The sequence below is a fragment of the Prionailurus bengalensis genome, chromosome A1 (genome assembly GCF_016509475.1).
Source record: "Prionailurus bengalensis isolate Pbe53 chromosome A1, Fcat_Pben_1.1_paternal_pri, whole genome shotgun sequence".
Classification (NCBI taxonomy): domain Eukaryota; kingdom Metazoa; phylum Chordata; class Mammalia; order Carnivora; family Felidae; genus Prionailurus; species Prionailurus bengalensis.
This window is the reverse complement of record NC_057343.1, coordinates 12,887,006-12,959,094: the sequence shown is the minus strand read 5'-3', so window position 1 is coordinate 12,959,094 and position 72,089 is coordinate 12,887,006. Positions and strand designations below refer to the sequence as shown.

Genomic DNA, 72,089 nt, shown 5'->3' with positions numbered 1-72,089 from the left:
GGCACACAAATTAAAGCAATGCCCAAAATGGGATGTTTTGAAAATGTGTAATCATCCCCCAAATAATAACCTACAACTTCAGAATCCTTGACGATTTAAAGAGAAATGAAGCTTCGAGGAAGACTGGTTCTAATTAAAACGAATAAAAAATTGAACAAGGCTTTGACTTCCCCCAAATAATTACCACTCACACTGACTGAAGCACTTCCTGCGAGCCATAAACTGGATTCACATGGGTTACTCTACTTACTCTCCCCAAGCACCGCCGTTCTGTCTTAAAGATGAGGAGGGCAAGCAAAGGTGGGGCTGAGGGGACCATTTGAAGTCTCTAGTGAGTAAATGTGGACTCGAGATTCTAGGTGCCTGAGTGTAGCGCTCCTGCTTTTGTGGCCCTTTGCAAAACTGAAAGTCAAGTCCTCCTTCTGCCAGTCTGTCACCATAAAACCTTCTTTTGAAGATGTGTGAAATGTATGACCTCCCTTCCTTTCAGACACTCCGTGTGGATAGTCTCTTAGTCTTTTCACTTAACTGAATTTTTTGGCATAAAAATAAGCCAAAGTCAAGTCAAAAGAGCACTGGATTTGGCACTGAAAAACAAAGGCATCGGAATACTTGGATTTTCCAAGTTTATCAAAGGTCTCTTAACCTCCTTCAAAGTTTCCTAATCTGTAAAATGGAAGCAACATCCATTCCACAGATCTGTTGAGAGAGTTTAATGAAAGAACATATCTTAAAAGGCCTGGGACACGATGGGTGCTCAAACATTTTTTAGTTCCAGTGACCACTGTCCTCCCTCACCCCACCCCCCACCCCAATGGAAGAAGACTGGGTATAAGGAGTTGGTCACTAAGACTCTGGATTGATAGAGGGAATTTTGTGACTATTTTCAAACACTCGTGGAGGCCCTACCAAAGCCCAGCAAAATATTTCCCCTTATTTTGGTCTCCTAAGCATACCAAATCTGGCACATTTCTGACCATGGGCCTACATTTGTTTAGCTCAACTTTAAAAATTAAATGACTCTTCAAGTCATCAATAAACGTAGAGGAAGCCAACAAGCTCAAATGAAAACATTCTTCATTTATTTTTCATGCAGAATCAATCAACCAATGATGAGATTCATTCATTCAGCACTCTGCAAACATTTATTGAGTGCCTACTATATTTGTTTTTAATAAAATATAATGCCAGGTGTTCCGAATATTTGGAGATTGGTAAAGTTCATATCACTTGTAAATATTTTTATTCTCTCTCCAATCATTCTCCAATAAAGAAATTCAGAGAGTGACGAGCTTAATCTGTCTGTGGAAAGCACAGAAATGACTGAACTCTCCAAGGTGACAACCTTCTCTTGCTAATGAGGCCTCCTCCTCTCCCACAGCTTCCTCACTCCATTGCCTTGGGTAACAGGCGCCTCCCTGTTCTGATTCAGCCACTTGCATAATAGGTTTAAGATTATGGATAAGCTTTCTTTACCATACACTCTGCCCATTGGCACAGCCCAAGGACATGAAGTCAAACAAACAGATATTAGGCAAATGTTCTCTTATCTCTTGCCATAGAGATGAAAGAAAAAAAAATGATTTAGACAACAAATGAAACCACCTGCTCTGAATGTTAACAAAAAAAATCAGGAACATCAGGGCTTTGAATACTGCCATAAGTCTGAGTACAGTTCAATATTAATTGATGCAGGCAGGGTAGGCCTTCAAGACCAGAGTCTAATGCAACAAAGTTAACCTTCCCCTTTGCTAATCTGTAAAATAGGGGTGATGCTGGCCTTTCACTTATCTGTGGGTCAGGGAAATGGACAGAGGCAAAAATGCTGTGTCAAGTGAAGAGAACCACCCCACTGTTCCATGAGTCTTACTGTATAGTTTTAACCCCAGAAATCTCTTATGCCTTCTACATTGTTTGGTTTCAGGAGACAGGAGAGGGGGATAATGAGAGGTAGGATGGAGTACAGGCAGAATAGTGCCCCCCAAAGATGTCTACATCCTCATCCCTGGAATCTGTAAATATGGCCCCTTACATGATAAATTGAACTTTATAGGTATGACTAAATTAGGTATCTGGGTATGGGACATTATTATGGATTATCTGGCTGGGACCTTTGTAATTGCAAGTGTCCTTACAAGAGGGAGGTAGGAGGGCCAGGGGCAGTAATGGAAGATGGGGCAGTAAAAGCAAGAAGGTGGAGAGATCCAAGGAAGAGGCCCCAAGCCAAGGAGTGCTGGTGGCCTCTGGATGCTGGAAAAGACACAGAAACAGATTTTCCCTCAGGCCTCCAGCATGACCCAGCCAGTGAAACTGGTTTTAGACTACCAACCTCCAGAACAGCAAGATAATAACTTGCTGTTTTAAGCCACTGAGTTTGTGGTAATTTGTTACAGCGATATAAGTGGGAAGCTGTGTTCTCTAGTAAAAAGAGCAAAGGACTGAGGGTCAGAAAGACTTTGGCTCCTGTTATAAGATTGGCACTACAAGGTGCCTGTGTGTCAGTCATTAAGCATCTGACTATGGCTCAGGTCATGACCTCACAGTTGTGAGTTCGAGTCCCACATCCAGTGAGCTTAAGTCCCACTTAGGGTGAGCATAAGCCCCACCTTGGGTGAGCATGATCCTTGCTTCAGGTAAAATATGAGCCCCAGATGAGCCCAGCTTCTCTCTCTCTCTCTGTGTCTCTCTCTCTCTCTCTCTTTCTCCCCACTTGCCCACTTGGGCCCCCTCTCTCAAAAAAAAAGAAAAAAAAAAAAGATTGGCACCACTAGCCATGGGACCCTAAATGAGTCACATTACCTTTCAGGACTATCCATACACCACAGGGTTTAACTCTGGTTAATGCGTTAGTCCCTTCCAGCCCTGAGAGACTTTAATGGGAACAATGCAGATTATATTCTAAAATTTAGTTTACATTCTCCCTTCCATACCATAACTCAAATGACGATATAGCCAGATCACAAACCCCAGACATTAGTACTAAAGATACAGCGGCACACAAAATTTATTTCTAAATCCTGGGATGTATTTGCCTAGTACACAAGACTTTTTAAAACACACGGTGCTTGCCTTAGGTAGTTTTATTTTGGAGAAGGAGTTTCTTAGTTCTGGCCAAACATATGGTCTGGCAGTTCTACTACACCCACTGAGTGTTTATCTTCTCTGCTCCTGTGCAGTAATTTCAATAAAAGCCCTGTACCAGCCTTCACCCCAGGTGGTGAGCCCACCCCACCTGTCTCTTCCTGACAGACTGTTGAACATGGATGCCTTCCAGCAACTAAAAGTCATTATTTTGCCTCCTCAACCTTTCTGCTTTTGCTCGAGGTAGCTGTTGCAGTGTTGTATATTTAGAAACATGATGTCAGCTATTTCTTATCTTGCCATCTTTAAGATGTCATGTGTCTTAGAATTTCCAACAAAATAGATTCCTCCTTGTAGCACTCCCTATTCTAGACACACAAAAGAAAATAAATGGATTAGAGGAATCCCATTATTTTATCTGGGATTTATGTATTTCATCATCTTCAGAATAAGTAAGCCCACCCACCCAGGCACTTGGTGCTAGAAGTAAGCTAAGGAGGACAGCCAGGTGATGCTTTTTGCCCTTCACTGGCCCTATACAAAGGACAGGGCCTTTTTTGTCTGAGACTGAGCTGTTAATTGCTTTTAACCAGACAGATCCTTTGAGAACATTTTCACCAAAATCAAAATACAAACCAAAATATTCTGAGTATATACATTTAAGAACCAGATCCCAGGAACTTGGCAATTCTGAGAGTTCATGAGAACACTCACTGTATTTTGTCAACTTAACAAAGACTCACTCCTTCCCTTTGTGAAGCTAGCAAACATCACAAAAAGAGAGAGTTAGATTTTTGTATTTCTTTCTCTCAGACTTTTGCGGGGGGGGGGGGGGGGGAGGGTTTCTGTACCGACCATCTTGAGGAATCTGGAGCCTCTGAAAGCTTAAACAATAAAAGGGGGGCCTTTTAGAATGTGACATTAAAAAGATGATACAAATTATTTAGGAGATTAGGATATAAGAGACATGCTAGGAGATTAACCTTCACAGTGCAGAAAGGTCTGACCTTTGTGATACTCCTCCTGAAGGCCAGATGACAATGAAATTCTTTTCTTTCTCTTCCCTTTACTTGTAGGATCTGAAGCACTCACTTCACCTTATCCTGCACCTGCAGGCCAGTTCCATCCAGCGGTGGAACCACATGAAGATGAGAAGGGCAAATAACCCACACTGGAGACACAAAGGCAGAACTCTGCAGGCACAAGGCATAAGAGAAATTCAATAGTATCCTTCTCTGCAGAGAAACACTCACCTCCCTGAGAAGAGTTTAATTTTCTATTAGTGGAAATTATTCCACTTTTTTTTTCTACTTTTTACTTTGTTATATAAAAAAGTAGATGAGTAAAAAGAACAACAATCATAAAAAAAAAAAAAATCTGCAGCATTTTTCATGTAGCCCTCGATTTTTTGTGGTTCACTGTCCCTAGACAGAAATCAAATGTTATCCATGAATCAGTCTTGTAAAGGTCAAGGCTCTTGGTTGCAAACAATGGAGACCAAATATCACTAACCTAATGAAGCAGCAAGGCATTTATTAAAAGAATATTGTGTTGCTAACTCAATCAACAGGAAGGCTAGAGGGCCCAGGCTAAGAAAACAGGCAGGGCCACAGTACAGTGACCCAGGAACACCCAGTCGGGATGTGACCACCAATTACCACCACCAACAGCTCAATGTTGCCACCACCGGACACTTCATGGCCTTGCCTCCAGAATTTTGACACTGACCACTGCCATTGCTGAGCTCCTCGAATCCCCAAGCTAGCACCAGGAAGTGGTGCTACTACTTTTTCACTAGCTTTGTGATTTAGTGCCCTACCCCAGGAACGCTAGAATGCTCCTCAAGCTTAGGTAATGGAGGCTTATCCCAGCACTGGGGGCCAGGCAGGAATGTCTGGCCATTTTAGCTTCTATAATGGGAAGTGAGGCCTGCGTTCCACCAAGGTTCGAATGTTGCAGGATTTCCCACAAATGGAAGGGTGTTGGGATGCCAGGTAGCCAAGCAATAGCAGATGTCCAGCACAGTCCAGTGCTCTTCTTACCGGATTTCTACATACAGTCCTCACTCGCAAATACTCCTGCTTCATCATGGAATGCTCTTTAATCAAGATATTTTCAGCCCCTCCCAACAAAGGAAGGTAACCTTCAGCCTTGCTAGTTCTTCCTCTAGATCAAAGTCTGAGATCTCGGAGTAATCTTTTTTCCTCCATTTCTGTTGAATGCCTACTTAATATTCTGCTGCATATAACCCAAAACGTAAAGTTATTCAACAAAATTTATTTAGAAATGGTGTGGGAAAGAGGTAGGAAAGGAAAAAAATAGTTAAAATACACAAATCTATACATGACATGGCAAGGAGGGAAACAGTGGCCACAGGATATATAGTTGATAGTTATGATTTCTCCCTCTATCACACATTTTGTTTACCCATCGTCTTTAGCCAGCATTGTAACTGGTATGGGGTCTTTAGCCACATGGATGATACAAACCTTCTTTCTCACCTGGGGTATCTCAGTCCTGTGGGTTAGCCTATACGGGGTATTTGTAGTGTTTCAGTAACTCGTTTAACTTGATAAAGTGGTAATAGGATGCTTCCCAGGGAATTACCTGTACTCATCTCTGTCTCTTTTCAGTAAGTGAAACTGTATTTCTTCTCAATAGTCAGGATGCATCACCCCAGTTTACCACCATGATCCTCCTTTTCCTCTGTTTTCCCAAAAGAATTAGTGGTCTGAAATGGTTAATGTTAGTTTCCACTTCAGTTGAAAACTATTGCTATTTCCTCCGAAAGAAGTATTTCTCCTTGGGGTACGATAATTAGTAAACTAACAGAATCCAGAGTCACAGAACAGAAAACAAGGTTTATAAGTGGGTCATTAGTCATACTAGGTAAAGGATCCACCTTACTTCCAGTTCATTATTCTTGGACATGCACATTCTGGCTATGGGAAAAAGAACACCATATTTCAGTTGTCGGTTCAGAGCACATTCTGAATTTTGTAAGACAGTATCCAACTTCACTAGGCATTGGCACTAAAACTGAGTACCTCATAGTCCATTGCACCATTTCATAAAGCTAACTGCTTCTAGTCATAAAGATATAAATTTAGTGAATTCCATGGACATCAACCATTGCCTTGTTTCTCATACCGTAGCTTAACTTCCACTTGGCCCTTCCTACCATACAGTCTTTACTTAATGGATCAGAAAACTAATGAAGATATATGCCAATCACTCAGGATACTATTCTGTGTAATATGTATACTTACCTTACATTTATTTATATATACATATATATACATCTAAATTTATAGGAACTAGGTAAATAACCATGTATACAAACACACTGAACCTGTGATAAGGTGGATCTGAGTCAAAACTCTATTATCTCGCTTTTTCAAACCCCATTCTTCTTGGTAGACCTTAGTGGAATTTGGGGTCACCAGAAACTAGCCTGAATTAGAACCATTGTGAAATCCTCCCCAAAGTAACTCGGTATTATACATTTACAATGGCAAATGGCTATGAGCCCTTAAAGAACAAGTAGTGCCTAAAGTATGTACAGAGTACACACTTGTTTGTGACTTTCTAATATGTCCTTTTAAAAATTTTTTTTAACGTTTATTTATTTTTGAGATAGACAGAGCATGAGTGGGTGCGGGGCGGAGAGAGAGGGAGACACAGAATCTGAAGCAGGCTCCAGCTCTGAGCTGTCAGCACAGAGCCCGATGTGGGGCTCGAACCCACAAACAGTGAGATCATGACCTGAGCCAAAGTTGCACGCTCAACCGAGCCACCCGGGCGCCCCTCTAGTATGTCCTTTTGGAGGGGTCCCAGAGCCACCTTTCTTCAGGGGCTTCAGGTCTGTGATGTGGCTCAGGGCTGGGCATTGGGTGAGGAGATACTACTCTATCATAGAAGCTCATCAGGCCTTTTTTCACCACACCTACAGATATTTTTATTTTTTACTTAAATACATCAGGGACCACAGAGAGCTTCCAATCAGGTATCCCATGATCAATTATCCACCTCCAAAATCTGTATGAGTCACACTCTTCTAGTCAGCCATTATCCCAGCTGCCTGTGAAGGTAACCACACCACTTTGCCTCTGTCAATAAACACCATTACCTGGCCTGGGCATCTTGGTGCTTCCCATCCCCACTGAGTTTATGAGTCCATTTTCCTGCAGCACTTCCCACTGCCATCACAGCCTCCAGAATAGAACCCCTGGACTGCTTCTCAAAGCTGCTCACCTCATCACTGCTTTACTCAAGGCCTTGGTGAAGAGTTTCTTCTGAGGCCTCTTGGAAGGCATAGCTATAGGAGTCACACTTGATTAATGTAATCAAGGACTCCTGTCTTTGTAGACACAGGCTACCTTGCACTATTTTCTGACCGATCACGTTTATTTACTCTAGATCTCCGTGAAACCCAGTTTTCACTCAACTAGCCAAATCAACATTAAGAACTACTTCCAGCCGCTTGGTCCAGCACACAGGACCCAGAATCCGTGGGGCATATGCCTGCACTGATAAATTCAGTCGACTCTGTGATTCTGTTCTTCCCTCCTAGATACAGCTTCCTCAGAAGTCATTCCCCTGTAGATTTTGCTGACGTGAATTAGCTAACAAAGATGTTTACTTCTTTCCTTACGTCACCTTCTCCTCCTGTGTTTACTTTTGTAATTTCCCAAGCACCCACTCCTCCATCACCCACATTCAACACACACTTTGGTTTCAAGTCTAAAGACATCACTAGGGTGAGTAAGTGCAAAGAGAAAAAGTACTTCTTCCAGGGCAACTCTCTCAACGTACTGTGAAATAAAGTTGCCTTACTCTGAAATTCAACAATGCTTATAGAAATATTTTTGCATATTTTACGGGCTTTCCAGGTGTTCTGCGTTGAGAGGATTACTCTGAACAGCAAAAGCACCATATTCCTGTAAAATTCTCCTGAAACATTTGATGCTTGTAATCACTGTCCTATTTGGAAACCCTTCTCCTTCTAACCTTCTATCCTTCTCCTTCTATCCTGTGTCATTTCAGTTCCTGGTTTTGACTTTCTCCCTCAGTTTCTGGCCATTCTTCACTATTCTAAGATAATCTTTTATCTTCTCTATCTTCTCTCTTCGCTTCCCATAGTTCCAACCACAATCAATTATTCATTTTTTTTCAACCATAGCTACATGCCTAGGTTTTCTCTCTCTTGTGAACTCCATTCCCACATTTCCAGCTGCACAACAGACACCCCCAAAGTTGCCACTGCAACAAGACCGAACTCCCCTTCTTCCTATAAAATAAGTTCATCATCACCCAATTTAGGTTCTGGGAATCATAGTTCAGTTGTTCTCCCTCACTCACATCATCTATGCCAGTTCCTTTCAAATATCTCCAGTCTCTAGGATCCATACCATTTTTATACCATTTTCTGCTAAAATATTTTCAAAAAGTTCCCATTGCCTTGAAGAAAAAAAAAAAAATCTACATAGTATAAAAGGTCAAGCTATCAGTAATCTATAGTCTTTTCCCAGCCCTATCAGTCTCTAAGCAGATCTCCAGTTCACCTCTTGACCTCCAACCATACTCCCCAAGGTAATCTCAAGTGTCTACTATTTCTGATATTCACCCTTCACGAATTCACTTCATCGTCTCTGGTCATGCTATTCCCTCCACCTTGCCACTCCCAACCCTCCTTTCTCAACTGGATCAGGTAAAGAACCCAAGAACTGGAGGATAGATATAATAACAGAAACAGAAAGAGAGGATGCAACAATGATGTCCTTGAGAGGGTATCCTATGCTTAGACATCTCCTTTCCTAAATTATAAGGATGAGGAGGGGGAAAAAAAACTACAAAAACCTCCAGATGGATGTTTAGGAGGCACAGAGCAAAAGGAATCTGTGCTCTATGCCCAGTAGAACCCTGAAAATTGCCAAGATCCCGGTGTTCCTAACCTCAGCATACATGGGAGAACAGAGTAGATACAGCAGTGGAGTGGGAAATCCAGAAGAAGATCCTTACATGGTCTCAGAGAGGGCCTGGGTGCACATTCAATGTCAGACAAGAGAATGAATGACTTCATTGCACCAGAAACAGTATTTCAGCGCAGCAAACAGCATGGAAGAGGTGACTCAGCACTGACAACCCCTCAGTGGCTGAGAACATGCTTATGTTTGGGATGGAAGACACAGGAATTACCTGGGTGAAATAACTCAAGACCAACAGGAATGAGAATGTCTCAGCTGATGTCGGAGAGGTCAATCACAAAGACCCATGCAGCATATGGCCTTTTCAATGCCTGAATATCATAAAGCTACTCTGCCTTCCCTCAACCCGCCCTCTCTTTTCATGAACATGGCCTTGGGTTGAGGAGGGGAAGGGTGCTAAATTGATGAAGACTTAACACCTGCTACCTAGCAGACTGAGGACTCTGAACAGAAATTAAACTCATTTACGGAACAATAAAAATCATTTCTTAATCACCTAATTTTGTGTTTGAGATCCGTATCTGTATATATGTATTAAGTATATACATCTACGTGTATATATATTTTTTCTTTCATCCATAAATCATCAATGTGTGTCTTAGTCCATTTAGGCTGCTACAACGAAATATCACAGACTAGGTGGCTTATAAACAGAAATTTATTTCCCACAGTTCTGAAGGCTGGCAAGTACAAGATCAAGGTGCCAACAGATGTGGTGTCTGGTGGACTTGCTTCCTGGTTCACAGATGGCAGTTTTCTCGCCGTGTGTTCACGTGCAAAAAGGGACAAGGGGGCTCTCTAAGGTCTCTTCTAAAAAGCACACTAAAATCATCCCAGAGGGAGGCACCTGGGTGGCTCAGTCAGTTGAGCATCCGACTTCAGCTCGGGTCATGATCTTGTGCTTTGTGGGTTCGAGCCCTGCGTCGGGCTCTGGTCTGACAGCTCAGAGCCTGGAGCCTGCTTTGGATTCTGTGTCTCCCTCTCTCTCTGCCCCTCCCCCGCTTGTGCTCTCTCAGAAAGAAAGAAAGAAAGAAAGAAAGAAAGAAAGAAAGAAAGAAAGAAAGAAAAAAGAAAATCATTCCTGAGGGGTTCCAATCTCATGACCCCCCAAAGGCCCCACCTCCAAACACTAGCCCACTGGCAATTAGATTTCAACGTATGAACTGGGGGAGGGGGCACAAATATTCAGTCCATAACAATGTGGTCATAAATATTGTGACGAAAGATAATCTGTCAGTAAGAGGAGTTTGTGACTATAGAACATCATTCTAAATACTTCTAGAGATGAAAATCAACCAACTGGTAAAACAAACCAAAGTCCTCTGCGGGAAACACTATCCTTAAGGACCTCCAGGAAGTCATTTTCTAAACTTTCTTGAAAACTCAAGTAAGAGTTTATTATAAATAATAGAATCTGACAGCGCTGGGAGGCAGTTTGTAAATTCCATTCTATGATGAAATCATGCAGCTGGAAACTTGAGGAATAGACTAAATAAAATGACCTTAGAGGTGACTTCAAAACAGCAACCCTCATTATATTTCTGGATCCTAAATTTCCTACTTCGTATATAATTTCAGGACATTTAAATTGCCAATTGCAAGAAGAGATCAGATAAAAATACTCAGGAATTTAAGACACAACTATAGAAAACATATATCAAAATATGTATGTTGACACACACACACATATATATACACACACATACACATACACATACACGCATAAATAGTAAAAATACATAAATATATAATACATAAGAACTTTTTTAAACCTTTTACAATTTTGTCTCATTTTTTTAAAGTATTTGGATATGTGTGTATGTGTGTGTATATGAATCAGTGGGAGACATACTGATTTATATAAAATCATGGACAAAAGTAGCTTATTGATGTAGAAAACCAGCAGAAAATACAGGAACACATCTAATTATAAAAGATGGGAACTATAAATGGAAAAAATTGCATAAAGACATTGAAGCTGAGTCAAGTCAAGGGAAGTCTCCAAGCTCTTCTTTTAAGAATAACTGTTAAACAGATTTCATTGAAATTATACTTCACAACATGTTAATTCCCTGTCCCTAAGGGATTCCATTTTGCATAGAACCTAAATAAACTGCCTGAAGAAATTTTGCTGAGATTGTATTTAATTACCGACCTAATTCTTCAGTAATGGAAATTCAGCCAAACAACTGGGAGAAACTGCTGACTGAATAGAGACCTGAGTGACCTAGCTAACTGGAAGGGAACAACATTTTTGATTAATTGAAAGGACAAACACTTCATCTTAAAATATCTAAAGGTGAGACATGTCGCACTAAATAAATCTACAACACTGTTTGATAGCACTTTCCCAATAACCCTGTGGAGTACCTTTTCATATGATAATATACGAAATAGCAAGAAGCATAATTTTGCAGGCACCTTTCTACACCCAAAGTAAAATTTAGCATTTTTTAGAGGCTCCTGAATAGGCATTTCTGCTACCCATAAAAACAATCTCTTACATTTTCAGGGTTATTTTTACCGCAAAGGTCACCAATTGTAATTGGTTGCAGTACTTTTGTATGGCACACTTTTGTTTGAAGTTGGTAAGAGGCTGTTAAGTGAAAAATCATTTTGGGAGAATCTAAGTGGAGTTGTAAATGTCTTTACAAGATAAACTGCCTCCATAGCAATGAACTGCAATGATTCTACATGTTATTTCAAACATGGAAATGTCACAATTCTTCCCTTTGCAAAGCTATCCTGAAATCAGCAACAATTAGTATGGTTGTTAAAAAAAAGGTGACTTTACTGATATTAAGAATTCAATGCCACACTAGAATCAAGTTTATTATCACTGTTCTAATACATCTTGAAATTAACATGCAGCCTTTAAATGGTGTGTTTTGTTTGTATGTTAATACGTTTTTAAGTATTGTATGATCTGTTCAAATATGTTTCTTAAGTAATAGGAGGGGAAAAACAGGTTTGGCTACTTTAAGAAGTCATTGTAGGACTTGTTTATGAACATGAAATATCACTAACTAGGGGAAAGTTATTTAAAGGGACATAACATGATTGTTGCCAAAGTAACCTCCCTTGATTGGAGGAAAATCATGACAGGGAATCATGCTGTAGACAGAAATGTAACACATCTCATTTTCTTTCTTCTCTCCTTGTTTTAGGCTAAAGGGAAAGAACAAGGAGTTTCTCTATCCTCAGAGCTGCCTGGAACACATATGGAGTCTAGAGTCACATAAAGAAGCCAAGGGATAAGCAGAAACACATTCAGAGATGAGCAACCAGAAGGACATGAGACTGGAGACCAAGTCACAGGATGTCTAGTTTGGAGAGGGGGCAACTAGGGAAAAATACAATAACTAATTTAAATATTTGGAGCTCTTTCTTTAAAATTCATTTTACTTAAACTAAAACCAAAAACAGTTCACCTGTTTCCACCCCCCATCCCTCCCACCCTCTGCTTCTAGGAACCACCAACCTGTTCTCTGTATCTATGAGCTTGGTTTGGTTTTTAAAAATGTTTTTTTAGATTACACATATAAGACAAATCATACGGCATTTGTCTTTCTCTGTCTGACTTATTTCACTTAGCCTAATGCCTTCAAGGTCCATCCATGTTGTCACAACATGGCAAGATTTCAATTATTTATGGCTGAATAATATTCCATGGTATCTATATACCACAATTTCTTGCTCTATAATGTAGAATGTGTCTTTAAATGTGTTTGTGCAGGGACAGAAAGCAACATTTACCCACATCTGGGCAAGCATCTGAAGGTAGCACCCTGCCCCAACTGCAGGCAATGGACTTCTGGCCTTCTCCTGCATATTATTGTTCCCTTGATTTTCTTGTGGGGGACTTTGCTCCCTCAGGTTTCTCCCCTGGGTCTTTTCCCCTTTTTTAAAAATACAAGTAACACACTTAGACAGAAGTAAGTCTTATTTGGTCATCATTATATAAAGGATGCTATTTGCTTGGTCTATAGGAATCTTTATTATTTATTTCAAACTGTAAATATATACATCTATGTGTGTGTGTGTGTATGTATATATGTTTATGATTTAATTCATGTTCCTTCGAGGGAAAACTTGGAATATGTAGAAAATAGAAATTATCCATAGTCCTGCTACTCAATCACTACTAAAATTATGCTCCTTTTCCTCATGACTTTTCTGAGTATTTTTAAATTTTGTTTTAATGTTTATTTATTTTTGAGAGAGAGAGACAACGTGTGAGCAGAGGAGGGACAGAGAGAGAGGGAGACACAGAATTTGAAGCAGGCTTCAGGCTCTAAGCTGTCAGCACAGAGCCCAGCATGGAGCTTGAACCCATGAACTATAAGATCATGACCTGAGCCAAAGTTAGATGCTCAAATAACTGAGCCACCCAGGTGCCCCTTTTCTGAGTATTTTTGTAAAGTTCTAATCTTTGTACATAGTCACTTTTATAAGCAGTTCTCCTCACTCATTAAAACAAAGATTTTTATGTTCTTAAAAATCTTTAATGATTTTATAGCTTTCTATTATAATATTATTTAACTATTTTATCATTTTGGGGCATTGAGAGTGATTATCAACTCTCCCTGTTGTCAATATGTTGGGTTAATCTGTTATTAACCCATCTGGGGTTTTTTGTTTGTTTTTGATTTTTTTTTTCCCTGAAAATTCTCACTTTGCTCCATGACCTCTCTTTTGGTCATTTAGGCTTTGCCTCAGGGAAAGGACAAGAGGGCAAATGAAAAGAGTCCTCACTCAGCTCCCGAGATTTAAGGCAGACTTCTGAAACTTGCAGCAAAGATGAACAAAAAGTTACCTTTGAGCCTTAAAAGCCTGACTTTTGAGTGTCAAATAAAATCATGATGTTTGTGGTATTTATACCATATACAATAAATTTGAAAGCATGTGAGATTAGCCAAAACAGTTTAGAAGGGATAAAAACATACAAGAGAGAAGTCTGAGACATGAGGGTAGAGCCATGGAGTTAGATGGTGTGGGTCTCTGAAAAGAGATCCTGCCCTCTGACCATCATCACCAGAGCCAAAACTCTTGGGAGAGGGTGAGGGCAACGAACTCCAGATAGATTTGGGGCTTTGAGTGAAGAGGAGACCAGTGCCCCACTTCCTGACTAGAGACTAGGCAAGAGGCAAGTCTTATAGAGGGCTCTACCTCAGCAAGATGACAGTGGGTAGAGATGATGCCATGGGGGGGGGGGGGGGGGGGGGAGGTTCTATAGGGAGACACATAAGAAAGCTCCACAGAGTTTCCTTTGGCCACATTGTAGAATAGAAGAAGAGTTAATTTTGCCTGTGCCCCACTGAGGCATGGAGTCATTAAAAGAGAGCTCACACTCTCATTAAAAGACATCTTAATGACATCTTATTAATGTCTTAAGAGACATCTGTCTTAAGATGTCTTAAGAGATTGATGTCATTCAGAGAAGATGTCATTAAGGGATTAATGACTGAAAGGTGTGCCAGTGGAGTACAGCAACTAGACCAATGAGAACCCAGATGCCTCGGTAGATGCTGCAGTGGAAAAGTCACAGAGCCCAAGGAGCAGTTAGAATAGTGTACATCACCAGATGCCAACTTGGGTAGAGAATATCCCAGGTGCACCCTCTTCTTCATGCATTGATGTAATGTAACTTCTTCACAATTGAGATGTAATCTCAGAAGGGGGAATCCTGAATTTACTGAGAAAACCATAATTTAACTCAGTCTATCCTGAATTGCCTAAGATTAACTATCCAAGTAGAATAAGGAGCTCAACAACAATGTTAATTTTCGTTGGATAAAAATTATTACATTTTTGCATACCCAAATCTTACACCACACTTCACCACTCGCTGATTCGCAGCAGTAAGAACTTGAATGCCTTTGTATCTGGTTTTAGTCATTTACCTTTATACTCATTTATTCCTTCAATGAAATTTTTGAACACCTATTTTCTAGGCACTATACTAGCCACTAAGGTTAGAGCATGGAACAAAACAGATATAGCTCCTCTCTGTTTTCATTGACTTCCAGTTAGGAAGACTGACAATGGAGACGTTATTACAACAAAGTAATGTGGCCCTTTTGACAAAGGAGGGGTACTAACCTGGTCTTCTTTAGGCAAAGCATGAGTGACACAAAATCCCAAAGAATTAATAGACATAAGTATCCTAGTATCCTTTGGAAGAAAACAGCTTATCCAAAATGTCAGGGATCAGAGAGAAGGAGGATATGGCCATACATTATAACCATGCACTTAGCATTTGAGAATGTATGTTGTGTGTCTTATAAATGGATTTTCAAGCACCATGTTGCTACAGTTTAAATAAAAAGGTAGGACTAAGGGCTAGAACTAGAAAAATACATTCTGTGAAAAATACACCCTCTGTATTTGATAACCTACCACTTTTATTTCCACTTAAATCAGTAAATAGATACTTCATTTTTCCATGACTGGAACAGAGACAGATAATTGCCTACCTCAATATTAATTTTCTACTTTTTCTCTGATTGTAAAAAAGGATTTTACTCAGTACAGTCATATCCTCAGCTTTTCTCCAATTTCAGATGTGACCAGGGAAATAAATTCTGGTCATCTAGAAATAAGTAAAAGCATAGGAGGTACCTTCAGGAAATCTTCTTAAGTTCCCTTCACTCTGCTGCCATCCTAGAATGCAAGCATGATATATGGATCTCCAGCTGTCATCTTGAAACATGAGGACAACACTTGTACTGCAGGATTTGTGGAGTGAAGAGTGAGAAGGACCTTGGTTACCAATGGTTTTGTAAAAGCCACCAGACTAGCTTCAAAATTGCTTTTACATGAGAGAAATAAACTTCTCTCATATTTGATCTATGTTCTTATTTATCAGGGATATCATACAGGTAGCCAAGCCTAACCCTACCTAATACAGTGTGGTAAGGAGCTGATTTAGGATAGCTGAGAAATATTCTAAATCTGTGGCAAAGGTCCAAAACAAAAATCAGAAAACTCTAAGGCTTAAAAGAAATGTAGAAGTCGTTATGTCCAACCGTTTCATTTTGTTTAACCTGATCATTATCACTCTCAGGGTTCAGGCTGTTCATCCTCCTCATTGATAAGATGTCTCAAGTCTAATAAGCTTCTTGAACAGTATGATCTGGTTCCTTCTACTCACCATCCTTATTTCCTAACATTGAAATAATGCTTTAAAAAAAAATGAAGGAAGGAAGGAAGGGAGTGGGAGAGAGGGAGAGGGGGTGGAAGAGGGAGAGAGGGAAGGAGGAAAGGAGAGAAAGAAAGAAAGAAAGAAAGAAAGAAAGAAAGAAAGAAAGAAAGAAAGAAAGAAAGAAAGAAAGAAAGAAAGAAAGAAAGAAAGAAAGAAAGAAAGAAAGAAAGAAAGAAAGAAAGAAAGAAAGAAAGAAAGAAAGAAAGAAAGAAAGAAAGAAAGAAAGAAGGAAAGAAAGAAGAAAGAAAAAAGAGTTGTATGCTCAGGAATTATCAACTATTTCTAGTATCCTGATATAACATGCATCTCTCCATCAAAAATATGCTTCCCCTACTTAGTCATTTTGCTCAAAAATTTCCTTCTCCATGACAGCTGCCTACCTCCAAATTACCAGGCAGGCTGATCACTTCCTCCTTTGTGTTATCTTTTTGGTGTATGTGTTTTTCTAATATTATATATAAACATGTAAATAGTCACTATCTAATGAGACATTATTTCTGTATTCCCAGGGTCCAGCACAATAACATATAGGAGGTGCTGAATTTGTTGAATTGACTTTTATTTCAAATTAGAAAAATTAAGAACTCTGAAAAACTAATCAAACTAGGTTGTAACAGAACAAAGAGACCCAAGGGTTATATCAGGGGCCAAAACAAAAAAGATGAAGCCAAAACATCACTTTTATATATAACAGAGATCAAGTTGGAGGGCTTGGCCTGTATATTGACACCCATTAACACTGAACTCCACAATTGGGCAGACCTACTGGACTAGCAAGGAAGCACTGGAACGGGTCTAGGCTTCCATGCGTCATAATAGAGGGAAACGCATGTTTACTTCTGAGGCAAGGAAAATGGGAGCTGAGCTGAGCATGCCGTACTAACTGAACTCAGAGGCTAAAAATCTCTCAGAGACAGAGCAATTAACAGGGAAGAAGGGAGCCCAGAGTTATAAGAACTTGAGCTCCTCTCATAAGAACAAAGCCTCAGGAGTGGGGAGGAGATGAACCCCATCAACATCCCCCAGCCTTTCATTCTCTTAACTCATTGAGCATGAAGCTTAACTTCATTAAGCATGAAGCCTTTGGTCACAAGAGTTGTGGCTCTCTCCCTCAGTAGAACTTTACCCCTGACCCTCATGAGACCACACTCTACACCAATTTCTGCTCTTCTGGGTTTCCTCCTGGGTCCAATGGCAAAGCTTAAGCTTTTAAATGTTTAAATATTTAAATGTTGTCCCCAGAAGAATCTGCAATGGGTCAAAACAACACATTCATTGTATCAGCTTTGAGTCCACTCCATGCCAAAAGCAGAAAATGTATTTCCTATTCTATTTTCTGTCCAAAATTCTGTCTAGGCATGCTGTCCAATGTAGCATGACAGAGGTTCTGCAGAGATTGAATGCTATCTTAAAGATACTTCAATAATAAAATGACTTTAAAGAGATGTTTCATATTTGAACACAATTTCCCTTCTATTATTAAATTCCAAGAAAGAAATTAAAGCCCGAAGATTGCATTCGTTTACAAGTTGAAGACATTAAAATCCGAAAGAACTAAAGCCTGAAGTCAAATTCTCTTGTCCTGTGTGTTGAAGTTCAAAGTGTAAAGTTCAATGGGGCTTCTTCAGCAATTGTAGCAATCTTTCCCTGGAATGGGTTTGGAGCTTCAAAAGCCTCAGAAGTCATAGTAATACAGTGCCTAATTTCTCAGAAGCCTCACTTCCAAAATTCCAGAGCTAACAGGTCACACAGAATTATCCCAGGCCTTTTCCAGATCTACCTAATATAGAAAGCCATTCTCGGGGCGCCTGGGTGGCGCAGTCGGTTAAGCGTCCGACTTCAGCCAGGTCACGATCTCGTGGTCCGTGAGTTCGAGCCCCGCGTCAGGCTCTGGGCTGATGGCTCAGAGCCTGGAGCCTGTTTCCGATTCTGTGTCTCCCTCTCTCTCTGCCCCTCCCCCGTTCATGCTCTGTCTCTCTCTGTCCCAAAAATAAATAAACGTTGAAAAAAAAAAAAAATTAAAAAAAAAAAAAAAAAAAAAAAGAAAGCCATTCTCCTGCCATTAAGTCAATTAGTGCAGGCCAAATTACATTCCCAGCACCAGGGCTGCTGAGACCCCAAGAGTAATCCCATGATATCTGAGAGGAAAGGAAAATATTGTTGGCCTCAATCTCAGCAGGAAGTCTGTCATTCAAGACCAACTGTCTGGATTCCATGACCTGTTTACTTAAGCCAAACTAAGAAAATTCTCCCAAGTTATTTGAGCCTACACATTTAGCATTTTCATTTACACTTCTTTACATTTACATTTTTGTGGACAAAATAAACCCATCTCTGATTCCTACATCCTCACATAAAGTGTCATGTGAGGCATTTCTGTCCCCTTCAAATAATTGCAGTGGGGCTTCAGGTGATTTCTTCCACATCCAGCATACCCAGTACTTCTTAAATTTTTTTTTTTAACGTTTATTTATTTTTGAGACAGAGAGAGACAGAGCATGAACGGGGGAGGGTCAGAGAGAGGGAGACACAGAATCCGAAACAGGCTCCAGGCCCTGAGCTGTCAGCACAGAGCCCGACGCGGGGCTCGAACTCACGGACCTCGAGATCATGACCTGAGCCGAAGTCGGCCGCTTAACCGACTGAGCCACCCAGGCGCCCCTAACCAGTATTTCTTAATCCCTTTCCCATGGAGTCTTGGGCCCCCAACACCACCCTGAGGACAGGTTCTGTCTGGTGACACAACTGCACCACTTCCTGGGAACAGGTATTTTCTGTCCTGTGCCACAGTGGTTGTCTCACTGCCTCTAGCTTGGGGGTTGCTTGCACTGTCAGACCTGCCCCCTTGGGAAGAGGTCTTAATTCCCCCATTTGTTTTAGCTGAGGAATCAGATTCCTGCACGAAGAGATGTTGATGCTTCTCAAGCTTGTGCCCTGAGGAAAAGCCGTTTCAAATGTCTTGGGGTCTGAATAGCTTTTTTTATTTTTTATTTTCCTGCTATGTCTTTTTCTGAAATACTGGGACATACCACTGGTATTTAATTTCCCTCTGCTATTTCCTGACAGCTTTCAGGAAGGCTATTTGAGTTTGTTAACAATTTAATCTAATTCTTAAAATGGCCTCTTTCCTTCTCTAATCCCAAGAGCTAATGCTGCTTTCTGGAACTGAGTGCCTCCCTTCTGTTTACTTTATCTTTACTTTCTGGCCCAGATGGTTATTTTTATAACAACTCTGCATTATTAATAATAAAAGAGAAGAAATCAACAAGTTCTGGGTTTATTGTCCAAATATTTTCTACTTTATTCTCAAGGAGATGGATAATCCCCACCTCCCTGGAGATATTCTTCCATCAGACAGGTAGCTAAAGCTTGAACTTGTTCTTTTGTCACTGGATTTCTTCACATCTCTTCTCCACTTCCCTTTAGGATCCTCACTTCATAAATTTATCAGCTAGATTCATTAAAAGTTCCTTCCCCAAAGTATTATTTCAGTGAGCTTCTATGTGACAGAATCATAGTATACAGAGAAACAGGCAATGCCATTTCCCTGAGTAATATATGAAATTGTTGAATCATTACGTTGTTCACCTGAAACTAATATAACACTGTATGTTAATTATACTTGAATAAAAAACCAATTTGCCTATTTCACATGCATTTCCTCTCTCAGTTCTGACCAGATTTTTTTGTAACCACTTGGGGTTGCTGTCCCAATCTCTAAGAAGTGGTTCTTCAATTGTTCTGAGTGATGGCCTGTGACTTTCAGAAATCATCTCTCAATGACTTGGCCTTTCTTGGAGGAATCACTCAAGGTTGCTGTTAGGTTTGTTTGGATCCCAGTCACCACTTCTGCTCTAGTAACAACAAAAATATCTTTCCTTCTTAAGAGCAGTTAGAATCTGAGTACTTTTCTCCCCTGCTTGCATTTTTGTCATTCAGGATGCCCTTTTCCCCTTATTCTTTCTTGAATGAATAAACAAAAAAATCTCTTCCTCCAGTTTAATCAGCTGTGTTCCTTTATTTTCTTAATCTTTTTGTGCTCCTGGGTTTGATAGTAAAACTGAAGTACCCTTTTCAAACCACTCTGGTTTCTCCTTGTTTTCCTAAGCAAATGGGATTATTACAGGCAAATAGTTCCAAGCATAGAACATTTTTGTTTCTAACTCTGTGTTTGTAATAATGTAATTTGGGTGACTTTCTATCTTAAGGGGATGGCATTTTCTTTCTAATAGGGGCTCACATCTCTTACCTGTTCATTAAATCTAACATAAGTTTATGGTAAAGCCATGTATCAAGTCAGAGTTAGAACTTATACCAACATAAAGCCAATGTGAGATTCTATAATGGGACAGTGAGTCATAAAAATAGGCAGAAATGCCACATGAAGTCAAGGTCTCTCCACGATACCCTCCTTGATCCTGAAAGAGGAAGAGAACGTGGAATACCCAATGTAGTTGCCTAACCAGCCATGGTACTAACTGTATAAAGTTACGGCATCTCTAAGTGTTCTGTTATACATGCAGAATTCAGCTGCCCTTCAGTTTAAAAGTAGCAAATATTCTTTTGTCAGCCAGTGACTAAAATACTTGCAAAATTCTTCTCTACAATGGAATCTTTGCCTTGGCTAAAGAAAAGCTAGCTTACTGTGCAGTAAGCTAAAGCAGCCTCTACCTGAAGCTCCCAACACAGCTAACGGGTTCTCTTATTTTCTCACATAAGTTGTGTAAGTCATAAGTTGCAGTCACCTGCCAAGCTCAAAATACCTCATGATAGCTAGAGCTTCTTTCCTAGGCTACAGAAGTTCAAAGACATGTGCAAAAGTGTAAAAACATGTTTGGCCTAAAATAAGCCTCTGTAAACCAGGCATAAATATCTTTTCTTGAAATTTTCTCCCTCAAAATGTTCTTTTATTTCTCAATGTTCCTGATGAATAAACCACACCTGTGAGAGCCCCTACCCAATAAATCGCACCCTTATCCCACACTGTTTACTTATTTTGAAAGTGAGAGAGCACATGGGAAGGGCAAGAGAGGGAGAAAGAGAATCTGAAGCAGGCTCCACACTCCCAGTGCAGAGCCCGACCTAGAGCCTGAACCCATGAACCACAAGATCATGACTGGGGCCAAAATCAAGAGACAGACACTTACCTGCTGAGCCACCCAGGTGCCCCCTACCCTCAGTTTAGAACAAGTTGAGAAATACAACAAAACATAAGAGTGGGAGGCCAAAATAACACCTGTTACTGATAGACAGCAGCCTCTATGGCATGGTTTGTTTGGTAGGGCAGTGCTGGACTTGGGTAGGCCTCCCCATATGTAGGAAGCCTGACTAGGTAAGGTTTACAACTTAGAACACACAGGCTCATTCTCAATAAGAAAAAAGTTGGACCTAACTCAAGCCGGTTCACGTACTTTTCTCAATGCTGACATTCAAATAAAACACTTCATCTCTCTAGGAGCTGAATAGATAAAGGATAGAGAGGCCTGGAGTTACATTAATAGAGCCCACTTCCCAAGAAGGAAATATTAGGAATGGAGAATTATTCGCAGCTAACAATATTTGCAAACACAGTTGAAATCCTTGCTTATTCGTTTTTGAACTGACAGTAACTTTTCTCAAGATGTTTGTGTTATTCTGATGGTATAATATTCTCGTGTTTTTAATACCATATTGCACTGCAATTTAATAAATACCATTCATGGAATTCCAGTGTTTAAGATATCAACATTATTTTCATAAAATTTGACATCAGAAAGTCCATTTTAGAATTCAGTCTTCCACTCTACAAATGGGGAATGTATTCATAGTAAGCTCTGTTATTTAAATGTCTGGAAATGGATTTCTCATAAAATTGTAGGCCAGATTATTCAATTATTCCCTGCCAAATAATTTCCCAAATCCAACTTCAGTAGATATATCAGAAGAACATAGATGTGTAATGGTATAACAATAACTCTACATAGAAATATTCACTGTTTACATGTGTTGTATTATCAACTAAAGAATCCAATCTTTGCAAAGCAGGAGGTTGGAGGTGGGGAAAGTTAAAAGGATGTGGTTAAGAAATGTACCAAAATGGAGAATGCATACTCTAAACAAAGCCATTCCTCAGCTCCAATGAATTAAATTCTAGAAAGGAAAGGAATGCCTATTTTTTTTTCTAAAAAAAAAACAAGAAAAAAATTCATTCTTTATAGGATATTTCTAGATTTTTAAATATTGATAACAAGATATTTTAAAGCAATGTGTAATTCAACACTATGTAAACCAAATTAAAAACTTTGTAAGCCAGGAGTTTGCAGCCAAATGTTTATACAAAGAGTAACTAATACTCTCAACCCAGTGGCTAGATTCTGTTAAAACATAAACCTGATCATGTAATTTCTCTAAAACCCTCCACTGACCTCCTTTCTGGAAGGAGCAACGGAAGGGAAGGAAGAAAAAGAAAAGAAAGAGAAAACCTAATTAACTGTGGTTTATAAGACTCTACATTAGTGGTGTGCTGGAGAAGACGTACCAGCTCACAAGGTCTAATAAATTTTATGGAATTTTGGAAAGCTCGTTGTTCTCAGGTTAGTAGCTTGAAATTGCCGTGGCAGGAATATTTACACCAGAGAAATTAGTAAACAGTGAAAACCAGGGATTTTTATTAATTTTGCCCCCAAGGAGCCAGCTGTTAAAACATTTACCAGCACACCAGTGCCCTATATAATCTATCCTACTCCATGCAAACCCAATGCAGGTCTGACATCTTTTACCACTTTCCCATTTTACCCAACTCACTCCACTGGCATGTTCCTTCCTGCCTCAGGTCTTGCCTATATTGTTTATTCTGCTTAGAATTCTCTTATCCCTGATTAGTTCTCTTGTTGAAGAGGTTTTCCCTGATCATCCTATGTAAAACAAACCAATGCTCCACATCCATAACACATCTGACACACACTATTTTATCTATCATCTATCTTTGTGGTATAATTTAATTCACAGAAAACTGTTGCTACCTATTTTGTCCTGCTATATCCCCAGTGTCTTTAAAAAAATACCATGGCACATAACAGGTGCTCAATAAATATTTTTCTGACCTAATGAATGGATAAAAGTTGCACTTAGTGGTCTGAATCTAAATATTTATAGTTATATGTATCTCTTTCTTTCACAGAAATTAGGTGCTAGATCACTTAAGGCGATGAGTATGAAGAGTTACAGTTTTTTTTTTTTTTTAACACATATCTATGTTTTGCATTATATCCATGCTTTCTAGAAATCTGTTGTGTCATCAGAGTGAGTCTAACCATGAGTCCACATAGTCAGTCTGTTCTCAATTTAGTGGCAGGTACAATTAACTACATACACCAAATGGTGCAAGTACAGAAGGATGAAAATAACACTCATATATCAGAGAAAATAACCAGAACCTGACAACTGGCTGTTTTAAAATAAAGGGAGAGGTCAATTTACTCCAAAGTTTTGGGGGTTTTTTAAAAAAAATTTTTAGCATTTATTCAGTTTTGAGAGACTGAGACAGAGTGTGAGTCCGGGTGGGGCAGAGAGAGAGGGAGACATAGAATCTGAAGCAGGCTCCAGGCTCTGAACTGCCAGCACAGGGCCCAACACGGGACTTGAATCCATGAACCATGAGATCATGACCTGAGCCGAAGTTGGAGGCTTAACCACCTGAGCCACCCAGGAGCTCCAATTTACTCCAAAGTTTTACACCATGTACTAGGAGAAAAGTGGTGTACTAACACAAGCAAGAAGCTAAGAGGAGTAGTTGGTTTAACAGAAAAGCTGGTGAATTATTTTTTTGATAAGCTAAAGTTAGTGAAGATGATGTTAGGAAACACACCAAATGTCTCAACATGTGAATCATTAGCATATGCATCATTTATAAACCCCAAACTGAGTTATCTCAGGCTACATATAAACTGGTCATTGAATAGAGAAAATTAGATGGAACCACAAGAAATTCCAACAGTTGTAGAACATGAAAAACAATCCAAAAAGATGACTCTGAGAAAAGAATACCGGAAAAGATCTAGTTGGGAGCTGGGAAGATCAAAAGCTGTTTGGGACATGTTCCAAGTTGAGACATCTTTGATATATTTGTGAATAAGTATCAGAAAGGTGTTTAGGTGTAGAAGTCTAAAGTTCAGAAAAAGTCTGAGCTTATGTAAATGAAATTATTGGCTACAAAGTGGTATCTGAAGCCCTAAGCTTGAATAAGATCACTCAAGGAGAGTCTTATGAGCAGAAGGGTAAAAGATAAAGCCATATTCCACATTTGATAGTTTAGTAAGAATAGCCTGTAAAGTTGAGCACCCAAAGAAATAGTTAAAGAAAACAGAAGACAGCATTTGTCTCAAGGAAGCCATTAAAAAAAAAAAAAAAAAAAAAAAAGGAATTCAGGAAAGAGTATGTTGCTGAGGTCAACCAAAAGAGTTCACTGGATATAGAGCAGATATTCATTGTGTGGAGATATAAACATATACCTGTTTTTTGACTAGATGGGTTTTTGAAATTATGAGAGGAAAAAACAGATTGAAAGGGGTTGAGAAGTAAGAAAACTGTTGCAATGAGAACAGAAAGCATTATTTAGAAGTTTGTAAAGAGTAGTAAAAAAGGCCCAAAGATGGGGCTACAGTCATATAAACAACTTTTTTTCTTAATAGGAGGGACTCGAATATATTTACAAGCAATAGGAATAACTTTCTGCTTTTGGTTTGGCTGATTACTTCTACCAGGCCAACCTTCCAGTAGATAACAAGGATAAACATTGAACAAAATACAAATAGCAGTTGCTGTACAGAGAAGAAAAACAAGCAGAAACTGGAAGGGAGTCAAAGTGGGATATGGTGGAGCACCAGAAGAGTTTCCCATTTTTTTAGGGCTTTTACTAAGAGCAGGCCCTCATCTGCATTAAGATAGGTATCGAATATCTCATAGAAATCCAGTTTTATTGAAGAACTAGAAGACTAGGGTAACCAAAACTGCTAGAAAGTTGTAGAGACAATCCCTGAAAAGAGAGAACAAGAGAGCCTGAGCTCCAATTCCGCACATACACTCTCTGACTAATGCCTGAATCATTCAGAACTTCTGGTGCAATTCACAATTATTCAACATACAAAGAACAGGATGTATCAAGAGAAAGGATGACCCACACAGACCAGCCCCATAGAATCCAGATTGTGAAATTCACACACAAAAATACTCAATGCAGTGACTATAACCAGGCTCCAGGATATAAAGGAAAATACGCTTATAATAGATAGAAAAGTACCAGTACTGAAATAAACACTGTTAATAAGAACAACACAGAAATTCTAGAACTAAAATATACAGTATCTTAAACATGCACTGAATAGTCTTAATGGGAGAATGAAGATGACAAAGGAGCTGGAGAACTAGAAGTCAGATCTGTAAAAATTATCCAGTCTGAAAAACAAAGAGACAAAAATGTTTTTAAAAATAAACACACAGGGATCTGTGAGATAATAGCAATAAGTCAAATATATGTGTAACTGGATTCCTGGTAGAGCTGTAAGTGAATGAGTTGGAAAAAATTTTCATAAAATAGTAACTGAAAATAATCCCAAATTTGGTGTAAAATATAAATGCATAGATAGGAAGCTCAATGAGCCCCAAGTAAGATGATTACAAAGAAAACACCAGGCATATCATAGTTAAATGTTAAAATCCAAAGCTAAGAAAATACTTGACTGAGGACATTTTGCTAAGTGATATAAGCCAGTCGCTCAAAAAAACACAAATACTGTAGGACTCTACTTATATGAAGTACCTAGAGTAGTCAAATTCATAAAGACAGAAAGTAGAATGGTGGTTGCTAGGGGCTAAGGAGAAGGGGGAAATGGGGAGATGTTATTTAATGGGTACAGAATTTCTGTATTGCAAGATGAAAAAGTTCTGGAGATGGATGTTGGTAACAGCTGTGACAATGCAAATGTACTTAATGCCACTAAACTGCATAGTTTAAAATGGTTAGGGTACCAAATTGTGTATGCATTTTATCACAATTAAAAATAATAAAAAATTTAAGTAAAGAAAAATCTTCAAAGCAGGCAAAGAAAACAAATTACACATATAAGGACAAGAACACATATGACCAAAGACTTCTCATCAAAAATAATGAAGGACAAAAGGTACAAACTTCCAGTTATAAAATGAGTAAGTGTGGGGGATCTAATATACAGCATGATGACTATAGTTAATGTATTATATACTTGGAAGTTGCTAAGAGAACAGATCTTAAATGTTATCACTACAAAAAAAAATGTTATGGACATGTTAACTGACCTTATTGTGGTAATCATTTCACAATACACAGGTGTACCAAATCATATTATACACTTACAGGGTTATAGGTCAGTTAGATCTCAATAAACTTGGGGGAATAATCAGAGAAGAAAATGTGAGGATGGAAGCAGAGTCAGAGAAACATTTGAAGATGCCACATTGTTGGCTTTGAAGATGAAGAAAAAAGGAATGAGCCAAACAATTCAAACAGCCTCTAAAATCTGGAAAGGCAAGGAACTAATTCTCCCCTAAAACCTCCAGTGAAACATATTTTAGACTTCTGACCTCCAAAACTGAAAGATAAGCTACTAACATCAACATCATCAACATCACCACCACCATCACCATCATCTAACAGCAGAGCAACAACTACAAAAATTCTGCCAATCTAGAATTTCACATCTAGTGAAAACATCCTTCAAAAGATTAAGACAAAATAAACACTAAGAGAATCTGCCAATAGACCTACACTGTAAGAAATGCTACAGAAAGTTACTCAGGCTAAATGGAAAGCAAAACAGATCAAACTCTGGATATTAAGGAAAAAAATGAAGTTCCAGAAAAGGTAAATAGTTAATGTTAAAATCTATTATTTTTTAACGTTTATTTTTTAGGGACAAAGAGAGAGCACAAGTGGGGGAGGGGCAGAGAGAAGGGGACACAGATTCCTAAGCAGGCTTCAAGCTCTGAGCTGTCAGCACAGAGCCCAACACAGGGCTCAAACCCACAAACTGTGAGGTCATGACCTGAGACAAAGCCGGACACTTAACTGACTGAGCCACCCAGGCACCCCTAAAATCTATTTTTCCTCTTAATTTCTTTTAAAGTACTTGGGTCTATTTGTTTAAAGCAAATTAATACTGTATTATAAGTTCTACAAGGTTGTAGATGTAACATGATAGTCATAAATCACAAAGCACTTTGAAGACAATGGACATCCTGAGTCTTCAAATCCAAGACAAATTTCTCTATTTATATAGGTGTTCTTTAATTCCTTTTAAGAATTTATTTTGAATATACAGGTCTTGGGGGCAAGGTTGGTTAAATTTATTATTTATTATTCTAGGGGGTCTCTGATGTATTAGAAATTTAATAAATTATTGAAACTTTATTTTCCACTAGTATCCTGCTACTATGTAAATTGACTTCTGTACATTAACTTTACATCTTGTAATCTTACTAAATTCACCCATTTGTTGAAGGACTTATTTAGAATTTTTCTAGGAAAACAATCATTTTGTCTAATACGAAGACTTTTCTTCCTTTTGTTTCCTTATGCCTGTTATATATTTTTCTTACCTTATTCAACTAGCTTGTTAATGATGTATGTGCTAACAGTCTTGGGAAAAATGTACTGATGTCTGTAACTTGCTTTGAAATGCAGCAAAAACATGAGGACTGAAAGATGGAAGGATAGACATATGATAAAGCAAGTACTGGGACACCTGGGTGACTCAGGGAAGCATCTGATTCTTGATTTTGGCTCAGGTCATCGTCTCACGGTTCTTGAGATGAAACCTTGCATTGGGCTCTGTGCTGACAACACGGAGCCTACTTGAAATGCTCTCTCTCCCTGTGTGTGTGTGTGTGTGTGTGTGTGTGTGTGTGTGTGCGCTCTCTCTCTCTCAAAAATAAATAAATTAAAAAAAAAAAAGCAAGTACAGTTAAAATTCACTATAAAACATTAGTATGAATGCTGTCAATATTTTCCAGTTTTCTGTATGTTGGAAACTCTGATGACAATGTTAGGAAAATCAAAAGCAACACAAGGGTCTACTTTTGAGAGGACTGAAAATACAAGAGAGAAAGGAGAGAAGATACTGACACTTTTTTAGACACAGGCTACAACTGATGAAGATTAGACTCGAAACAAAGATGATAGCTTCTCTTTATATAAGAGAATATGCATGCACAGATAGTACATAGGATGCATACAAATGAACATATAATACAGAATGCATACACATTTGGTTTTATTAGCTGGTTGATAAAGAGGTAAGTTTTAAAGAGGCATTGTGGAGACTTGATAGAGAAATGTAAAATTTATTAGGCAGTATTGAAGACCTATTTCTTGGGTTGGTGGCTTTCAATTCATTGGAATAGAACCTGTGCTCAGCTGCCTGGATCGTTTTCCCACTTGCAAAACAGGGCAGCTCTGAGACTATTAGGAGAGTTAAATGAGGATGCCAAAAAAAAAAAAAAAAAACCTAGCACAGTGCCTCACACAGAGGTACTTAATGTTATTCTGGAAAGGCTGTGTGGAGTTCTCTATATGCCTACTATGAGTGATTATTTTGTACAGCTGCTCTTCAGGAAGTTGCTAAAGTTTCTTATGCTGCTATATTAAAGAGCTGGTAACTTCGGGAGGCAATCAGCTAATCAAAAGACTGCAACAGGCAGAAGGTACCAAGTCACAAAGGTACCATACAGTGTTTATAACCAGCATTAGGCTGCAATTCAGACATGAGCTAAGGTTCGGAGGGACCACTATTTTTGCAAAGCTACTGAGAGGAGTAATTTATTGTTAAGTCATGCATACCACGATCAAACTGATAAATAGCATCTTGTGATAATGTTCCAAATTTCCATAGGAACTATGAACAGGAAAGAAACTGGGGTGAATATCTAGTGGAATTTAGTTCACCAATTTGAAAAATATGAAAAAAATTATGTTCTTCTTGAGAACTAGGTACAAGGAAAATTGCTGCCAAGAGTTGATTTTTTACTTTTTATGAACTGTGTTTCACAACTTGGAGTGCTATAATTTGGAAAGAACATTTAAATCTCCATCATTCAGTTCTGATATATCTGAATATAAAACAGAACTTTATTAAAACCTCAACAAAGCTTTTTGTTGTAATGTATATTGCACAACTTCAAATCTTAGGAACAAAATTTTAATTTATATTCTAAAAACGTAAAAAGAAAGGAGAGTCAGCATCATAACAGCTTAAGTCCTCCCTGGTTTTTGTCCCCCATCCACAACAAAACTTTGGTATCCATGGACAGAAGTGCCTTTGAGAAAGCTGTGGGGTTCAGCCCCATATGTCAAGGGACTCTAGAGGAGTCTCACCCACCTGTGCAATGGAGTCACAGACAGACCTCGGTCCCCATTGTTGACCCTACAGTGGCCTGTAAACTGGGTCCAGGCCCTCTCCAATCACAGTCCCCTGAGAACATTGAAGAACACTAACTTAAGACAATCATTTTAAAAGGAGAGAACCTTTGTGGAAGTCCAGGTTTCTAAGAAGTTCTAGCACTCCACTGGAGCAAAAAAAAAAAAAAGAGTTTCAATGAATTGTAGTGGGTAACAGTAACAGTTTAACTTTATCCATATCACCTCCTCCCCAAGGCATCACAACTTAGGGCCAAAAGACACCTTCCTTCACCATTATTTGTCCCACAGGGGAAGAGTGTGTGAGCCCCTGGCTTCATCTGTACATGATGCTGCTCAAGAGATCCCTTTCTTTATTGCCCCATCACAGTGCAGAATCACGAGCTACATGACAGGAAAAGATGAGGAGAGTGGCAAATATAACTACTGGATGAAAGTAAGGGACTCAGATCCTAACTAGATCACAGACTCCATCAGAACTCTGCCAGTGAGCTGATGGGAACACCTCACTTGTCGATCACTTCAACTGGCCCACAGAAACCTCTAGCACTCTGTGTACCTCACGTACAAACCTCCCTATCTTGTGGCCAGCTATCTATGCTCCCAATGGTGGCAACAAGAGTAAGCTCTGGAAGATGGCCAGTGAACATGCACATAAGTTGGCAAATCTGCGGGCCAGGGAAAGACCACAAATTTGAACTTCAGTACCACCTTTAAGGGGAAACAAAAGAGAAACTGTCAGCACTTGGCGTGTTGCATTATAGAATACAGGAAAGGCTTAAAGCTTAAGCACTCTGCCATCGAGGGGCAAGAAGTATGAACAGCTGGACCCAAAAAAGATCTGAGATAGCTTCAGAATATCTGTCATGGCTGATGGAAGGTCTTTCTCTCCCAAAAACAGTTAGTAAAGCCCAGAAGAGGTGACTCCTACTTCAGAAGCGAAGAAAGTAACGCAAAACTTCAAAGAGCATGAAAAATCAAGGTAACATGATTGCACCAAAGGATCACAATCATCCTCTGGTAACAAAATCTAAAACAAAGAGATCTGTGATTTACCTAGTAAAGAATTTAGGCAACCTAGATAAAAATGGATAAATTCCTAGAAACAACAATCTACCAACACTGAATCATGACGAAATGGAAAATCTGAATAGACCAATTACTAGGAAGGAGATTTAACTGGTAAAAACCCTTGACAAATAAAAGTTCAGGACCAGAAGGCTTCACTGGTGAATTCTACCAAACATTCTAATAATTAATACCAATACTTCTCAAGCTCTTCCAAAAATTAAAGATGAGGGAACTCTTCCAAACTCATTTTATGAGGCCAGCATTACTCTGATTTCAAAATTCAGACAAGAATACCACAAGAATAGAAAATTACAGGCCAATATCCCTAACAAGAATAGATATAAAAATAATAAATTATTAGCAAAGCAAATTTAAAAATACCTTAAAAGGATCATACATCATAATCATGTAGGATTTATTCCAGGGATGCAAGGATGGTATAAAATCTGCAAATCAGTCAGTGTGATACACATTTTAATCAAATATGAATAAATATCATATGATCATCTCAACAGATTCAGAAAAGACAGCTGACAAAATTCAACATCCATTTATGATAAAAACTCAACAAAGTGGGTAGAGTGGAAAAATACCTCAATATAAGGGCCATATAGGACAAGCCCAGAGCTAACATCATACTCAATAGTAAAAAGTTGGAAACCTTTCACCTAACATCAGGAAGGAGACAAGGATGCCCACTCTTGCCACTTCTATTTAAGACAGCACTGGAAATCAAAGCCAGAGCCATTAGGCAAGAAAAAGGTATAAAGGGCATCAGAACTGGAAAGAACAAGATAAAAGTGTCAGTGTTTGCAGATAACCTGATTATTATATCTAGAAAAACCCTAAAGACTCCATCAAAAAAGTGTTCAAACTAAAACAAATTCAGAAAAGTTTCAGGATACAAAATCAATACACAAAAAGCTTTTGTATTTCTACACACTAATAACAAACTACAAGAAAAGGAAACAATCTTTTTATAACTGTATCAAAAAGAATAAAATAAACTGGAATGAATTTAACCAAGGAGGTTAAAGACGTGTATATTGAAAACTACAAGAAATTGAAGATAGAAAAGATATGCTGTGCTTATGAGTTTGAAGATTAATAAAATGTCCATATTCCCCAAAGCAATCTACAGATTCAATGCAGTTGGTAGCAATGGCATTTTGCACAGAAATAAAAAATCCTAAAATGTGTATGGAACTACAAAATAACCCCAAATAGTCAAAGAAGTCTTAAGAGAGAAGAACAAAGCTAGAAGCATTGTGCTCCCTGGTTTCAAATTATATTACAAAGTTATAGTAAATAAAACAATATGGTATTGGCATAAAAAGACATAGAGATCAATGGAAAACAGAGAGCCCAGAAATAAACCCATGCATATATGATCAAATAATTTATGACAGAGGAGCCAATACTACAATAGAGAAAAGACAGTCTCTTCAACTAATGGTGGTGGGAAAATTGGACAGCCACATGCAAAAATAATGAAACTCAACCGCTATCTTATACCACACACAAAAATTAACTCAAAATGGATTAAAGACTTGAAGACCAGAAACCATAAAATTCCTAGAATAAAATATATGTGGTAAGCTCCTTGACACAGAGCGAGTGTGACACCAGAAGCAAAAGTAACAAAGCAAAACTAGTTAATTTGAATTAAATCAAACTAAAAAGCTTCGGGGCATCTGAATGGCTCAGTCAGTTAAATGTCCAACTTTGGCTCAGGTCATGATCTCACTGTTCCTGGGTTTGAGCCCTGCATTGGGCTCTATGCTGACAGCTCAGAGCCTGGAGAATGCTTCCCATTCTGTGTCGCCCTCTCTCACTGCCCCTCCCCTGCTTGCACTCACGCTCTCTCTCTCTCTCAAAAATAAATAAACTTAAAAAAAAAAAAAAAAACTAAAAAGCTTCTACACAGCCATGGAAATCATCAATAAAATGAAAAGGCAACCTACTGAATGGGAGGAAATTATTTCTGGAACATGTCTGATAATATCCAATATCCAAAATACGTATCCAAATACCCAAAATACATACAGAACTCATACAATTCAATAGCAAAAAAGGAAATGATCCAATTAAAAAATAAGCAGATCTGAATAGGCATTTTTCTAAAGACATACAGATGGCTAACAGGTACATGATCCATGATTCAGCAATCCCACTTGTGTATACCTCTAAAGTAATGGAAAATGGAAAATCTAAGGGATATATGCACTCCCATGTTCATTGTAGCATTATTCACAATAGCCAAGGATGAGAAAACAACCTAAATGTCCCTCAACAGATGAATGGTTAAAGATGTGATGTGTGTGTGTGCATGTATACATATGTACGTATACATGTGTACGTACACACACACACACACGATGGAATTATTCAGCCATGGGAAAGAAGGAAACACTGCCATTTATGACAATATGGATGGACCTTGAGAGCATTATGCTAGTGAATAAGACAAAGGCATATAATGTATGACATCACGTATGTGGAATTTTAAGAAGCCCAACCTCACAAAAACAGATAGTAAAATTATGGTTATCAGGAACTGAGAAGTGGGAAAATGAGAAGATACTGGTCAAAGAATATAAACTTCAAGTTTTAAGAGGAGTAAGTTCTGGGGCTCTAAGGTACAGCATGGTGATTATAATTAATAACACTATATTATATACTTGAAAGTTACTGAAATCTAACGGTCTCACCATAAAAATGAAATAGTAATTATTTGATGTGATATGATGAGAGGTGTTAGCTAAAACTATGAGGATACTCATTTGGCAATTACGTATATCATATCAACACACTGTATAACATAAACTTACAGAATGTTAGATGTCAAATATACCTCAATACCACTGGGAAAAAATACATTAAATCACAGAGTTTTACAGAAATTAGGGCTTTCAGTTAAAATCTTTAAGACTTTCACTACCAATTATGTAAGAGTAACTGATACTGGACTTGCTTTCCCACTGTAAACAACTAGAAAACTAGACAAAATACATAAAGCAACTCTGTAATAGATGTTGAACAGAGAATGCAAGACTGTAAGGCATAAGAGAAAAAAAACCAATGAGGTAAACTAAAGTCACCTGATTTTTGCCTAGAGGCACTTTCCTGCAGGATAAGAAGGGCAAATCCAGGCAGACAACTGTGATAACAATGAGCTGGAGAAAAGAGAATTCAGAAGCTAAGGTGGTTGAATATGCACAGCAGAGATCTGGAAAAAGAGCGAAACAGAAAAGGCGTACAAAAATCTGCATAAGGGTTTCTTTTCTTGCATCTTTGGGTGATTACTAAGCTACATATGCATTGAGTGTGACTCCACAAAGACAGACCCCCCCCCCCCAAAAAAAAAAATACTGGGAAAAGATATGCTGAGAACTGTAAGCTGAAAAATTACCAGAGCTCACACAGGGCTGGAAGACATTTGATTTCCGGTGATCCAAGACACAGACACCTTAGTGATCTCCAGGGTATTGAGTAGAACACCAGAAAAGTAATGTCTCAGTTGTCAAGCTTAACTACTCTAAAAAGAGGTGAAAAACAAGCAAGAAAAGGGATCAAGCAGTTAATCAAATAACTGCCCGCTAAAACAAAGTTCAAAACTGTTTAAAGACAACAGAATTCAGACATTCAAAAATGTAACATTACCATGTAATATTCAAAATAGCCGGCATCCAATAAAAATTAATGCACATACAGAACCGCAGGATATATGACCCACAATCAGGAAAAATACCAGTCAACAGAAACAGATCTAGAAATGACAGATGGAATTAATCAAAGACTTCAAAAGGGCTATTATTAATATAAGAAATTTTTTAAAAACCATGAACAGAATAAGAAATGTAAAATACAAAAAAAGAACCAAATGAAACTTAACTTCCAGAGTGGAGGAACTAAGTATTTAAAATGACAATTTCGGGGCGCCTGGGTGGCGCAGTCGGTTAAGCGTCCGACTTCAGCCAGGTCACGATCTCGCGGTCCGCGAGTTCGAGCCCCGCGTCAGGCTCTGGGCTGATGGCTCAGAGCCTGGAGCCTGTTTCCGATTCTGTGTCTCCCTCTCTCTCTGCCCCTCCCCCGTTCATGCTCTGTCTCTCTCTGTCCCAAAAATAAATAAATGTTGAAAAAAAATTTTTTTTTAAAATAAAAAATAAAAAAATAATAAAATGACAATTTCACTGCATGGTCTTAAAAGCAGATTAGACTGTGCGTAAGATTAGTGAACTTGAAGGTAACAGAACCTATTCAAACTGAAGAACAGTGAGAAAAGGCCTAGAAGAAAAAGAGAGACTCTACAGGACACTATCAGGAAGTCAGAAATATAAAACTAGAGTCTCAATGGACAGGGCAGAAAAATATTTCAAGAAAACAGCTAAATTTTCCCAAGTCTAATAAAGTATATAAACCCACAAATCCAAGAATCCCAATAAATACAAAGCAATATAAACAGGAAACTACAAAGAAAAATAGTGTCAAGACACATCTTAATCAAACTCCAGGAAACTAGTTATAAAGAGAAGTTGTAAATCTCACAAGTAGCCGTAGTAAGTAAAATAAAAGAAAAACACATAGGGAGAAAAATTAGGATATAAATCTCTCTTCAGAAAAAATGTAAACCAAAAGACAAAAATATTTTTCAAGAAAAAAAACCCATCAAAGTACAATTCTATATCCATTAAAAATGCTTTCCAAAGAACACTGCAGGGGCGCCTGGGTGGCGCAGTCGGTTAAGCGTCCGACTTCAGCCAGGTCACGATCTCGCGGTCTGTGAGTTCGAGCCCCGCGTCAGGCTCTGGGCTGATGGCTCGGAGCCTGGAGCCTGTTTCCCATTCTGTGTCTCCCTCTCTCTCTGCCCCTCCCCTGTTCATGCGCTGTCTCTCTCTGTCCCCAAAATAAATAAACGTTGAGGAAAAAAAAAAAAAAAAATCAAAGAACACTGCATACTAAAGACATTTTAGGCCCCACCAAAACCAACAAAACAAAACAAAACAAAACAACCCTGAGAGAATTCACCAGATCTGCCCTGCAAGAAAAGCTTTAAAAAAAAAGGTTTTCAGACTAAAGGAAAATGATATCAGATTGAAATTTAGATCTACAAAAAGCAATGAAAAAATGAATCAGTGAAGGGCTACTTACACTAAGTGAAACAGGAGGAAATTGGGTGATCTCCCTCTACAGAGAAGTATTAAAAATGAGTGGATAAAACTGTCAAAAACAACCAATCGGTATACTTAAAACATCCAAATTAGGCAAATTAAACAATGTTTATTGCTAAGAAACTAGCTTTACATAAAAACAGCAGCAACTCTATGGCATTCTCCACCTGGTGTTGTTAGAACACACCTGTCACTTGGTCAGTAAAAATTGTAGCTGTGTAAGTTCAAGGCTGATTGCAGCCAGAGTAGTGGACTCAATTCAGGATGTAGACATATGAAAACCTATGGCTTTGCTGGATAAAAGTGGCAGACGTGGTTCAAAAAGGATGGGGGAAAATCTATAGCTTTGCTAGCCCAAGGTTACAATTCTAGTTCATGACCACTGAGAAACCAGTCAGTTATTGAACTGAGAGATCCTGGAAATAAAAGAGCCATAGAGGGACTAAGATACAATCTTGACTGACACATAACCAAATGAATGCTAAACTGGGGAAGTGAAAACCAAAGGATACTGAGAACTGGTTGCAATCTTGGAATGTGTTCCTCAGCCCACCTATAGCTCAGCCGACTTCAAGCCTCATTTAAGACGTTGAGCTCAAACTGCCCAAATGATTATCTGGTCACGAAACTATGCAGACAGAAAGATGAAGCCAGGCTTAAAAAAAAAAAAAATAATAATAATAATAATAACAACAACAACAACAACTGAGCAGAAACATCAGACACAGCACAGTGAAAGGAAGATAAATTACACAGTTTAAGTCTAGGTAAGCTATGAAACATAAAAATCAGAAAAAAAAAACACATAAAGATGGCTAAAATATATTATCTAAAATTAAGTTTTCAGCCACAAATTACCAGACATGGGGTTATGGGAAGGAAAGAAATATACTGATACTGAGTAGAACCAGATGTTGGATTTAGCAGACTTCAAAGCAATTATAAATATATTCAAAGAATTAAAGGAAAAAGATAAAAATGAGACAACAAATAGGGAATTGCAATAGAAAAACTGAACCTACATAAAAGAGCAAAATGGAAACTCTAGAGTTAATATGCACAAACATTAAAATGAAAAATTAAATATCAGATTGCACAAACATTAAAACAAAAAATAAATTAGCTATCAACTATGAAATGGCATAAGAAGGAATCAATGAACTTCAAGATCAATGAAATTATCCAGTCCAAAGAACATAAAGGAAAAAGACTAAAGGGGCGCCTGGGTGGCTCAGTCGGTTGAGCATCCGACTTCAGCTCAATCATGGTCTCATGGTCTGTGAGTTCGAGCCCTGCATCAGGCTCTGTGCTGACAACTCAGAGTCTGGAGCTTGCTTCGGATTCTGTCTCCCTCTCTTTCTGCCCCTCCCCTGTTCATGCTCTGTCTCTCTGTCAAAAATAAATAAACGTTAAAAAAAAAATTAAAAAAAAAAAAAAGACTAAAAAAAATGAACAAAGCATCAGCATTGGGGGGGGGGGGGGACATCAAACATTCCAGCATATAAATAATGGGACTCTCAAAGATGAGAAAAAGGATCACAGAAAAGATATGAATAAATAATGGTTAGAAATTTCCCAAACCAGGGGCACCTGGGTGCCTCGTTTGTTGAGTTGGCTCAAGTCATGATCTCATGGTCCATGAGTTTGAGCCCTGCATCAGGCTCTGTGCTGATAGCTCAGAGCCTGGAGCCTGCTTCAAATGCTGTGTCTCCCTCTCTCTCTACCTCTTCTTCCCCACTTGTGCTCTGTCTCTCTCTCAAAAATAAACGTTAAAAAAAAAATCCCCAAACTGATACTACAATAATACTACTCATAATAATCTAATCCAAGAAACTAAATAAAACCCAAGATAAACACAAAGAGAATTAAAACTAGACACATCTTGGTCACACTGCTAAAAAGCCAAAGAAAAAATGAAAATATTGAAAACATCAAGAAGAAATAACAGAAGGTAGTAGAATGAAATATTTAAAATGCTGGGGGGGGGGGGGGAAGTAAAATCAACCAAGAATTCTATAGATGAAGACAAAACAGATACATTCCAGATAAAACTGAGAATTCATTGCTAGCAGAACAAGAAATATGCCTACCATGCAAAATCTCATCAAAAGAAAGCTGGAGAAGCTATCTTAATATTGAAGTAGATTCAGAGCAAGAAATATTATCTGAAACAAATATTATCCGAAGTAATGACAAAGGTGTCAAATCACTAGCAAGACATAATAATCCTAAATATGTTTGCACCTAATAATGAGATTCAAAATGCATGAAGTAAAACTCAAAAGAATTGAATGCAATAAATCCATAATTATGGCTGGAGATTTCAATATTCCTTTCAGTAAGTGAAAGAAAATTAACAATAAAAAAGACTTAAAAATATATCTGTAAAATCTTAAGTATTTGGAAATTAACACATTTCCAAATAATAATTCAAAGAAAAAATCGTTAAGAAAAACGAAAAAATAGTTTGAACTAACGGAAGTGAAAACACACGATATCAAAGTCTGTAGAGGAAGCTAGATCAGTATGCCGGGTGAAATTTGTAATTTTAAATGATTATTAGAAAAAAATGGTCTAAACTCAATGATCTAAATCTTCATGCTTAGACTCTGGAAAAATAAGAGCCAACTAAGTCAAAAGTAGAAGAATGGGATTAATAAAGATAAAAAGGTAATCAATAAAATATGAAACAGACAATACAGAAAATCAATGCAACCAACCAATTTTATAGGAACAATTAGAACACTCTGTTTGTTGACAGGAATGCAAAATGGTACAACTTCATTGGGAAGCTTGTTTGGCAACTTCTTAAAAGTTAAACTTACACCTATCTTATGTCCAGTCATTGTATTCCTATAAATTTACTCAAGAGAAATGCAAACAGTATGTCCACAAAAAGACTTATACAGAAATATTCAGAGCAAGTTAATTTATACTAACCAAAACCTGGACACCCAAAGGTCCATCAATAATAGGCTTAAAACATACACAAACATATTCTGATCAATAAAAATTGAAATTAGTGAAACATACGCGTTTCAACAACATAAAGGAATCTCAATTATAATTGAGACAATGAAGCCTGAGAAAAAGACCATACAGTATTTGACTTTAAATTCTTGAACAGGCAAAACTAATTTATAACCACAGCAAGCAGATCGGTGGTCACTTGAGCCAGGGTAGGGGTAGAGTGACAGCAAAGGGATGTGGAAGAAACTGAAGTTGATAAAATCTGTATCCTGATTGGGATGGTGCTACTCTGAATACATTTGTCAAAAATCAAATACAGACAAAGTGGGTATTTTTTAGTATAAATTACACCTCATTCCTCTAAACTTCAGCCTCTTTATTTTTATAGAAGATAATACCTCTCTCCTAGAGATGTAAGGGTCTAATAATACATAAAGTCCCTAGTGCAACGTCTAGCATATGTAAGCATTGCATTCTCCGACAATTCTCTAAACATTTCCTGTTTATAAGAAACTCTCAAGCTTGCCATACAATTACAAGACAGCTGCTGTTAGAAAGTTCTTCTTCACTTTCAACTAAAATGTCTCCCTTTAATCTATGCACACTGATCCTAAGTACACATTCTCTAGAGCAGTGGTTCTCAAACTTAAAGGTACACCAGAATTCCCTGAATAGCTGATCCGATTCCCATAGTTGCTCATTCAGTAGATGTGGAATCAAAGTTGAGAGTCTATGTTTCTCAGTTCCCAGGTGATGCTGGTCCAGAGATTCTACTTTGAGAAGCACTGCTCCAGAGGAATAAAAATTGTAAGACCACTCAGACTTCCTAAACATCAGAAGACAGTCACAATATTTTCACTTTTTGTTTTTCAAATTAAAAGTCCTAACTCTGCCAAACCGCACTTTCCCAGTTCTTCAGTTATAGTCAATATCCTTCCTAGCATGTAAGTGCCCCAAGGACTGGGACTGCTAACTGGGGCCTAACTAGTACCCCCAAAACAAACAAACACAAAAAGGTCATCTTTCCTGACCTTAACAGTTTCCCATAAGCCTAAAACTGCTACACGTTTTTATATGTGTGTAGCTGTGTCCATCAATTAAATACTTCCTGACTGATCACTACTACAAGAAGTCTCCCTGTTATCCTCACAGAGATAATTTAACTTATTGGAACTTAAAATCTTTTATTTCACCCTTGTTGGTTTAGCTTTTGAGTCATGCTTCTGTTGCCCAAAATTAAAGAAAACTATTCAGAGCCTGTCCTACAAATCTGTCAAGCAAACTCTTTGTTCCATGAACCAAATATCTAATGAAAAAATGTTCCAAAGGATAGGATCAATGACAGAAAAATACACTTGTTCAAAGAGTAATTTCTATACTAATATACCTTTGCTGTGAAACACATGATGTATGTTCTTCAACAATCTCAAGTATTCAATGAAAACATTCTTATTTCTTAGTAGCCCACCTAATATGTGAATTACTGAAATAAAATTGGATTTCTATAGTCTCAACAGGAATGGTACCAACAATGTTCTTCACACTCAGGCTATTTAATTTCAAAATTAATCCTTATATTTCCTGGAAAAAAAAAACAAAAAAAAACAAAAACAACCCACAATTCTTGACTGAGAGAAAATATGATTAAAGGTAATGACTTGCCAAGCAGAGTTATGTGCCTGTGGCCAAAAATGGTCATTTAGAGGATAGAAAACAATCTCTGCTTTTGTATGTAGTAAATTTCCTCCAACAGATGAGAGAAAGGATGGAAAATGGCAAGACCAACACTGCATAGTTGAATAGCAAATTTTGAAAGTATATTAAACTCTAAAATCATGTTTCTGGACTCTGAAGTTTCTAAGTTGTGTCCTTTCAATAACTTCAACAGTATAAAAGAGCAATTATTTAAGTATAATAATTAATAGTTCACAGAAAAATTGCTACCAAAAAAAAACCACAAAACACCACAAATAAGGCATGGTTAAGTGAAGTTAGTTTATTTTACCTGCAGCTCTTCCAATATAAAATGGATGTAAATGATGATACTGAGATATATTAGGAAGAATTAAGGATAGCTGTCAAGATGTCAAAACATCATGCCTTCCAATCCATCCTCCATGAACTTCTTATAAAGTGCCATAAATTTGGCTACAAATGCTTCCAAGTGATAAATGGCTTTGCTACCCAGCTGTAGACGATGTTCATAGTAAGCTGCCATCTGGGCCACTTCCCCTTTCAGCTGTCCATCACAATTATGTAAAAGTTCTGAGAGAAGGCCCTGAAAAAAAGATAACCAGTAATTTAAAAAGTAATCATTAAAAAAATAATAAGCTGAAACAAGTTTTATTTCTCATTCAAAAAAGAAGCAAAACCTCAGTATGTTCTTTTTACTTGTGAAATCTCTTTTATGTTCTTTTATATGGTAGTTTTCATCCAAAAACAAAAAAATTGCATACCTTTTCCATAATGTAAAATGTGGTAGCTATCAATCATATTCCAAATGCCAAATACTTAATGTATGAGGGTGCAAAGAGAGAAGTAAAAAGATGCTCACTGCAACGTTATTAGTTACAATAATAACGTGTAGCCAACCTAAAGTTCCACCAACAGCACCATATTCAAAAAACTATATGATATAGTCCCATAATGAAATTCCATTCATCACGAGAAAGGATAAAAGAAATCCATACTGTCATGAAATATCATCCATGCTACATTATTTAAAAAAAACAAACAAACCACAATGCAGAACATTGTGAAGCTTTGTGAAACTATACACACACAGCCATACATATGGGCATATTTCTACGTGACTAGAATACAGGTCTGTTGGAAGTGCTCACCCTTGTGAAATGGATGGGTAGAACTCACTCTCTTTTATATTTGGCATAATTAGAATTTTTTCTTGTGAGTGTTGCCATATAACTTTAATAAATATAAACAGAACCCCCTGCATTCCCTAACATCTAAATCAGTCAACACACATGGCTTAGACCTACCAGACCAAATCTAAAGCTGTGCCTTACAAAATCTTACAAAGTCTAGACTCTGCCTACTTCTTTAATGTCATTCCCTATGTGCACTAAACCTCACTGTCTGAAATACAGCTGACCCTTAAACAACGTGGGTTTGAACTGTGAGGGTCCACTTGTAAGCACATTTTTTTCAGTAAGTCCAGTAGCATAAATGTATTTTCCTTATGATTTTAATATTTTTTCTCTAGCTTAGTTTATTGTAAGAATACAGTATATAACACATCTACATAATGTGTTAATCCAGTGTGTTATCAGTAAGGCCTCTGGACAGCAGTAGACTATTAGGAGTCAACTTTTGGGATAGTTAAAAGTAATACACAGATTTTCAACTATGCAGGAGGTCAGGGTCTTAACTACCACGTCGTTCAAAGCTTCAAGGTTCAAAGGTTAACAGTACTTGTTCCCCAACTATTTACACGCTGCCTCTCTTTTAATCTTCCAAGTCTCAGTTTAAACATGCCTTCCTCACAGAAGCCACTACTGACCTTCCACAGCCCACCTTCCATTACCATTTCACCTTCTTACTTCCTTTGTAGCACTTATAACATTCTGAAATCCTTTTGCTTCTTGTTTCCCATTTCACCCCACTAAAATGTATATTTTCTGAAGGCAGGGCCTCCCAGGTCTTCCTCAACACTCCCCTAATGGTATCTGGCACACACAAGAAAGGTTCAATAAATACCTGTTGAATTAATGAGCTGGAGAGAAAGAAATGACAATGTGTCTCAGTACTGCAAAAGTCCAAATTTCATGGTTATAAATGGTTCAGGAACTGAAATCGGATTACCTTCATTATAATTTCAGGAGGAATACAATGAGTTAGAAGCTCATAAAGTCTTCCACGGACTTCAAGGAGCCTATATAAAACAAGATAATACTTTGTAATGAAAATAAGACACAATTTTTTCAAGAACATACTGTGCTGTTTTAGTTTATGAATTAATTCCCATACATTTTGTTAAATGGCTTATCATACTTAAGATACACATTTAAGCTTTTCCTAATTTCAGTTCATGTTTCTAAAAGAAAATGTTCAGAACTCATTTAAAGTCAGACGTTTACATTCAGTTATTAATTACATCAAAATACCATGAAAGTGCCAGACAAAAATTAAAACTTCAGGAAGAGTGAGGGTTGACATTATTCACACTGCATTTCAACCTACTTTCATGACATATCATGTGAATATGTTTATTTTTCCTCCAGATAGATACCTCAGACATCTAGAAAATGGTCATGAAAAGATAAGACAATCACTAGTTAATTATACAAGAAAAGAGCATACAAGCATGATTCTATATATCATTACATACTACCTCAACTGCAAAGTAAAAAAACAGTATGGCAAGGAAACAAAGCGGTCCTGTCACAGAAAGGCAGTACAATAGGTCATAGGCAAGCACAGAATCAGATTGTCTGAGTGAATATGAATACTCCAACCTCTGAGCTCTTAATTTTCGGCCCTTCTCATAATAGTTCCAGGAAAGAAAGAATACATATGGCATTTTAAAATGGCAAGAAGAAAATGACAAGTAAAATTGTAAGTACACATAAAACAACTATCTTTCTCCGTATATATACTTAGTACCCTAAAGGGAAAACATGTTTTAAAGCTTTTAGTAAAATATTAGTAAGATTTAGGAAGATATTAGTAAATATCACAGATGTTCCATATTTAGATCAGAGACGTGACTCATCAAAGATTTTCTTTTGCAATACTAGAACACTTCCATTCAAATCAAGTTTTCATCTTTTTTTTTTTTTAATTTACAACCAAGTTACCATACAGTGTAATAATGATTTCAGGAATAGAATTTAGTGATTCATCACTTACATATAACATCCAGTGCTCATCCCAAAAAGTGTCTTCCTTAATGCCTCTTGCCCATTTAGCCCATCCCCCCACCCAATACCCCAACAACTTTGTTCTCTGTATATGAGTCTCTGATGGTTTGTCTCCCTTGCTCTTTTTGTTATTTTTGCTTCCTTTCTGTTATGTTTACCTGTTTTGTATCTTCCACATATGAGTGAAGTCATATATTAAGCTTAGCATGATACACTCTAGTTCCATCCACATTGTTGCAAATGGCAAGATGTCATTCTTTTTGATCCCAAGTAATATTACATTATAGATATATACCACACTTCTTTATCCATTCATCAGTCAATAGACATATGGGCTTTTTCCATACTTTGGCTATTACCACCAGCACTGCTATAAACTTACCACCAGCACAGCACCCCTGTATCCTTCAAGACAGCGCTCCTGTGTCCTTTGGAGAAAGACCTAGTAGTACAATTGCTGGTTCATAGGGTAGTTCTATTTTTAATTTTTTGAGGAACCTCCATACTGTTCCTTCAGAGTAACTGCACCAGTTTGCATTCCCACCAGCAGAGCAAAAGGATTCCTCTTTCTCTGCATCTTTGACAACTTCTGTTGTTGCCTGAGTTGTTAATTTTAGACATTCTGACAGGTATGAGATGGTATCTCATTGTGTGGTTTTGATTTGTATTTCCCTGATGATGAGTGAGGTTGTGCATTTTTTCATGTTATGGGTCTGTTAGCCATCTGGATGTCTTCTGTGAAAAAGTGTCTATTCATGTCTTTTGCTCATTTCTTCACTGGATTATTTGGTGGGTGTTGATTTTGAGAAGTTCTTTACAGATTTTGGATACTAACCCTTTATCTGATATATTATTTGAAATATCTTCTCCCATTCCGTCAGTTGTCTTTTAGTTTTGCTAATTGTTTCCTTCACTGTGCAGAAGCTTTTTATCTTAATGAGATAAAGTTCAATAGTTCATTTTTGCTTTTGCTTCCCTTGCCTCCAGAGACATGTCAAGTAAGAAGTTGCTGCAGCCGAGGTCAAAGAGGTTGTTGCCAGCTTTTTCCCCTAGGATTTTGAAGGCTTCCTGTCTTATGTTTAGGTATTTAATCCATTTTGAGTTTATTTTTGCATATGGTGTAAGAAAGAGGTCCAGGTTCATTCTTCTGCATGTTGCTGTCCAGTTTTCCCAACACCATTTGCTGAAGAGATGTTTTTTTTTTCCACTGGATGTTCTTTCCTGCTTTGTCAAAGACCAGTTGGCCATACGTTTGTGTGTCCATTTCTGGGTTCTCTATTCTGTTCCATTGATCTATGTGTCTGTTTTGTGCCAGTACCATACTGTCTTGATGATTACAGCTCTGTAATACAGCTTAAAGTCCAGAATTGTGATGCCTCCAGCTTTGGCTTTCTTTTTCAGAATTGCTTTCACTATTTGGGGTCTTTTCCGGATCCATACAAATTTTACGACTGTTCTAGCTCCGTGAAGAATGCTGGTGTTATTCTGATAGGGATGCATTGAATATGTAGACTGCTTTGGGTAGTGTCGACATTTTAACAATATTTGCTCTTCTGATCCATAAGCGTGGAATGTTTTTCCTTTTTTTTGTGTCTTCTTCAATTTCTTTCATAAGCTTTCTATAGTTTTCAGTGTATAGGTTTTTCACCTCTTTGGTTAGGTTTATTCCTGAATATTTTATGGTTTTTGGTGCAATTGTAAATGGGATCGCTTCCTTGATTTCTCTTTCTGCAGCTTCATTACTGGTGTATAGAAATGAAACTGATTCCTGTACATTGACTTTATATCCTGAGACTTTGCTGAATTCATGTTTCAGTTCTAGCAGCTTTTTGGTGGAGTCTTTTGGGTTTTCCAAATAGGTTATCATGTCATCTGTGAAAAGTGACAAGTTTGACTTCCTCCTTGCCATTTTGGGTGCCTTTTATTTCTTTGTATTGTCTAATTACTGAGGCTAGGACTTCCAACGCTACTCTGAATAAGAGTGGTGACAGTGGACATCCTTGTCACATTCCTGACCTTAGAGGATACACTCTCAGTTTTTCCCCATAGAGAATATTAGCAGTGGGTCTTTTTGTACATGGCTTTTAGAATCTTGACATATGATCCTTCTATCCCTACTTTCTTGAGGCTTTTTGTTAAGGAAGGAAGCTGTATTTTGTCAAATGCTTTCTCTGCCTTTGAGAGGATCATGTGGTTCTTATCCTTTTATTAATGTATCACATTGATTTGCAGATATTGAACCAGCCCTGTATCCCTGAAAGAAATTCCACTTGATCATGAAGAATTCTTTTAATGTATTAGTGGATCCAGTTTGCTAGTATCTTGTTGAGAATTTTTGTACCCATGTTCATCAGGGAAATTGGTCTATAGTTCTCCTTTTTAGTGGGGTCTTTGTCTGGTTTTGGAATCAAAGTAATGCTGGCCTCATAGAATGAGTTTAAAAGTTATCCTTCCACTTCTATTTTTTGGAACAGCTTCAAAAGAGGTGTTAACACTTCTTTAAACGTTTGGTAGAATTACCCTGGAAAGCCATCCAGCCCTGGACTTTTGTTTGTTGGAAGATTTTTTGATTACTGATTCAATTTCTTCCAGATTTGTCCATTTCTTCCAGATTGCCCTATTGGCATATAATTACTCATAATATTCTCTAATTATTATTTGTATTTCTGCAATGTTGGCTGTGATTTTTCCTCTTTCATTCGTGATTTTTATTTGGGTCCTTTCCTTTTTCTTTTTGATCAAACTAGCTAGGGATTTATCAATTTTCTTAATTATTTCAAAGAACCAGCTCCTGCTTATCTGTTCTGCTTTTTTGATTTCAACAGCACTGACTTCAGCTCTAATGATTATTTCCCGTCATCTGCTGGTTTGGGACTTATTTGCTGTTCTTTTTCCAGCTGTTTTAGGTGTAAGGTTAGGTTGTGTACTTGAGACCTTTCTTCCTTCTTTAGGAAGACCCGAATTGCTATATACTTCCCCCTTATGACTGCCTTGGCTGCATCCCAGAGGTTTTAGGCTGTCATGTTTTCATTTTCACTGGCGTCCGTGTATTTTTTAATTTCCTCTTTAATTTCTTGGTTAACCCATTTAGTCATTAATAGGGTGTTCTTTCATCTCTAAGTATTCATGATCTTTCCAAATTTTTTCTTGTGGTTGATTTCAAGTTTCATAGCATTGTGGTCTGAAACTATGCAAGGTATACTCGTGATCTTTTTGTATTTGTTGAGGGATGATTTGTGACCCAGTATGTGATCTATCCTGAGAATGTTCCATGGGCACTAGAGAAAATGTGTATTCTGCTGTTTTAGGATGAAATGATCTGAATGAATACACCTGTGAAGTCCATCCAGTCCAGTGTTTCATTCAAAGCCATTGTTTCTTTGATTTTCTGCTTAGATGAAATGTCCATCGCTGTAAGAAGGGTATGGAAGTCCCCTATTATAATGGTTATTATCATCAATGAGTTTTATGTTTTGATTAACTGATTTATATATTTGGGTGCTTCCACGTTGGGGGCATAAATATCTACAATTGTTAGGTCTCTTTGGTGGACAGACCCCTTAATTATGATATAATGCCCTTCTGAATAATAATGCCCTCTTGTTACTGTCTTTATTTTAAAACCTAGTTTACTTGATATAACTATGGCTACATCAGCCTTCTTTTAGCCACAAATAGCATGATAGACGGTTCTCCAACCCCTTACTTTCAATCTGTAGATGTCTTAGGTCTAAAATGTGTCTCTTATAAGCAACATATAGATGAGTCTTGTTTTCTTATCCACTCTGATACCCTACGTCTTCTCATTGGAGCATTTAGTCCACTGACATTTAGAGTGAGTACTGAAAGATATTAATTTAGTGCTGTTGTATTGCCTGTAGAGTTGGGTGTTTCTAGTGATGTTCTCTGGTCCTTTCTAGTCTTTGTTGCTTTTGGTCTTTTTTGTCTTGTTTCATCTTTTCTCCACTCAGAGTCCCCCCTTAAAATTTCTTGCAAGGCTGGTTTAGTGGCCACGAACTCCTTTGGTTTCTGTTTGTCTGGGAAACTCACTATCTCTTTTAATTTGAATGACAGCCTTGCTGGTTAAAGAATTCTTGGCTGCATATTTTTTCCAGTTCAGAACACTGAATATATCCTGCCACTCCTTTCTGGCCCGCCAAGTTACTGTGGATAAATCTGCTGTGAACCCGATCTGTCTTCCTTTATAGGTTAAGGACTCTTTTTTCCCTTGCTGCTTTCATAATTCTTTCCTTGCTGCGTATTTTGTGAGTTTGACTATGAAATGCCTTGGTGATGGTCGGTTTTTGTTCAATCTAATAGGAGTTCTCTGTGCTTCTTAGATTTGGATGTGTCTTTCCCCAGATTAGGAAAGTTTTCTACTATAATTTGCTCACATTTAACTTCTGCCCCTTTTTCTCTCTCTTCATCATCTAGGACTACTAAGATTTGGACATTATCTCTTTTTTAATAAGTCACTGAGTTCTCTAAGTCTTATATTGTTTCCTGTAGAACTGAAACAATGAAGCACTCTATAGTCCCTACACTAAGCAGGTAGACAGACCTGTGTTGGACTTTTAAGGGATGTGCCTGGAGGGCACAGCTGGGCAGGGCTTGGTGAAAAGGCTCTGTTCTCCACTAGGTGGTGCTGCTTAGCTTACTGAGCTGGATCAGTGTGATCTGCACGCACCGTTATGCATGTATGCGGGAGAGGTGGAAATGGCTTCACCCAGCTTTCCAGTCTGACAAAGGAACTTTGTGCTCTCACCAACCCACAATCAAGCACCTCTCCTTTGTCTTGGGCTTCCATCCACTCCCCACCTCCACCTTGTCCATGTCCAACCCATCAGCCTACCAGGCAGCATCTCCCTCCAGAGTTTTATCTCAGATGGGGTTGTGTTTCAAAACCCCACACTTCATAGACCCCTGCAGCTTAGATCCCTGCTGTCTCTCTGAGGGAGGCGCTCGCTGAGCAATGGCTGGGTGGTGAATTACCCCCAGAAAATGTTTGTGCAGTCGCACAGTGGTAGAAGTTCAGAGATTATGGCAAATCCCAACACAGAGCCAGTGCCTGGTTTCAACACGCTCAGGTGTCTTTGTCTCAATAGCAGCAAATGTGGCTGCTCTCAGGGGTCCGCTGGGACCACTGCCTGTGGAGAGGCCATATGGCCTCTAGCAAATGTTTTCCAAGAAGGGGAACCGCTTCTCCCTGTGTGGCACATGGACCCGTCAGACCCCGCTGCCTGCTCCTGCAGATTTGCCCTTTTACCTCTCCAGAGCACAGAGCATAGAGGATTTATAGAATCCTAATGGTATTGAGACCCTCTCCTTCCTTTCTGTCACTGGTTTTAGGGACCAGATTTCTTATTCAGTCACTTGTTAGTGTTTTCACTCTTTCTCTCTCTCCAGCTACTTTCAGGAGAGTGCTTTTCCTGCACTCTCCACCCCTCTTTCCTCTCTCCACAAAAACAGCTCCCTATCCTCTGTGACTATTCTTTCCCCCAGTTCACTTCTCCACACAGTGTACCTGCCGAGTTCTGTGACTCAAGTTATGCATATTGTTGTGTTAATCCTCAGATCAATTTCCTGGGTATGCAAAATAGTTTGGTGCTGATACAGCTGCATTTCAGAGATAAGACAAACAGAACTTCCATGGTGCTTCGCCATCTTGCCTCATCCCCTCATCAAAGATTTCTTAAAAGTAGAAGTTCAGACTCTTCTCCAGAGAGCCCGAGTATGAAGTTGTATCACAATAAAATAAAGTGGGAAAAAAAACCCAGCATCTTTTGAACATCTGCTATGTGCAAGACACTGTAACAAATTATTTTACTTAAGTCCTCACACTAGCTCTGAGTGGGGGCATTATCTCCCTTTTTTTAGATGAGAAAAAAAAAGGCTGATAGTTTAAGTAACCTCACAAAGTTGACTATAGAAGAACCATGAATTAAGAACAGATCTGCCTTACTCTCAAATCCATACCCTTCCAATGTTTGCCAAAGTATTTAACTCTTTCCTCTGTATGAGACTGACTGCAGTATGCTATTTATACCTCACAACACCATTCTTTTACTGAAAAGAGAGGTTAGGCTTTCATTTAAACTCATGTTACTGAGGCAGAATCTTAATTCAAGTCTGATTCCAAAGGCCTTGATCCTTCTTGGACATGATAGTATTATCTTTAAAAAAAAAAAAAAGCAGGGGTGCCTCGGTGGCTCAGTCAGTTAAGCATCCAACTTCTTGGTTTCTAGTTTAGGTTCAGGTCATGATCTCACAGTTCATGGGTTCAAGCCCCACATCAGGCTCTGCACTGACAGTGTGGAGCCTGCTTGGGATTCTCTCTCTCTCTGCCTTCTCTCTCTCAAAAATAAATAAGTAAACATGAAAAAAAAAAAAGTAACCCTGATTATTAAAGAGTTAAGAAACAGATACAAATGACAGATGGTATTAAACCATTTTAGGGAATCTATACACCCAACCTGACATCAACAGTTGCATGCTCTATCAACAGAGTCAGCCAGGCACACCAAAATTATTCTAATAATTATGCATATCATTTATTTCTAAAAAGTTAATTCAGGATGTTTTCCTCTACAACTGTTCTATGCTGTGTGCATTGTGTGCATGTTACATGCATCTTGTCTTAGTCTGAGTTCATTTCTAATATAACTTAGTTTCTTAAAAATGAATATATTCTACAATTTTTTTGTGTCATTATTTCTTGGGGATTGCAAGTGCTAAAGAGTACAAATTCTTCTGTCAGAGAAACATGGTATTATTGAACTGTCTCTGATTCTTAACTGAATGTCTGCAAGTAAGCAATAATCTCCCAAAACAGTTTTCTTACCTATAAAATAAAGATAATAATAATACTTTTCCACGTAGGACTGCTCTATGAATTAAATGAGATGTCACAGTGTAAGAACATTAATAATTGCTCACTAAAATTAGCTATCAAATTAGAAAGCTATGACTCTTCTAAAATAAATAAGAATCAAGACTGTAAATATCACAGCAAGTCTAATGGGTCAAAAATGAGAAACAATTATTTGGTACTGTGTGGGCCAATAATCAGAATGATACCAGCCCTCCTAGTATTTCTGGTCAACCTGAAAGCTTTGAAATTCAAATGTCTTTTTTGTAGCACAAGGAAATCAATTCCTACAACTGTTAGTCTAATCAGGAAATAACAACACCTCTTTTTAAAAAAGTGTATTTGTGAGCTGCCCAAACTTGTTTGGAAAATTGAAAGAGATAGCAGCTGCTAGAAGAATTAAGCAAAGCAATGATCAACTAAAGTCTTAAGAACAAACTAGTAATTATCAAATACTACAACATCTGTACCTAGCTCTCCTAAAATTAGGAAAGTTCTATAACTGCTACTACCAAGTTTTCGTCTTTAAAATCAGAAAACAAGAAAGTCATCTTCAATGCAGAAATATTTTACAAAAGTAAAAGTCTCCTAAAACATGTTTTGAATTTTATCTCTTTTAAGGCTGAGATTACTTCACTGCTTAGCAACATTTTACAAAATGGAATGCACACTTTTTCCTAAAGTAAAGTTTTCTTTTCTGAAGAGACTACTTACAATGTTTGGCACTTCTTAAAAACTATTAAATTCTTCCATTAAAATAAATGAATTATAGGAATTCAAAGCAAACCCTGATGAAATACTAAGAACCCATTATGTATGACTATCCACGAATCTACATGGTGGCCAAAAAGTACATGTTATAATCCTTTTGAAGAATCTTTACAAAAATTAGAATTCATCAGATATATCTATCACCCAAGAGGAGAAACAAGGTATATTTTTCTCACGATTATTTTCACATGAACCAACGAAGCTTAAACTTTAGCAGATGAACACAGTCCAGTGTGTTTCTTAAAGCAATCAACTACCCTCTCTGAAGTCCAGAGATGGTTTCTCAGGTCTGACAGGCATTAAGAATAGGAGACTACGTATCAACGAGCCTTAAAAACCTCTGGGCCTTAAAACTGCCACTCCTGATTTGGAGAAAAGTAGATGGCCCTTCTCAAAGTTGTCATAAATCAAACAATTAATGGCTGACATATTTTCAGTATGAGCCACTACTGAATAATAGACCCACAGAAGTAAACGAAAACAACTGTTCAACAAATATGTTATAAAACACTTCCTAAACACTGGTGGCATATACACAATATTGTTAACAGAGCTTATCATCATACTTGAGCACAGAGTTCATGTATGTTTTCAAACCATTATCACACAATCTTTTTTGCTCTTCATAGCAAAGGCACAAGTATTCCCGGCAGAGTAATAACAACAGTATCTTCATTATATAAATGAAAAAGTTAAAACTCGTTAAAATGAAGTTACCTGCTCAAGGGCATAAAAATCAGTAGAGGTATGATTCATAGCCTGGTATCTTTCCAAGATATGATGCATCAATTACAATTATAATATTATTCTTTTCAATATTAGAAAATTAAGCACATTGAGTTATAAATTAAGTCATCTGAGATTCTGAAAGGAAAACTAAATCTTCCAAGATTTGTTTTAATTTATATGTACGTTCCATATGCAAATGTCAATAGCTTAATAAAAGCCACGTTACTACATACCACCTATTCTGAACCAGTAAACTTCTAAAATTAAAATCCTATCTTTTCTTTGAAAGTTTAGTATTCATATTCAAGATTTAACTATAATTCTAAATGGCACTGGTGGTAGTATGAAACAGCTAATCCAAAACTCAGACTATCTGTTCTATTTCTATGATCAAACTTTTATGGTCATTTTTGAGACTACTTACCTTTGTGGAGTCTGCTGACTGACAATAGCATTAGCAGTGTCTCTCAGATACACCTCCCAATCTGTTTCAGGGATTTCTTGATCTGCAGTGAAAGGATATCTACATGATAAAAAGAGAACACAATAAATTATATGGAAGCTTGTGCCCCAAAATGTTTCCTGTGGTAACTGCCCCTTTCACTCACTGTTGCACTCTGCAGGCTTCACACATAAGTAGGGCTTTTCGAAGATTCCTGCAGGACTTCTCTGCAAGTCTATGAGCCAGTTGTGAAGGAAGAGTCAGACCTTCCTTCTTACACACAGTAGATAAAACGTGACAAATCTACAAAAAAGACAATTAACAAAAACGGGCAATCTATCAGCACACACTGAAGCAATTTCTGTTGATAACACCTTTATAGACACTTGTTATTTATTTTTGTCACTCCCAACCCTAACCCACAGGCTCCTTTAGCAGAAAGCCAGGGGTCAGTCAAGTTGTCAGGAAGAGGCAGCAACTGGTCCTGCCAACTACAGAAAGAGCTGGTTTCAGCTCCAAGTCCTGCCAGCCATCTTGGGGGGCTGGGTGTGTGGGCGGGGGGGGGGGGGGGGGTGCTGTGAAAAAAACACACAAGGCCTCAGGTCTTTGACATGGACACCGATCAGAGGGCTGCCAAGTAGAGTCTCATAGGCTGAATTCTGCGTGACTCGGGGGGTGTTACTTGCATGCCCTAAGAAGCGAATAGTGCCCACAGGAGGGTGTAACCTGGTGGTCCCTTTTAACTATATTACTCTCAAAATTTTTATAAGTGAAACTTTTAATAAAGTTACTTCACCACTTTGCAACTAACACAAGGTGACATATTATCCCTACTTTGCATAAAATCACCCCAAATCTATTAATAGCAGGGAAGCTGCTTATTGTGAGAAATTTGCATTTTTACTTTATAAGTGTTAAGAAAAGAAATCTATCTCAAGTCTCCTCCAAAGCCAATTAAATCAGCTTGAGGTAGAATAACTAAATAACTAGAATAACTAAGTAACTAGCCCTTAACTAGTTTAGTGAAATTTATACCTACTTAAGGTAAAAAATGACTTAAAAGGAAGAACTTCTTAAATATTGATGGCATATATGCAATATTATTCTTAATAAGAGTTTATAATCATATTTTCTATGTATTGGTGATATCTGGTATTTAATACCATACATATTCATTTATATATCTACTACAGGTTAGTATCCAGGCCACAGCTGTTCCTGAATCACTAATACATTTCACTATGTTTTTACAAAACAAACATGACAAAGATATACACACAGTACTCAGAGAATCTGAAATGAATGACTTCTGAAAAGTTTCACTTGACTTACATCTTCAATGCTGGGAGCAGGCACACGAACCGCCAGGCACCTACTACGAATAGGTGGTATCACTTTAGATGTAGAATTGCAACACAAGATCAATCTGCAAGTGGACATATACTTTTCCATGGTTCTACGCAAAGCATGTTGAGCGTCTTTGGTGAGTTTGTCAACCTCTGTCAGTAATACCACTAGTCAAGGAAAAAGAAACAAATTTTAACTTGAGAATCTATCTCCTTCTCTTCCTTCTCATTATTTGGAGTGAAATTCTAAATAAGAAGTCTGATATACTACTCTTCCCTTTGGCAAGGACATATAAAAGTCTCAGGTATGGTGAGAATAATTTATTTTATGTATTTATTTTTAAGTTTATTTTGAGAGAGAGGCAGACTTCATAAACGCAGAAGAAGGGCATAGAGAGAGGGAAAGACTCCCAAGAAGGCTCTGCGCTGACGCAGGGCTCAATCCCACAAACTGTGAGATCATGACCTGAGCTGAAATCAAGAATCAGGCGCTAACAGCATGGAATCTACTTGGAATCCTCTCTCCCTCTCCCTCTGCTCCTCCCTTGCTTGTGTTCACTCTCTCCCAAAATAAAAAAATAAACATTTAAAGAAAAGATGTTAAAAGAAAATTCCAATCACACTTAAGAAACACTAGGCTAAAATGAAGTCAAAGATGTTACTTTTTTGTAGAATTCACTGCAGTCTTTATTATATTTATATGAACCAAAACTCACCAAGACAGAGGTACTAGGCTATACTTCCCCCAAATATTTTATCTCAGAAGCACATTTCTGGGGAACACTTTAAATCTTATCATGCCTAAGAATATACTTTGGAAAATACGGATGCAAGAAACAGAGCCAAAAAGAATAAAGACAGCTGGTCCCATGTACTGTGAGATTCCACCGAGCCATAATAAAGGATTGACTTTAAAGTGTTTCAGGAATACTATGCAGCTAGACCTGAATGCAACTATTTATTGTATTTTTCATCATATTAAGTTATTTCTAGAAGATGGCAGTGGTAGCAGTGTAGATTTGAATCTCTCCCACAAAAGTAGAAAGATTCCAAGACCAAAGACTCATGGACAACATTTATACCAAAACAAAGTGATAGGTTTTACCTAAGAACTCCCCAATATGAGCAAATGAGAACAAGCAACTATGTGTGGGAGGGTGGCAAGAATGTACCATGTTTCTGACAGCCTTTGGTACAGAACCCAAATCCAGGTACCTATAAGAACACACTGTGAGTATAAAGGGACAATTTGAGAACAGCACCCACAGGGTTCAATTTACGGGTTAAAGCAAAGGAACCTGGATGCAACAAGGTTTGACAAGAACAGAACACTGAAAACAAAATGAAGCTCCCCTCTAAGACAATCCTTCACAGTGAGGAGAAATTCTAGAGATAGAATCCAAATGGAATAGGACAGGAAAAATAGAAACAAGGAGACTGATCCCAAAATCTAACAAATAGCACCTAACGTAAAGTACTACAGACCAAATGATACAAAAATAAGTCCTTGGTAGGCAGAAAACAGCAGCATATTTTAAAAATTAACACATCATGACCAAGTGAGGTTTACTCTAGAAATAAAGAGCAATTTCACTAGAAGAGCCAATAATATAATCTACTTGACCAACAGAGCTAAAAAGAAAAATCTTAATACCACATTCACGGATGCAGAAATAGCATTTGAAAAAATTTAATACACATTCACATTAGGTACACTCAATAAAACACAAACTGATGCTTACTTTCTTATTTCTTACTATGATCAAATAGATACAGGGACGCCTGAGTGGCTCAGTCCAGCTAAGTGTCCAATTCTTGATTTCGGCTCAAGTCATATCTCATGGTTCGTGAGTTAGAGCCCTACGTTGGGCTCTGCTTACAGTGCGGAGCCGGCTTGGGATCCTTCCTCTTCTCTTTCTGCCTCTTCTCCACTCGAGTATGCGTGTGCACATGCATGAGTGTGCTCTCTCCCTTTCTCTCCCTCTCAAAAATAAATAAATAAGCTTAAAAAAAAAAAATAGATACACCTCAGGCCAAAATCCAGCAACTAAATGGGGAAACCCTAAGGCTCTCCTTCCAAAGTCATGACAAGGATGTCCACTATCTTAAGTACTATTAAACACTATACTGGAGGTATTGGTAAACATAATTAGATAAGAAAGAATGTTGAAAGCCATACAAATTGGAAAGGGAAAAAATTATCTCTATTCAGAGATGATATAAATATGTATCTGAAAACTCAAAAGAAACCATGGAAAGGCTATTACAAACAATACAACAATGAATATAGTAAAACATAAAATTAAGATATAAACATCATAGCTATCACATATAACAAAAGTTAGAAAACGTAAGACTCCATTTACAGTAGCAAAAAAATAGATAAATGTAAATTTATTCTGAAATACAGTGAACTAAGGAAGATAAAAACCAGCTGAAACATGCATAGGCAATTCACAAAACAGTAAAATGAGCAACAAACAAAAGAAAAAAATTATCATACTAACTTAAAGAAAAAACAAACACAATTTATTTTCTCCATTCAAACTGATAAAGATTAAAAATAATTGACCACAATGGTGATAAATGTCAAGGAATAATGGCACTCCCAAACACTTCAGATGGTAGTATAAATCGACCTTTTGAATGAAGAATTTAGCAAAATTGTATCAAAGGCATTAAATTCTGGCATATTTATTATCACAAAATCTTCTATGAGAACGTACACATACATGTGCATACAGGTAATACCAGAAGGTAATGACAAAAATGTTAACAGTAATTGTCTCTGGATGGCAAAATGATACCTGATTTTGTTTAATATTTGATAATAAACATGTAATTTTGGTCCTAGGAACAGTTATGCTTTTTTTTTAATGTTTATTTTTGAGAAAGAGAAAGACAGTGTGAGTAGGGGAAGGGCAAAGAGAGAAGGAGACACAGAATCTGAAGCAGGCTCCAGGTCTGAACTGTCAGCACAGAGCCCGACGCGGGGCTCAAACTCATGAACTGCGAGATCATGACCTGAGCTGAAGTCAGACGCTTAACCAATTGAGCCACCCAGGTGCCCCAGAATAGTTCTACTTAAATCATGTTATTTCTTATTTTAAATAAAGTGTTTTCATTACTCATCTAGTTCTAAAATAACAAATGAGTGGCATAAATTGTCCTCTTTCCACCAAAATTCAATTCCATTAGGCTACAACCTCCCACGAGCAGAGAGATCATGCCTGTCTTACTCACTTTTATGTCCAAAACTAAGAGAGCATTAATGCTCAGTATAGAACAAGTTAATAAATATTCGCTACATAGATGGAATTTATGTTTCCCCACTACATTTTCCCTTATACTCACTATGTACCAGGTCAGTGTTCACCTTAAAAGAAATATGTTTATCACATACCTTTAAAATCTCTTTGAGAGTTTGTTTCAAGTTGCTGTGATTGTGCCACTGTTTTCAACATCTCTTGAATTACTACCCGGTCACTATTTCCAGCATCACTATATAATACAAAAATAATGGTAAATATAGACTTAGGTATTTAGAAAGTATTATCCCTTTAATCTGTTATTATAAGAAAAACATTGAAGATTTTAAGTGGTTAAAATATTAATCAAAATTATTCACACCTAATTACATTCACAAAACTTTCAAAGTGAAATAGTTCAGGGTCATTAAAATAACAATATTCCAATATTCAATTACAATATGATAGATAACACTGAAAACAGTAAACATGTTCTTATATTAAGTTTATTGTTACTTAAAAAAAAGAGCAACAACTGGGGCACCTAGGTGGCTCAGTGGTTGTGTGTCCAACTTCAGCTCAGGTCATGATATCACGTTCACAAGTTCAAGCCCCGTGCTGACAGCTCAGAACCTAGAGCCTGCTGCAGATTGTCTCTTTCTCTCTCTCTCTCTCTCTGTCCCTCCGCCACTCGTGCTCTGTCTCCCTCTCAAAAATAAACATTAAAAAACAAAAAGCAATAACTAATACCTAAGTTTATCAAATACTTTAATACTTCTGTACTGACTATAGTTAGTATCTAGTTATAGCTAATTTCTCAATCATCTGTAGTCAACTCAAAATGTAAAAATAACTCTGAAACAAAAAAATTTTTTTTTTTAATTTTTTTAAACGTTTATTTATTTTTGAGACAGGGAGAGACAGGGCATGAACAGGGGAGGGTCAGAGAGAGGGAGACACAGAATATGAAGCAGGCTCCAGGCTCTGAGCTGTGAGCACAGAGCCTGACGCGGGCTAGAACTCACGGACCACAAGATCATGACCTGAGCCGAAGTCAGCCGCCTAACCGACTGAGCCACCCAGGCGCCCCTGAAACAAAAATTTAACCTCCATGCCTCTTCTCCACCCAAACAGTAAAGGTCTGAGAGAGAACAAGCTTAGACAAGTCTGCTCCCAGCACTAGCATGGAGCTGATTCAGGGTCTTGGCAAGATGATGAGACAAGCAAATGGAATTTAAGATAGTCAGAACTCTGTAAACTACTGACGTATGATAAGCATTATCTGTCATTTACACCTACATTATTGCTTTAGCATCTAAGTCCTGCACCTCACAAACCAACATAAAGTCACCTAGTTAATTTAGGCTGTCAATTTCAAACACGTGAAAAACAATCAGCTCAATCTCTAATGGACTACTCTTGCCACAGAAGAACTCGAGATGAGAAACAGGGCAAAAAAATCAGCTTTAGTTTATTTTCCCAAACAGCCATCAAATCTTTCTTAATTCACTAATATTGTATCAATGTGCCTCAAGTGTCTCTTATGATCATTTCCTGGTCAAGAATCAAAAACATTTCCCTCTGTCTATGAAATTACCATTTTTCCCTACTTTTCTAATCAGACCCTTTCTCACCAGTCATATTTCTCTTAATTTTCTTGGACACATATAAGGAAAGTAATAATGCCTAAGCTGTTTTGAAAACTACATATAATTATCCATGTAAAGTAACAGTGCCTGTTACTGAATACATATTAGCTTATAACTATATTCCTCCTGCTCCATTCAATCTTGATATAGATGTTCATCCTCATCTTTGTGCCACTGCCAAAAAGGTTACCTTTGCCTGAAGATGTCCTTGATTTTCTTCTCCTTCAAGAACATACCAGGCCCCAGACAAAACTGAAGCTTTACTCAACTTTGCTCCCAAGACAATCACTTCTACACTATTAAGCAGTACTACACTGCCATGGCATGAGTTTTCAATGTGTCTCCCAACAGGAGCCTAATCTTTGATTAAGTCATGATAAATAATATAGACATTGGTTGGTGGACTATTATAACACACTTTAATCAAGAAACTGAAACAAAGGAGAGGCGCAAAAAAAAAAAAAAAAAGATTTGGTAATCCAAAATATATCCTGAAATATTCACTCCAGACATTACAAACTTTTTAGCCATACTTTATTTTGCTATCAGTTCTGCTTGAGCCAACAGAACAAAAATTTAATGACTATGAAATGTACTCTGTATAAAACACTGAGTTCTATAGAGCAAGAAAACTTAATTATTAAACTTATTTGACTCAGAAGTCAGAGAAAAGGGGAAATGGGAAGGTTATAGTCTCCCTATTTCACAGTGGGCATCTTTACTTTTACATATTGTACATATGGTGTTTCCACACATGATTCTATTTCAAGAATGGGTTTAATTCTTAAAAAAAAAAAAGAAGAAGAAAAGACTTGTTTCTATATAGTAGAAACCTACCTGGGATTAACTTCAAGGTGATAATTGCTCGCAATAGTGCTAATTTCAATTTTCTTTTTAGATGGAGTCTGTGGACAAAGAAAATAAATGTTCTGAATGTGTAATTACTGGCTATTTCTCCTCTTTTCTCTGTTTCACTGTTTGTTTTCAAAACAATTTATTTTTTTTTTAATTTTTTTTTTTAATTTTTTTTTTTCAATGTTTGTTTATTTTTGGGACAGAGAGAGACAGAGCATGAACAGGGGAGGGGCAGAGAGAGAGGGAGACACAGAATCTGAAGCAGGCTCTAGGCTCTGAGCTGTCAGCACAGAGCCCGACGTGGGGCTCGAACTCACGGACCGTGAGATCATGACCTGAGCCGAAGTCAGACGCTTAACCGACCAAGCCACCCAGGCGCCCCTAACAATTTATTCTTAATAAAAAAAACTTCAGATAACCACCAAGAATATTTTAACTTCATTAACCCCATTTTTTCTCTATGTGCAGATGAACGTATTTCTATATAAATTGGGTCATATCACACATCCTGGTTTCTACTTTTCCCTCTATCTCCAGAAATCTACAAACCATCTCATTATGAGTGATCATCCCTGTAAACAGTCTGCATATGTCCTTGCATAGACTTTTCCATAACACACAAAAATAAACACACAGATATGTATCTATTTATATATATATTTAATGTATTTCTATAGAGTGTGTTTCTTGTAAAAAAGTTATAAAAAAAAGAGTCAATCATACCCATTTCTCTGTGTTTTACTTTTCCTAGTTAACAATGCATCTACACAATTCCCCTCAGATACTGGTGTAGGTTAGTTGCATATGACCTATAACATGGATGTCCCAAAGCCAATCATACTGATGGGCATTTTGCTTCTTGCTTTTTGACATCCCAAACTATCCCACAATTATCATCCTTCTCCATACATCTATCATGTACTGACTTCATTTCTATGCAATAGATTCCCAATAAAGGATTTGCTGGATTGAAGGGGACACATTTTCTAAATTTTTATGTGTATGTATGTATATATGTATAATCAGCCTATCTCCCCCCCAAAAAATCTAACAATTCAGTTTTCCACTAGCAACAAATACTCTTGCCCAACATTCCCTTCTGGATATATCATGCCTTTAAGTTCTGCCAATTTGATAACAGACTCACTGCTTCTCTTTAACTATCAAAAATGACAAACATCTTTACACACATTTATTGGTCATTTATATTTCTCTCTTATGACTCTTTTATTCAGTTTTTTACCAAGTTGTCTTTCATTGTCAATTTGTAAAATCTTTTATCTAACACATTCCTTTCAACTATTTTTTGACAATCATTTGTTTTCTACTGATTCTATGTACATTATATTCTATAATAGGAACATAAATTTATATACATCCAAGTACATATTTCTTTTTTTCTATCACTTCCTTGTTTAAAAACTTTTTTTGGGGTGCCTGAGTGGCTCTGTCGGTTAAGCATCTGACTTCATCTCGGGTCATGATCTCAAGGTCCATGAGTTCGAGCCCCGCATCAGGCTCTGTGTTGACAGCTCGGAGCCTGGAGCCTGCTTCAGATTCTGTGTCTCCCTCTCTCTCAGCCCCTCCCCCACTCTCGCTCTGTCTCAAAAATAAATTAAAAAAATTAAAAAAAAAAAACCAACTTTTTTTAACGTCTATTTTTGAGAGAAAGAGACAGAGTGCAAGCAGGGGAGGGTCAGACAGAGAAGGAGACACAGAATCCGAAGCAGGCTCCAGGTTCCGAGCTGTCAGCATGGAGCCCGTTACAGCTCGAACTCACAAACTGTAGGATCATCACCCAAACCAAAGTCACTTAACCAACTGAGCCATCCAGGTGCCCCTGCCCCTTCCATGTTTTCTATTAAAAGGTATTCTCGACCTACAGGCTGCTCATATAGTCTAAGAAATTTAGTGCTTCATTTTAACATTTAAGTTTTTAATTCGTCTGGAACTCATCTCTGTAAATTATGAATCATAGGGATTCAACTTTATTTTCTTCAGAGTAGATAACTAGTTATGCTAGCACATCTTGCTAACTCAGGTTTTTAATACTGATTTGAAATAGATTTTCCATCGTATTTCTGGGCTCTCTAATAAGTTCCACTGATCAAATTCTCTATTCCCATGCCAATATACTATTGTTTTGGTTAAAACAGCCTTACAATATGATTTAATATCTCATAACACAAGTCCCACTTCAGAAATCTTTTTTGTATGGTCTCAGAAAGGTATTCTTTCATATGTACTTTCAGATCATTTCATGAAATTAAAAAAACAAGTTGGATTTTAATTCTAATTTCACTGAAATTTATACTGTAACTTGGGGAAAACAGATATTTTAAAATATTAAGCCTCCTACCTGAGAACTTGCTGGATCTTTCCATTTGATCAGCTTTTTTTCCCTTTTATAAGGTATTACAGTTTTCTTCCTACAGATCACACACCTTTCTTGTTAAATTTGTCCCTGAATATTTTATAAGAGTTCCCACCAGGATGTACCACAAGCCACCTTAAACTCAATGTGTCTAACACAAGCTCATCAATATTAGCTCAAAATCGATTTATCTTCCTAAAGATTCTATTAATAGCACTACTTACCATCCAGTCACTCAGCATTCATTTTTTCAGTGCCTAATATGTACAAGATGCTACACCACGGGCTATGAAGGATATAAAAATGAGTAGGACATGTTCCCTGCATAACTTCAAAACAAATACAATCTTCTCAAAAAAAAAAAAAAATGTATGATAAACTATAATGAAGGCAAAACAAAGTAAGTACTAAAAAGTATAAGCTATAGGTTAAAAAAGGAAAAACTAGGGGTGCGTGGGTGGCTCAGTCAGTTAAGCATCAGACTCTTGATTTCGGCTCAGGTCATGATCTCATGATTCATGGCTTCAAGCCCCGTACTGGGCTCTGCGCTGACAGTGCGGAGCCTGCTTGGAATTCTCTCTCTCTGCCACTCCCCTGATCGCGCTTTCTTTCTCTCTCAAAATAAATAAATAAGCTTTAAAAAAAAAAACTTAAACAACAACAAAAAAAAGGAAAAACTAATTCTAATGGGGTTGGAGAGGGGCACACCAAGAGAAGGTAATTTCAACTGAATCTCAACCACTGTCTATAAGAAGAGTATGAACATGCACTGCATGGTACAGGCTGGAAAGCTCAGCCAAGATAAATCATAGGAATTCTCTGAACATCCCAGAGCTTCATGCTTCCTTGTCTAATCAGTCAGCTGTCTAATCTTTATTAAGTTGCCTGATTCCACATTTAAAATTTTTCTCAAAATCATTGTTTTTCCAAATCCATTATTGCTCTCAGAATAATGAACTGTAGAGACTTGAGTTCCAGTTTCAGCTGAGGTACTGATTTGCTAGATAATCTAAAATAAATTCCACTGCCTACATTTACCCCAAATCTCTGGTTGCTCATATTTCCTCTCGAACATAACTGACTTTGTTCTGGTTTTAACAGTTAGGTCTATAAATCAGTAGCTCTCAATCCTGTGCATCTGGGTTATCTGTGAAATTCTTACTTAAATCACACATTGGGCAGCAATGGACAGGGCCATGGGAATATATATGATAGGACTGGAAATCCCTCCTATAAATATTTGGAGGCCTCAAAGCAAAATGCTTACTGTGATGGTCTGATGTTCAATTCTCAATTTTTCCACTCCAACACCATAAAGTTCACGTAGAATACACATAATCCTTGTCTTTTTTCCAGCACCTGATGGTCCATACACTAAGAGATGAGGAAAATCACCACATTGCACCTGGGGGGAGGAAAAAAAGAGGCATTTTCCCTAGTCAAACAACTGCTCTAGAGAGAATTAAACTACTTTTTTAGGTATCAAATATTTTGTGTCTCCACTTATGAAACTTCAAAAATATGTATGTATGAGCCTAGAGACTTTTATATTTATTTATTTTTATTTATTTCCTTTTTTCTGAGAGAGAGACAGAGCACAAGTGGGGGAGGGTCAGAGAGAGAGGGAGACACAGAATCTGAAGCAGGCTCCAGGCTTTCAAAAACTCCTAGAAAACTTTTTAAAATAAAAAAACTTTTACTGGACCCCATCCATGAGATTAAGATTCAGTAACTAAGAAATGATGCCTGACTTACTTTGGGCTATAGTCTCTTTTTTAAGAATTGAATGTATGTGGTTTATTTGAAAAATAAAGGAAAACTTTGTAGGGGAATAAGAAAGCAAAGCAAGGAAAGGAAGGCAGCCAAGGAATGCATTATCTGCTTAACCACTCTGGGCATCTGCGGTTTAATCCTGCTGGGGATACTCTTGAAGCCAGTGTAAAAAAAAAAACACCACAATAGGGGCGCCTGGGTGGCTCAGTCAGTTAAGCATCCGACTCAGGTCATGATGTCACCGCTCGTGGGTTTGAGCCCACATCAGGCTCTATGCTAACAGCTCAGAGCCTGGAGCCTGCTTAGGATTCTGTGTCTCCCTCTCTCTCAGCCCCTCCCTCGCTCTCTTTCTCTCAAAAATAAACAAACACTGAAAAAAAAATTTTTTTAAAGAAAAAACACACCACAACGTTAACCCACCCAAGAGGTGGGGAAGCTGGAGTACAATATGCTCTCTCATCAATCCTTTGATGCAACTTGCTTGGGAAAGTGGTTCAGATTAAGGAAGAGTATCAATTACCAGGCATTTCAAGTCTGCTTAGGAGTGTCAGCAAAAGAAAGCCTTCAAGAAGCACAGATCCTGGAAGCTGGAAGTCAATCTGTGTGCATTTATAAGTCAAGAGCAATGGGATGGAGTAGGGCACTGACAGTGCTGCAACAGAGTACAAGACTGTGCTTTTAAAAAACTTCCCAGGTGACCCTGGTGATCAGTCACGTTTGGGAGTCAGTGCTATGAAGGCTAAAAAAAAAAAAAAAAAAGACAAAACAAACAAACAAACAAAAAAAAAACACAACACTGAGAACACAGGTCTTAACCTCAGGGGCATAAAATCTTGTGACAGAAGTTTCTAAGTAAGCATTATAGAAAAAAATGAAATAAGTATCTTAACAGAAAAGCTTATTGGGGTGAATTTTAGTACTTTGGAAACTCATCTATGTCTCGCACTGAAAAAAAAAGTATCAAGGAAAGGAACTATTCACCTGAAACAGCGCCTGGAAAATAGCAGGTGCTTCACAAATACCTGTTGCCTTTGCTTTTTAAACTCCATCTAGCCAAAAATTAAGGGTATGCTTTAAATGTTCCAGTTTTACTAAATTGTAGATTCAACAGTAAAACAGTTGAACAGTTTTTAAAAGCAAATCTATAAACATCCGAGAGCAGTATATTAAATTTTTGTCCAAAATATTTACTCCGAATTCTGTATAACAAAAAGACAGCCATAGAAAATAAAAGGTGTCGTTTGCCTAAGAAAATCAAAGTGAAAGCTATGGTGAGAAAATGCAATTTGTCTAGAAATGGAAGTATAGAGCTGTATACAGCTGTAATAGAGCTTAAACTACCATAGATGGAATACCAATAATTTAAAAAAGGAAAAAAAAAAAAAAAACCTTCAATCTCACAACACTATCAACTTTTCCAATGACTCTGAATAAGGATAGAGATCTTTTTTTTTTTCATTATTTCTCATTTTTTTAAGTACTTACCAAATAGTACCTGTAACAGAAAAAAGGTGGGTACTGAAGAACCTGAGAGCTGAGCAAAACACTTCCATTAGCATATGGTACTACTTGGTTCTAAAAAGGAGTGAATAAATAGCTTACACAGACAATAGATTTTTCTCAAGACCCTTCTCCCCTCTCCATTTCCTAAAATATTCAGTTTGTTTCTCAGAAAACATTGCCATTCGACACTTATACCAACTACAACACGAAAATACACACCAGGATGGAGAAAAGAAAAAAAATCTTCTATTAGGAATTACACTCAAGGACGATCTAATACAACCTTTTAAAATTAGAAATGACCTCTGAAGTTACTAAATAAAACACCCTCCTTTTTATAAATAAGGGAAACGACACCAAGAAATTTTAAGTTACCCTGTTAAAAAGTAAAGTCAGATGATGTCACTTCTCTGCCCTAAACCTTCCATGGCTTCCGATCTCACCCTATAAGAACTTACTGGATCTGCACCTCCCCCCGCCCCTCCCTCTGCCCACTATTATCCAGCTACACTGGCCTTCTTGAGGTTCCTAGAATAGGCCGGACACACTCCTGCCTCAAGGAATTTGCATTTGCTGTTGCAAGTGCACTCTTCCCTCATTTTCCTCTATTTCAATGCTTTCTCACTTCAGGGCCTACCACTCCTTAGGGGCTTGAAACTCCCGAGATGGGGGCCTACCCTCTCCCCGCTCTCCCTGCCCCGTTACGCGGACTCACCAGGTTGCGCAGCTGGGCCGCCTGCTCCTTGTGATAGTCTAGCCGTCCCAAAGAGCAGGGACGGTACTTGTCCACCCAGAGGCTCATGCCAGCTCGAATTCCCGGGGTCGGCCGCTTGAAAATCCCGCGCGCGGGCGCTCTCTCGGTCCGCACGCCGAGAGAAGTTCTCCCGCGAACTCCAAATCTCGCGACGTCACTTCCGGCCCTGGTCGCTTACGCGACCAAAGAACTAAAGACTACGGAAGCTGGGTCGGGACAGTACTAGCCGCAGTGTTGGTGCCGTCTGGTCAATGATGTTCATTGTCTTATTAATCATTTTTTTGTGTTGTTCTTACCCTCTATGATAGTCCAAAAATTACCAAAAAAAATTGGAAATTCGGCTCCGGGCTTCAAATACAGATACTCAGAGGAGCCATGTTCCCTGATTAATTTCGTTCGTTCCTTCGTCCACTCATTCGTTTTACAGAAACCTGAAGAATAAATACTGCGTTGGGCCCTGTTCCCGGTACTAGAATATATAAGACCTTGGTCAGTTCTCACTGGGTAGGCTCTCAATAAAGCTGTTTAAGACAAATTGCTAAAATTAAAATCTAATCTTCACTACCTTTCCTTCGATTCCTCAAGAGTCTTACTGGGTTGAAAGCAAGAGAATCAAAAGGCCACAAAAAACTACAGAAGTGTGCCCTGTAGAAGAGACAATATGACATTAGTATGTTATTTTAAGTCCAGAATGTTTGTAGAACCTTCTGATTAAAATGAGAATAACGGGTGCCCAGGTGGCTCAGTAGGTTAAGCCAGTGGACTCCTCATCAGTCTGTGGGTTCCAGCCCCACGTGGGACTCTGTGCTGACAGCTCCAGAGCCTGAAGCCTGCTTCTGATTCTGTGTGTCCCTCTCTCTCTGCCCCTCCCCTGCTTGCACTCTTTCTCTCTCTCTCTTAAAAATAAACATTTAAAAAAATTTTTTTTAATGAGAATAATGTGAAACCCTTGGGAAAATATTCTGCAGAGCAAGTCTATGTAAAACTTTCATTGTGCCTCTCAAACTGCACTCTCAAATGCACCCTTCTAGTTGTACATAAAATTCGTTGTTTAATTTATGCTTTTATTTTATATATTGTTATAAATATTTGCTGTCATGAGGTTGCAAGTTCTTACAAGACAGGTATTGATTTCCAAATATGTCTTATAACCTATCAAACTACCCCCTCTCATTCACTTATTAAACAAGAATTTATTGTGGTCTATGAGTCGTCATATTTACTGAGTTATTTCTATGGGCAAGACATTATTGGGCACAATCAGTAGTACAACCAACTATAAGATATAGTCCCTATTCTAAAGAAACTTTCTGAAACAAGCTCCAGGGGGCTTCAACCTCTGGGCCTTTGAACTTACTATTTCCTCTTCATGGACCACTTTTGTCTAAGTCTCAACAGAGATGGGTCTCTCACCTCTCTCAGGGTATTTGCTCAAAGTCATCTCTTCAGTGAGGCCTCCTTGGCCATTCTATTTAATACTATGAAATTTTCCATATTCCCTATGTTACTATGTTGAATCAGAATGGAGGGGGAAAATGTTTGAAATTAGAAGGTAAAAGAACTCGGAAGCAAAGATATTGAATTGTCATCTATGTGGGTAATATAATCCTCAAAAAATAATAATGGAAATAATTACTCATACTCAGAGGAAGAAGGTGAACCAGGTGCTGAAATGATCAGTAAACTGATAAGAATGACCCTGAGCATGACAGACAACTTCAAATACAAGGCAGGGTAATAGAGAGTGGAGTTTGAAGACATGTAGACACATGTTTCAAAGTTGCCAGAGGTTATAAGGAAGGAGAAATGGTGTGAAGAAACAATACATAAGAAAGACACTTAGCTCACTTAGGATTGTCAGATTTCATAACTTAAAAATACACAAAGCCCAGTTAAATTTGAATTTCAGATAATTGTCACTAAATATCACTGCAAATAATATTTAGTACTACTAAATATTACATAAATATTTCATAGGCATATGTATACAAAAAATATTCATTGTTTATCTGAAATTACAATCTAATTGTGTGTCCTGTATTTTATCTGGCAATCCTAGACTCTTGAATATATGGGAAGTGAGGGAGGGCTGGGAGGAAATAGGATCCTCAGGGGAGAGCCAGAAAATGAAAAATATGTTCAGAGAAGAGGTTATACATATTAATCAGTGGCCGGCAAACAATAGCTTCAACAGCTCAATGACTCAGCTTCCTCAGCCCTAAAATAGGGTTGATGAAACCTGCTTTATTTACATGGTTCATCTGAGGATTAAATGAGGTAATGTAAGCAGCAACCACATCAAAGGTACTCAATAAATACAGGTTATATTTTATTGAGAAAAGACATTTACGGTGATACAGGGTAAGGGGGCTTGAATACAGAGATGGTTAAGAACACACCAAGTTTAAATTTGCACTGAGCTCATCCAAATGAAAATGATAAAGCAGTCATCTTTTACCTGTAACTAAGGGCTAGGCAAAACCAACCTAAACTTGTAGAGATGCTCAAGATTTAGGAATGAGTTACCTGGGCTTTTCTGCCCCTAACCCTTGGCAGTTTATCCCAATGCACCTCTCTGGAGCAAACTTATACTTGGATGTTGCCAGAATCAGAAGTAAGGTATTTTTATAGGCTGGATCTAATTTTGTTTCTTTAAAAAGAAGTAATGAAGCAGATATGTCATGATCTCAAGAGGTCTAGAGAGGAGTCAAGGAGTGTGTGTAATTTTATTTCCTCTAAAGATATCACTTTGACTTCACATGTTTGTGAGTTTTCTCTTTCATATATCTGAACAGATCTGGATCTTCCTTTGCAGAGGGCATACCCAGCAAATTTTGCTGGCAGCCTTGCCCCTATCTTAAAGTGAGAGTGTTCTGGTCCTTTATACTTATAATGTATTCTTTGAAATTGTCACCGATAGTGTCCAGTTATAATTCCATTTCAACATTTGAGGAAGGGCCAATGGGCAAATCCCTCTCTACACTTTAGAAATAACATGACAGGGGTGCCTGGGTGGCTCAGTTGGTTGAGCGTCCAACTTCGGCTCAGGTCATGATCTCACAGTCTGTGAGTTCGAGTCCCACATCGGACTCTGTGCTGATGGCTCGGAGCCTGGAGCCTGCTTCCGATTCTGTGTCTCCCTCTCTCTCTGCTCCTTCCCTGCTCATGCTCTGTCTCTCTCTGCCTCAAAAATAAATAAAAACATTAAGGAAAAAAAAAAAAGAAAGAAATAACATGACATAGTAAGGTGGAAAGAATTTTGAACAGAGGTTTCTCAGAGCAGCTTTACATAATGTCACGTTCTTTGATAGCAATAATATGAAATTTAACATTCTGAAATAAGTGAGCATAGATTTTGCTGCAAATAGCTTGGGAATAATTTAAAACTCCCAAAGAGAGAGGGGAGAGGTAAAATTCATTTTAAAATTGTGGCAGAGTCAATGCTCTGTGTTCACCATAGCTCCTGATTTTCCTGGATACACAGGGGCTTTCCCCAGCTTTCTCTGTAATTAGTGGAATCACGTGACTGAATTCTGGCCAATGGCAAGTAGGCGGCAAGGATGGGCACCATTTCCGCTCCTGTCCCATTAAAACTCCCGGGTGCTCCTCCACGCTTTCACCACTTTTGGTCAGTTTGTTGCAGAGAATCTAGTGGAGGGCTCTGAGGTTCTAGGAGACACCTGAAGCACTGGAGGGAGGGGACCTAGACGCCCGTGTCTTAGCCCCAGTTACTCTCCACACAGCTGCAAAGCAAAGCAGGTAATTTATTTGGGATGTGGTTACACATATCAGCAGAGATGGACTTAGGAAAGAGAAATAGGGGAGAAGTAAAGCCAAAGCAAGAATGAGTTATCAAGGTCACCTCTGTGGGAAACTGGGGCTAGATCACTATCTGAGAAGTGTGCAGATTTCTTTCAGTAGTCTTCTGAGAGGATTAGGGAGAAATGTTTATCCAGCAGCTCCCATACTCTATTGGTTGAAGGCATTCCTTGAAGATGCTAATCCCCAACACCCACACACACATTTCTGTGGCACCAGGCCTGCATGCTCAGCAGAATCCTGCTGGTGCTGTGCCATCAAAGTCCAACAATCCTACTATTTCTTTTTCTTACTCATTATCCATCTTTTTATCCACTTATTCTCCCATTCTCCCAAGAAAACAGATAATAATGATTTTGTACTTTTCATATTAAATTGCCATACAGTACCAAAATATCCCAAGATAATAAAGACAATTTTTACAAAAATAATTACAATATAAATGATAGCTTTGATTTATCAGAGAGCAGACAAGTACTTTTCACATAAAAAGCAAAATGGCACCTCGTTAAAATGGCAGGGATTCTGCGGTTAAGTGGGGAGGTAGACAGTTCCTTGACTGGGGCCCCTCTGCCCCTTTTCAGTTGGCACATGCAGTGTTTCAAAAAGTAAATCTATGAATTCAAACTCTATAGGTCCATTGTATGTTCAAGGGCTGCTTCAGCCAATTGTCACCAGTCAAGAATATGTGCTTGCTGAATGCCCTCTATTACCAGAGTAAATTTTGTTCTAATTTTAGTTTGATTTTAATATGAAAATTGTTTCCCTTCTAAATGTATATTTTTTCTTATGATAAATCTAAAAATTACATAGTATTAAAAAGAGGAGGGTCTCTGAAATAACGTATTGCAAAAACGAAGACAAAGTACAATTGTGGGGCACTGCAACACAGGTTTTTTTGTCTGTTTTGTTGTTGAGGGGGATGGGGGGGTCCATCATGTGAGGCACTTTGGCTCATGACCTAAGTATCTCAAGTAGACTTCTGTGTCTTTTGGGTGTGAACTGGCATTGCTGGTATCCCTGGCTCTTAGGGTCTTAGGATGACAGGTATTGGTTGTAGACAATGGAAATGTCAGTGCCATGAATCAAAGAGCATGAAGGGTCTTAATCCAATGTTCTCTGAGCCATAGGACCCTGTAACACCTCCCATCCAAACAAGAGTCAGAGCACAAGATTCAGATCTGTACTGGGTGAAAAGGACCTGAAGGTATAGGCAGCTGATACCATGTGGTGCTTTTATATTCAATCCGACAAGTATTGTTACTTATGCTTTTATATACGTTTATATCTGTGTATCTACAATCTATATCAAGATATAGAACATTTCCACCACCCTAGATGGCTTTCTCATGCATCTCTCCATTCAATACATTCCCCAGGGCAGCCACAATTCTAAATTCTATCATTATGTATTATTTTCTCTGTTCTTAATCTTCCTGTAAACGACATCATATAGTATAGTTTCTCTTGTGCATGAGTTCTTTTGCTTATTGTATATCTGCAAAACTCATCCATTTGTTATATGCAGTAATAGGTTGTTCCTCTCTTACTGCTCTGTAGTATTCCATTGTATCACTATCAGGACAGGGGGAATCACGTGTGCAAGGCAACACAGCTTCCTGTTTGGTTTAATGCTCTGTTGTTGACATCTTGAAATTGTTAATAATTCCTTAACAAGGCACCTGTATTTTCATTTTGCACTGTAAAATTATCCTGTGTCAAAACTGTGTCACCAGACCTGACCAATATATAGCTCAATTTATTATTTATTGTACCATTGATGGACATTTGGGATATTTCCATGTTTTGTCTAGTAAGCATAATTTTCTTGAATATTCTTATACATTTTTTTGAGACATGTACTAATTTCTATTGGACATATGCATCTAGGAATGAGATTCCCGGGCAATAATGGTAGGCATGTATTTAGCCTTAGTAAATACTAACAAGAGCTTTCCAAAATACTTGTACCAGTTTACCGACCCGTCAGCAAAAACTCAAATTCATTTCACATCCTCCTCAACAAATTTCTTTTTTATTATGGTAAAATATTCATAACATGCCATTTATCATTTGAGCAATTTTTAAGTGTATAGCTCATTATCATTTAGTACATTCATGTTGTCGTGCAACCATCACCACCATCCACTTCCAGAACTTTCCCATCA

General features: G+C 37.9%; 1 protein-coding gene across 2 annotated transcripts; it reads right to left on the bottom strand.

Moving 5' to 3' along the window:
* Positions 1-40,886: 40,886 nt before the first annotated feature.
* RFC3 (replication factor C subunit 3) lies at positions 40,887-66,259 on the bottom strand. Of its 2 annotated transcripts, XM_043576663.1 has the most exons (10): positions 66,064-66,259; positions 63,340-63,477; positions 59,681-59,748; positions 57,350-57,447; positions 53,933-54,114; positions 52,767-52,903; positions 52,583-52,681; positions 42,733-42,802; positions 42,628-42,643; positions 40,887-41,188 (listed from the first exon to the last, which is right to left on the bottom strand). In XM_043576663.1, the coding sequence occupies exons 1-10, from the start codon at positions 66,148-66,150 to the stop codon at positions 41,163-41,165; spliced, it is 921 nt and encodes a 306-aa protein (XP_043432598.1). In that variant the 5' UTR covers positions 66,151-66,259; the 3' UTR covers positions 40,887-41,162. The 2 variants fall into 2 exon arrangements, with proteins under 2 accessions (XP_043432598.1, XP_043432590.1); XM_043576655.1 differs by lacking the exon at positions 42,628-42,643.
* Positions 66,260-72,089: the final 5,830 nt, after the last annotated feature.

Excerpts from the sequence above, each read along its gene's own strand:
- RFC3 (XM_043576655.1), bottom strand. The coding sequence starts at position 66,150 with ATGAGCCTCTGGGTGGACAAGTACCGTCCCTGCTCTTTGGGACGGCTA. Across the intron at positions 59,749-63,339 it reads TTGAACATCAGACCATCACA|ACTCCATCTAAAAAGAAAAT; the intron begins GTAAGCATTTTG and ends CTTTGTCCACAG. Across the intron at positions 52,904-53,932 it reads CTGCTCCCAGCATTGAAGAT|ATTTGTCACGTTTTATCTAC; the intron begins GTAAGTCAAGTG and ends TCTTTTTTGTAG.